The sequence below is a fragment of the Homo sapiens genome, chromosome 5, assembly GCF_000001405.40.
Source record: "Homo sapiens chromosome 5, GRCh38.p14 Primary Assembly".
Taxonomy (NCBI): domain Eukaryota; kingdom Metazoa; phylum Chordata; class Mammalia; order Primates; family Hominidae; genus Homo; species Homo sapiens.
Genome location: NC_000005.10, coordinates 39,371,451 through 39,443,539, shown reverse-complemented (window position 1 = coordinate 39,443,539; position 72,089 = coordinate 39,371,451). Strand labels below are relative to the sequence as shown.

The window sequence follows — 72,089 nt, the reverse complement described above, 5'->3', positions numbered from 1 at the left end:
GACAGAGTGGACTCTGTCTCAAAAAAAAAAGTCTTGATATACTTTTGGAGTAGATAAGAACATGAGGGCATGTAAAGACCAGAGGTGAGAGTGATAAAATGTCAGCCAATCACTACAAACATTTGGCAATGGTAGAGAGGGGAGGGAGCAAACGAGATTTCTAAATCACTTTTCATATGAAAAGCATAGGAATTGAAGGATGGAAGAAGTGTATAGTTGGGCAAGGAAGCAAAGAATAAGAATTATAGGAATGTCTAACATTAATATATATGGCAATGTATCACTTAACAATAAGAATACATTCTGGTCATTATTAGATGATTTTGTCATTGTGCAAACATCATAGTGTTCTTACACAAACTCAGGTGACATAGCTTACGACATACCTGGGCTATACCACATAACCTATTGCTCCTAGGCTACAAACCTATTCAGCATGTTACCATATTGAATGCTGTAAGCAATTGTAACACAATGGTAACTATTTGTGTATCTAAACATAGCAAAACATAGAAAAGGTAATGCATTGTGCTATGACTTTACGATAACTCTGAGGTCCCTAAGTGATAGGAATTTTTCAGCTACATTATAATCTTATGGGACCACCGCAGTATACACAGTCTGTCATTTACTGAAATGTCATTATGTGGTGCATGACTGTATGTCAAAATAGATATATTTGTATTTTAATATATCCTAAAATATATATGAAAAATTTAATAACTATGTGTGTGTGTATATATATATATGTATATGTATATGTCAAAATAAATCCCATTCATTTTCACACCTTCAGAAAGGACTGCTATAGGCACACAGTCTTGGTTTAGGTGGGTTTCATGTAAGGGCTAGGGACTGATCAAGGAAGGATGTTGAGTTTGATGTGGTGAAAAATAGAGATGACAGGCAAGGGACAGCAGAGTGAACCATGAACTGAAAAAAAATCAGCAGAAACAAGAGCTCCAAGCCAGCAGTGGCCAGGAAAACTATAAATCGTCTCCCCTTGAGAATCTTCAGAGAGACAGGAAGAAACTCAAGGTTCCCACTCTTAAGTTCAGAGTACATCAGCTGACATCTGGGTTAGTTTTATGCAAGGTCTCTGAGCCTTGAAAAATGCAAGCAAAACCTGAAGCTGTCTAAAAAAGACAGAATTTTATGCTTTTGGTGAGGACCAAACAGAAAAAGTATTCAACCTAAGTAAGGACTCAGTAGAATACCCCAGAAAATCCCCTTCGCTGAATGTCTCCTAGGGTAAATTTTCTTGGGGCAGGGAGAAAGTACTGGAAGGGAGGCTGGACCACACAAACCCCAGAGTTCTTGAAGATTCGGAGAGGCTATAGTTCTAGGAGCTGTGCAGACCTGCACCATTTCAATTTTCCTCAAATAGAACTAAACTGATTTAATGTATCATGCCTCAAAAGTTTCTTAGCAAAGTTCAGCAATATCACATGGTAGTCCCTATTCCTGTTCAAGCCAGTGACGGGGAAATGGAAGTCTTGCAAAAACTATTCCAGTATTTCCTGTTGGATAACCTCTGTTGGTCTCTAAAAACACCAAAAGCAGAAGTCAACTGAATCCAAAGTGGAAAAGCTTCCAAAAACAGGGTTGATCAGGTTGAACCATCAGGGCCTGCCTCTTACAAAGACATCTCCTCCTGGTCAAGACTGAGTTTTCTTTTCTGTAAAAAAGGGCCAGCATGCTAAATTATTGTTAGAATTCCTGATGCCTTCTCATAAGCAGCTTCTGGGCACTTGCATTGTAATTCAAAATGCAATCTTTATTTTAGGGAAAAATCAGTAAAACGGGGCCACACTAACCTGTCATTTTCCTCTTCTATTTTGAAGCTCTCCATATGGGAGTTAACCTCTCCCAGAAAAGCACTTGGAAAATTCCTAGTTAGGCCACTTGCTTGTTTTGTGAATGATGTTTGAGGTTGGCTATAACATATATAGCATGCTTTCTTCTTATTGCTGCCTTTTTCAGGCATGTTTTTGTTATTTTGGCATTTTTATGGAAGTAATTAAATATTATTTGGTTTTAAGCTGGTGTAGAAACTGTAGAGATGGGGAAAATACTCCCTAGCTGAAATACGACATACATATACCCATACAATCATAAACACACATACATATGCATGCAACATTCCTAAAGTATGTCCAGATAGTTTTGGCTTGATTAAGCTTTTTTCTTTTCTTTCTTCCTTTCTTTCTCTCTCTCTCTTTTTTTCTTTCTTCCTTCTTTCTAAGAGTGTGGAAGGAAGGAAATGAAAGGCAATATGATTTCCTTTTCATTTTAGGCTTGTTGCTAATAGAAGCAGCATTGTTTGGATGCCCAAGGCCCCTGCTTTCTACTCAGAGTTAAATGTTGTAGAAATGTTTTTTTCAAGCCTTATTCAGAATGACTGAAATATTTTTGTAGGGCGTCACCTTCCAAACCATCATTAATGTTTTCAGTTTGAACAGCAAGTAGCACTGCTGTAGTAACATTTATAGGAATATTCTTTCCCCATCCCATCTCACCTCCCCAAAAAACATAAAGCTAAAGTAAATCCTGGTATTAATATTTAGGCTAAAATTCCTGACACACTGATAGCATTTAGTAAGCTCTAAAAAGTATCCATAAAAAACAGAATGTTTCTTATTCTATTAAATCAGTTTTATGCAAGGTTGTATGATAAAAACTAACAATTTTAAGAGAAACCTTGTTTTTGGTTATTGGAAAAATTCAACTTCTGTTGACACTCAGAGAGAAGCAAGTATGAAAGAATAAAGTTGGGACTCACGCCAGAATACATTTTTAAGAGGAATTCTACAGCTGTTAGAAGAGTAAAAACATCTATTTAATGTTTCATATCTGTTGGTAGACTTAACAAGAGAAAAAATTGATTCCATTTAAATACTTCTTAGAAGTCTTAATTGGAATATCTGGCTTCATTGCTATATAATCCAGTAGTTCGGTCTGCATAATATTTATGTTAAAATTGAAAGGAGATTGTATGTGGATACATATTAAAATACTCTATATATTTTATGATTATATCAATGATTTATTAAAAGCATACGCAGAACACTTTCTTATCTATCCATATTTTTTGTTGGCAGGAGACATAAACAAATCATCTAATATCATTATTGTTAAATGAATCATAATCTACTTTCAGTTTTACAATGCCAGTTGCTTGTGGGGAGTACATTTATTTCAGTTCTGTAGACCTACTATATACTCAACACAAATAACAATATCTTCTCTATGTGGTCTTTCATATGTAATTTGGAATTGGGCTAAGAAATAAGCTTTGCTAATAAGCTCTCTAAAAAATAAGATGATCTCTAACTCAGAGCATTATCAAATTATTTGCATTTTAAAATCATTTTTGATTTACATAAATCAATTGAAAGCAAAAATCTGATTGAGTCTAATCCTCCTTTTTATAACAAATGTATGTAATGATAGCTCTTTTAAAAATAGAGGCATTTTATGACATTTCTGTCATGACTGATTTCATCTCTTCAATCATAATATGCAGGACAGATATTTTTCACATCAGAAGAGTGCCACACATTTTTCTAATGTGTCATTAAATTAGACATTTGGAATTAGGAATTAGTCATCTGCTACAGAACACAACGTAATGGGTGTGCCAATATTGGACACCAGGTCAACGCTACACCAATCTAGGTACCCTCTATTAGACGGTAAAAGCATCTTTTCTACTAAGGAATATCAAACCTTAGCCTCCCTTGTTATGAATAATTACCCTATGGTTTCATTTCCTCATTATCATTTGTGTTCATTAGTTAGCATCTTCTATTAGGTTTTAAGAAGATCCATTCAGTTAAATGACAAGTATCTCTACTCACTTCTTTAGTTAACATAATACTATTATTGTTTTAAAAATACTTGAATTTTTGTTGTGTTCAGACTTACATGTCAGTTCAGCCTGGAGACTATTCAATTAAAATGAATAATATAAATTATCTAAGACGATTATTTCAGCCAAAAATGTTTCCCAATCCAAAAGGTAAATGTTTTACTAGATTTATATCAGATTTTACTTTTATTGTAAATAGCACTTCCGTGACAGCCCTAACTCTATTCTCTTGAACTTTTTTCTGGGTTTGCCTTGAAGGCTATACCTTTTTCTATGAGTTTTGCTCAGAACTGCTACAACCAGTGGGCATTCCTCAGCTAAGAAGAACCAGATGGCCATGAAGAGATGCTAATGCTCCCCTTCACGTCTCTTCTGGGCAATCCTTCTTCATAGGGCATAGGACTTACTGCTACTCCGAGACTTAACACTAATCCAAATAACCAAGGACAGTTGTCTTACATCGATGGCAGGTATAAACCAAAAGGACCCTACCTGTTTGTAGCAAGAAATTGACTTGTTTGGGAAGCAAAAGCCCAAACAAAGTTGAGAACTAAGTTGTACCATATATTACATATGGTACCAAAACAATTTTCTGATCCAATTAAAATATTTTAGGCAAAATAGAAATAGAAAGCACTATGGTTTTACAGCATAATGCTTAGAGATACTTGGAGATTAAAAACCGTATGCATCTAAGGGGAGAAATTAAAATATAGCTAAATTCAAAGCATCTGTGCTAATGGAGACATGATGGACAGTTTAAAACGCTATTATCTGTTCCTTCTACCTTCTCCTTTATCAAATATTTAAGAGGTCATGCAGAATAATTGAAAGATCAATTATAAGGGCAGAGTAATAAGAGAAGAATTGGCACCTTCACCAGCAATCAATGTGCACTTGAAGGAATTCCTGACCTCTCTGAGACCCAACATTATCGTCTTGAAAATGAAAACAATGACAATGGTCTCACTTGAAAAAAATTAATATAAGAATCAAATGAGAATATACATTGTATTAGTCTGTTTTCATGCTGCTGATAAAGACATACCTGAGACTGGGCAATTTATGAAAGAAAGAGGTTTAATTGGACTCCCTTTTCCAAGTGGCTGGGGAGGCCTCACAATCATGGTGGAAGGCAAGGAGGAGCATCACATCTTACGTGGATAGTGGCAGGCAAAGAAAGAAAATATGTGCATTTCTGTCTTTTTAAAACCATCAGATCTAGTGAGACTCATTCACTATCACGAGAACAGTGCAGGAAACACCTGCCCCCATAATTCAATCACCTCCCCACCAGGTTCCTCTTGCAACATGTGGGAATTGCGGGAGTTACAATTCAAGATGAGATTTGGGTGGGGACACAGCCAAACCGTAATATATATATATATATATTCATAGATACACATATATAAGAATATATAAATATATAAATGAATATATACATATATATGAATATATAAATATATATATATTTTTGAGACAGGGTCTCGCTCTGTCACTCAGTCTGGAGTGCAGTGGCAGGATCACAGCTCACTGCAGCTTTGACTTCCCATATGCAGATGATCCTCCCACCTCAGCCTGAAAATATTTTTAAAAGCTATATTAAACTAAAAAAATTGTGTGCAAATAATGCAAAATAGCATTATCTTCATCAAGATCAAAGTTGTTTCCAAGTTCTATCCCATTCCTATTTCTGTCCACTGGTGGAGGTGCTACTGATTGTTGAGAGGCAAGAGGATAAAGAAGAGAAGGGAATCTCCCCCATTCCCAAATATCAGCAGTGCTTTCATAATGTAGTATTGCCCTTTGCAGCCATGTCCTGACTACCAAAAATGCCCCTGAAAGAAAATTTACTTGGAGCTTTGTAGATTGATTTCCTGACTTTATGAATCTAGGAGAAAGGAAAACAGACTCTGGAACATCTCACCAGACAAGCACATGACAGCAATACAGGCCTCTTTCTAGGGCTCAGAAGCCAAACAGACTTTGTACCTATTTGCTCTCTTCACCCCCGTGGTGTGAAACAGACAGGAAGATGAGGTCATTTAGCAAATCATCTGACTCCAGCTTGAAATCAGTAACCCAGTAAAAAAAGTACTTGAGGAGCATAGGGACATCAAACCTAGGGACATCAAAAGAATGCCTGGCTTGGGCATTCTGATAAGGTCTAATATTGAGGAGAGGATGGTAAAAGTGACTCAATTGATACTTGACCCCAGAAAGTGCTCCTCCAGCCTCCAGATGCCTGGATCTACCTCTAGGGGTGGGAGGAACTGGGGAAACAAAGCCAAACTCTCTCAATCATGAGGTACTATGATATTGCATCTGAATTCTGAGTTTCTACATGCTGAAATAATACTGTTTTTTCTACAAAATAGTTTAATGTAGGAAGCTCTCCAAGACAAATCATAGAAATCCTAGAGTGAGGTTACGACTTGTCTGCAGCACCCACAGGTAACCTAGCAGTAACTGGCATAAGAAAAATGTCGAATGAATGAATGAATGAATGAATGAATGAATGAACAGATGGATGAATGAACTCCATGGGGCACCTAATGGTGGCAGTGATCGTTATTTTTCTTTGTTACGAAAATTTTCAAATATAAATAAAAATAGAACTGTATATTGAATCTATATATACCCATCACTCTGCTTCAACAATCTTGTTTTGTCTATTCCCTCATTTTTAGAGGTGAGCTATGTTATTTTTTTAATCTAAGGTATCATATCATTTCACCTGTAAATACGTCACTATACATCTCTGACTCACAAAGATGATGCATTTACACACTTGATAATAATTTCTTATCTTCTAAAATTACAATTTCTCTGTCTCAAAAATATTTTTTAAACAACTGATTTGTTCGAATCAGAATCCACGAGACTCCCACGCAAAATTGTATTTTTTTTTTTTTTAGATGGAGTCTTGCTTTGTCACCCAGGCTGGAGTGCAGTGACGTGATCTTGGCCCACTGCAACCTCCGTCTCCTGAGTTCAAGCAATTATCCTGCCTCAGCCTCCTGAGTAGCTAGGACTACAGGCACCTGCCACCACACCCGGCTAATTTTTGTATTTTTAGTAGAGACGGGTTTTCACCGTGTTGGCCAGGCTGGTCTCAAACTCCTGACCTCAGGCAATCCCCCCTCCTCAACCTCCCAAAGTGCTGGGATTGCAGGCGTGAGCCACTGTACCGGGCAAAATTGTGTATTTTTTTTTTTATCTCTTAAATGTTTGTAAATCTATAATTGTCTTTCTCATCCCACTCCATTTTATTAATATTATTGAATTGCTGGAAAAATCAGGTCATATGCCCCATAAAAAGTACCACATTCTGGATTTGGCTGACATGGTTTGTGGTGTCATTTAAGCAAATCCTCTACCTGTGTAATTCCTCGATACTGGTAGCCATATCTAGAGGTTTGATCAGATTCAGTTTACTTAAGGTGAATTTTGTTGTTGGCTATGTATTTCCTATTGCATCTCACGGGAGTAATCTTTTTAAACATACCAAATGGCAGGAGTTAATTTGGCCTGACTATATGCCAAGTATAAAATGTACCAGGTCTCTATTTTGGACCTACTAGAAATCAGATCCTCAAATTAAACAATATTCTCTCTCTCTCTCTCATTTGGTTTGTTTTAATGGATCTGTGTTGGTGCAATAATAAACTATAGGCAGCAACTATTTGCACGCAAATATTTTCTCAAACTGGGGACAAGAACAACAGTATAAGTTGGACAAGTTTAGCTGGCATTCTCCTTATTAGAGGAGGACTGCCACTCGTGTGTATAAACACTTCCAAGTTGGAAGAGTAGGTGAGAAGGGAAAATTAAACCATGATGTTTGGGGACTATAATGGTTTGCTGATAGTCACAGTCAGTGAAATACACTGCATAAGAGAACCTTAAGAATCAGTTATCTCTGTCAGTTTGTGATAAGTGCTATGGAGAAAATGTAAATTGAAGAAGAGGGATAAGGTATTAGGGCAGCAACTTTAAATATAATAATTGCATTAGGTTTCTGGGGCTGCCCTAACAAATTACTGAAAAGGAAGTGATTTAAAGAAATTGATTTTTTTGCACAGTTCTGGAGAATAGAAGTTCAAAATCAAGATGCCATCAAGGCCATGCCACCTCCAAAGGGTGTGGGGAAGAATCTATTCCACGCTTCTCTCCTAGCTTCTGGTGGTTTCCAGCAAACCTTGGTGTTCCTTGGGTTACAACTATATCACTCTAACTTCTGCCTCCAGCTTCACATTGCCTTATTCCCTGTGTATATCAAAATTTCCCTTTTCTTAAAAGGACACTAGTGATTGAATTTAGGGTCTACCCTTATTCAGTATGGCTTTGCCTTAACTTGAGTACATCTGCAGAGACCCTATTTCCAAATAAAGTTACATTCACAAGTTCCAGGCAGCATTTCTGGAGGACACTATTCAACCCGGTACAATGGTCAAAAATACTCTCCATGACAAAGTGGCATTTGAGCAAATATCTAAAGCAGTTAAGGGACGGGACCTGAGCAATCATTATTCAGGAGGAGGACAGTCCAGGCAAAGAATAGCAAGTGTGAAGGTGTGAGATATGAATGAGCCCGACATGGTTAGAGAACAGAAGAAGACCAGTTGGCTGGAGTGAAGGAAGTGAGGGGAAGATCTGTATGAACAGCTGTTAAAAAATTAAGGCAGGGGATAGGAGGAGCAAATCAATAGAGCCTTGGAGGCCATTTATAAGGACGCTGGCTTTGCCTCTGATGGAGATGGGAGTTACTGAAGGGTTCTCAATAAAAGTGTAACATTACTGGATGTATTTCATGAAGATCACTGGCTGCTATGCTGACAATAGACTGTGGGAAGGGTAACAGCAAAAGCAGTTAGAGGTTATTTCATTAATCCACGCGAGAGGCAATGATGGCTTGGGCCAAGGTAGTAGCAGTGGAGATAGTGAGACACTATCAGAAAATAAAAATAATACATAAAAATATCTCAAGTTTTTTTTCCATCAATACTTATCTAGTACATATCAAAGTGTTTTGTCACTTGTCAGTATCCATTATCAGACAATAAAAGCGAGTCCCAAAAGTTTAAGAATTCTTTTTATGAGAAAATCTTAAAATGAGAAGAACCTGAATGCTTCCTTTGTTCTTGCAATTCACAATGATAACCACCATAGGACCCGCTATTAGCCAGGAATTTATTTTACATTTATTATATTATTTAATCCACAAAATAAACCTGCAACACAAGCATGGTTTTTCATTTTTGCAAATAAGAAACTTAAAGTTCAGAGAAGTTAAGTCATTTATCTAAAGCCATACGACTAGATAATAACAGAGCCAGGATTCTAATTTATGCATGCCTAATTCAATCCTATAGTATTTCCATAAAGCTATAGTGTTAATTATGAAAAAAGTCATTATTTCCTGATCATTGTGGTCCAGATTTTTAAGCATCATGTTCTAGAGAGACTTCATTTAAGATTCTTTACTTGTAAGTAGTTGATTAGTCAATTTGACTAATTGGCCAGGAAGATGGTGGAAAGAGACACTTTAGTAGTCGAATGTTAGGAAAGAAAGAGACTAGTACATATCTCATAACCAGTGGTGTGTGAGAGCCAGTGCTGATGCTAATAAGAGCCAATTGTCCTCATCTTTTCCCGACTCCAGTCAGTAACGCCACATGACAGCTTGAAATAAGCCATGGTGGAAGTTTTCAACACAGAGAAATCAACAAATACAGTGAGTCAAGGCGTTTTAAATTCATGGATATAGTTTAGTAGCCTACTATTGCCTATAATTCAAACTCAATCACAACAAAATATAAAAGTGTGTGTGTGTGTGTGTGTGTACGTGTGTGGGCCAAGGGTGGAGGGAGAGAGAGAGAGAAGAAAAGGAGGAGGAGGAAGAAGAGAAGAGACAGCATCATCAACTTGCTAGGTGTGGTTAACGTCTAACATTAGTTTTTAAAACTGCCTCATGTTCAATATAAGTCATAATAATAGAAATTGTCTACTTGTCAGATAAATGCGTTTTACATAAGTCTGTGATTGTGTGTTTCCTGGTTTGCCTCAGCAAAATGACTATAAGACTTAATGCATTTTCAGCCACAACTTGGATAATTCTAGACTGGTTTTCCCTCTCCGCAAACCAACACCTAGCATAGCCTTCCCAGCTGGTGTTTCTTCAGCAAATACAATTTTGGTAACCTCAGTTCTTCAATGGAAGACTGAGCCGACAGTAATCCAGTGGAAGCCTGTGACATGGGTTTCCAGAGCTTTGGCTTCTCTCTCAATAGAAGCAAGTGGTGACGTTTCCTTCTCTGGGTTGCCCTGGAGGAATGTCCTTTCACCAACAGAGACTGAGAAGGAGAACCAGTTTGAATATTAACCAAAATAAGAATGATTTATTTGCCATGGGGAAAAAAGTCAGAGTCGCTCCATTTGGATGGTGTTATTATATCTGAAAGCGAGGTAGAAATTGTGCAGAGGTTATTGGTTATTTTGGATTAGCCTCACAACGTGTATCTTCCACCACTATTTATTCTAAAAAGCAGCAGCATGTATCCTGAACTAACACACATACACACACGCACCATGCACACACACACACGCTTAACACACATGCACATATTGCTACAGAAACTCTCCTGAGCCCTTTCTCAGGGAGACATTTCTTCTTTCTGTGTCCCTTCATTGCTGTGCTCAGACATAATGTATCACTTCCCACTTTATCTTCCCTCTCTCACCAATCATTGCAGCCTCTGTAAGCCAGACCCAGGCTTAGAGTCTTGTGGTGAAAGTCCAGATACCAGAGACAGCCTCGAAAGGGTATTGAGTCACAATCGAAGTCAGAAAAAATGAATCTGATGAGGCCTTTGATGCAGAGGAAAGAAACAAACGGCAGGAGCTGAGATACAATGCCAAAGTGTGGCTGGGCGCAGTGGCTCACACCTGTAATCTCAGCACTTTGGGAGGCCAAGGCGGGTGGATCACAATGTCAGGAGTTCAAGACCAGCTTGGCCAAGATGGTGAAACCCCATCTCTACTAAAAATACAAAAATTAGCTGGACGTGGTGACGGGTGCCTGTAATCCCAGCTACCTGGGAGGCTGAGACTCTGTCTCAAAAAGAAAAAAGAAAGCCAGAGAAGGACAAGGAGCCTGGCAGACTGAAAGCACGGAGCAGTGACAGGAGCAAACAAGAGGAACATGATCAGTGTGCATTCCAAAGTTGGGTTGGAGAGTGTGCACCACTTATAGCCTTTTCATTTCTACATAAAATTGTAGCAAGGGTTAGTGTTGCCTAGCGGTTAAAAGCACAAACCCTGGAACCGATTACCTGGGTTTAAAGACTGGCTCTGCCACTTACTAGTTCTGTGACTCCTGAGTCAGTTTCCTCATTTGTAAAATTGAGACGATAGGTTTTAGTGAACTGGATTTTTATGAGGTCTAAATAAATTAATACCTGTAAAGTACCTCAGAAGAGTGTCTATATAAATAGACGTGAAAGTAAGACAATACACATCCATGCACCTAGCATCAAGAAAAAGGATTACTAGCATGATTGGAGTGCCCTTTTCTTTATCTCCCTACTTCCTCTCAGAAGTAACCACCACCTTGAATTTGTGACTTATTGCCACTATTTTTATATACATTTATTTATATGAATATTTGTACCTCTCAGCAATAATTTTATTTTTCATATTTAAACCATGTATAAAGGGCATCATGCTTTCTGTCTTCTATAACTTGCTTTGCTTATTTAATCCATCTATGTTGATACAAGCAGCTCTGGGCCATAGAGCCACACCATTGTTGTTATTGTTAGAGTATTCCCAACGGATGCATGCACCATAACTTATTTGTCTGTTTTCCTATTGATAGACACTTAAGTTATTTCCACTTTTGGCTATTCTAAACATTCTTAGACATATTTCTTAGCAAACAAGTGGGGGTTACTGCAGGCTGTTTTAGAAGTAAAATGTCTGAGTTTTAAGGTAAGCTTATTTTAAAATTTACTTAATATTTTTTAAATTATTCATTTAAGATGTTTGGAAAAATTAATGTTATTTTGCATTATCATCAGCACCGTGCTATGTGCTAACTACTACTGTCGACCCTTGACACAACTAACTTATTTCATTCTGATAACAACACTATGAGGGAAGTTATACTATTTCCCTTACTTTATAGAATTTCAGCAATATTCCTTAAATAACACAACTGGTAAGCCACAGAGTTAGGATTCATACCTAGAGGCATTATTTTCAGAATCATGCTAAACGCAAAATAGAATATAATAAAAAGCCAAGATATTTTGGCCAAAAAAGCATTTTAAGACAGATAAAAAGATTTCATTGAAGGGGATGAGACTTCAAATAATCCAATATGACCCCATTTAAATAATTATATCTGTAGGGAGCCTATTTCCAAGGCAGGCACGTTCTGAGGTTTAGGTAGACATGAATTTTGGAGGGGCATTACTCAAACCAGTACAGGGATCCCTTTCTACCATATGTGGCCAAGGAAAGGAGTCTAATCCACTTTTCTTATGACAAGCCTTTGAATATTTGAAGAGTTGTGCTAGTCACAGATGTCCCCTCCCTCCCCACCCTGCAACATAAAGGCTCTCTTGCTCTGGCCATACATGCCCATTTCAGTCAGGCCACATTGGGAGCCCTCAGCAGTTCTGATTCCCAGAAGGGTCCCCTCACTGTCCAAGTGGTCCTGCTCTGGACACACTTCCATTTGTCAGTGTCTTTCTCATGAAAGAGTATGCATAACAGAAAACGCTTTTCCTGGTGTGGACAGACCACTGCAGGGTACAGTGAACCCGAAGAGTTGTCACTAGCCACTATAATTATGGTTAAGTCAGGCTGTGTGACCTGTGCAGTTCTAGATCTTTCAGAAGACTTGGGTAGTAGTTCTAGTTCTGTCTCTCACTCTGAACAGAAGTAAATCAAGGTTCCTGCACCAACATTTCTTAACCTTTAGAAACAGGACTACTTGCCTAACCCGTTTGTCAATGATGTTGTGAGGATAAGTATAAGATTGGTACAAAAGATTAGATAAAATCCTCAGATTAAAAAAAATAGAAAGAATGTGGAATGGCCATAAAACCACAATGCAATGGAATTTAACCTTGTTTTATGCTATGGGGTCCTTTGATCATCCAGGGAAATCTATAGTGCACCTCTCCAGAAAATGCATATACGAACAGGCACACAGACGCTTGTGTGAAGCGTGTGCATGTACATGTGCTTCACACTCATTAGGGAGTTAAATCATCCTGGAGTCCAGACACAGCTTCCCTCCATTCTCTAATGAAGACGTGACCTTGAGCATGAGCATTAAACGAGTACAGCAAATGGTATTCCTTCTTCATTCACAAGTGACCATTCCATTTTAAAACTGAGGCTATTCAATCAGTCCAGAAACCTAAGCACATCACATGCGCATGGTTGGAATGGAGCAGAAGTGTTTAGGGACCGAATCGAATGTCTGTGAATGGTTAGACCTGTTTTCTTTGTCTTTTTATTTTTATTTTTATTTTTATTTTTTTTTGAGACGGAGTCTTGCTCTGTCACCCCAGGCTGGAGTGCATTGGTGCGATTTCCACTCACTGCAACCTCCGCCTCCTGGGTTCAAGCAATTCTTCTGCCTCAGCCTCCTGAGTGGCTGGGACTATAGGTGTGCGCCACCACGCCTGGCTAATTTTTGTGTGTGTTTTTTTTAATAGAGACGCGGTTTCACCATTTCTCTCAGGAGAAAAGCAGCATCTCTGAAAGTGTGGTCCCCAAGACCACTGCATCAGAATGACCTGGAAGTGCTGATTAAAACACAGATTCCGGGCGGGCGGCGGTGGCTCACGCCTGTAATTCCAGCACTTTGGGAGGCCGAGGCGGGCAGATGACGAGGTCAGGAAATCAAGACCATCCTGGCTAACACGGTGAAACCCCGTATCTACTAAAAATACAAAAAATTAGCTGGGCGTGGTGGCGGGTGCCTGCAGTCCCAGCTACTCGGGAGGCTGAGGCAGGAGAATGGCGTGAACCCGGGAGGCAGAGCTTGAGTGAGCCGAGATCGCGTGACTGCACTCCAGCCTGGTGACAGAGCGAGACTCCGTCTCAAAAAAAAAAAACAAAAAACAAAAAACAAAAAACAGATTCCCTGGTACCCCCACCACAGACCTTTCCAGAGAAGTCTCTGAGGCTGAGCCCAGGAATTTACTCTAGTAGCCAACTTCCGGGATGACTGTCGTAAATACTACAATTTGAGAACTATTGCTCTGGAGGCTGAATTAAGCAATGAGCATACTGATGAATACTCACTTTTGAAAAGCCTAAAGGTAGACCTCCATGAAAACTATTCGTAGGATTTCCTTTCTTCCTTTCCTTATCTTAAAATGATATAATCTTTTTGAAAAAAAACCCACAAACCTGCGTGTATATCATTTCACTTCAATGCATAAATGTGACCTATACCTGCATAAAGACTATTTTCAGTTTTTTCCTTTTTGCATGGCTCCCACCCCTTTTCTCTGCCCTTGTCTCCACCAGGCCCCTAGTAATCTGTACTGCAACCTCCTTGATAATCCTTCATATATACCCACAAACATATATACCCAAATATATATAAATAGGTGTTGCTTTTTATATTACTAAAATAGAAACATCTTTTCCATGCTTTTCTGTACCTTGCTTTTCTCACTCAAAAAAACCTAAAGGAATATTCCCATGTCACAAAATTTGACTCTAATTTATTCCTTTGAATGGTTACATATGACTTCACAGTATGGATAAGTCATAACATACTCAGTCATTCTCCATTGACAGGCATATTTTGTCCTAGCTTCCTGCTGCTATAAATGATACAATTAACAACCTTGGGGGCAGGGAGTGGTGGCTCATGCCTGTAATCCCGGCAATTTGGGAGGCCGAGGCGGGTGGATCATGAGACCAGCCTGGCTAAGATGGTGAAACCCCGTCTCTACTAAAAATACAAATACAAAAATTAACTGGGCATGGTGGTGGGCACCTGTAATCCCAGCTACTCGGGAGGCTGAGGCAGAGAATTGCTTGAACCCGGGAGGCGGAGGTTGCACTGAGCCGAGATCTTGCCACTGCACTCTAGCCTGGGCCACAGAGCAAGACTCCATCTCAGAAAAATAAAAAAAAAAAAATCCTTGCATATTATACATGTGCTTTATTTCTAGTGGATAGATTCTTACTCCTAGGATAGAGAAGTGTATGTGTTTGCTACAATAACAATTAATATTAGTAATTCCTGCAGGGTTTTATGTATTTTCATTTTTGATAACTCCTGCTAGGTTTCTTTCCAAGTAAGACAGTATTTATTTGAATGGTAATTTTTATGGGTATTTACTTGCCTTTCACAATTTCTCATTATAAAAATTTATATTGATAAGTGAGGTGTAATTAGTTATATACATTTATATTATTGAATTTTAAATGTTCTTCATTTTACAAGTACCAATTTTTCCAAGTACCCTAGTAGTCTACCACCTGAGTTTCATTAAAATTGCACAAAACAGAAAAATACATATTAGTTCTGAGATGCTATAGGGGTATAAGCAAGAAAACAAAACACAAACAGGCTGCCTTCTATGAAACTATCTTCCAAATATTTTAGATCAGAAGATGGACAGGTAGATGGATAGACAGAGATATGAAAAAAAACCTCCAGTATTTGTTTTGACTTGCCAGCCACCAAATCTGGTAGGGTCAGTTTTTCTGTAATGTTAAATATGCAGGACTGGTCAAGGTCAAAGAACATTTTCTGGGAACAATAGCCATTCTCTTCATTGTTTTTTTAATGACATGGAGAAGGAAAAAAAAAAAAGGAGAGAGAGAGAGATGTGACCTTACTAGGTCCACTTCAACAAATCCTTGTTTGATTTTAACATCTCTAAGTGTCCAGCAAGGCATCAAAGGCACACAGGCAGTTTACCTTACAGCCAGTTCCAAAGTGCCATTTACAATTCAGGAGAAATGACAGGCTTCAAAAGGGGCAGTTTAAGGAAGACAAGAGCAGTAGAGAGGGGGATAGAAGAAGTGATGGAGAAGGAGGAGAGAAAGGATAAAGGATTAGGTCTGTGAGCTAACAGAGGAAAACAGCTTAATTATGGAAGAAAAGACACATGCATAGGATAGGTCGAACAGGCAGAGTTGCTGTGGAAGCACATTCCAGGAAAATCTTAAGAGATTACTTTAATAATAAACCATGCATTCTTCAGCAAGCCATCACGGGATTAACTACCCCTTTCCTAGGCTGGGAGCACAGTCATTTGTTTTATTTTATTTTTTCCTTCTCTCTCACAGGCAGGTTTTCTGCAACGGACAATTGCCATTCAAAGACTATTGTTTTTCAAACATTGAACTGACTTTTCCTCCCCTTAATTTTCTAAACATAAATTTCAGTGGTGATAAGAAAAGACCATTATTTAGGCAGGGTAAATATCTGGGTGGGCTTTGGCGTGATTCTCCAGAGGGAAAGATGTTCATTTTAGACTTGTTGAAAAGTGAACAACTTAGATGAGACAGAGACAATGTTTCACGAGGGATAAAAAGAGTTAAATTTCTTTTCTTTTTTTTTCTTAATGTGAGCAGGACATTGAATTACTGCCAGAAGCAATATCGGTGCCCTAGAGATATAAAAATACAGTTCAAACCAGAATTCTCCACTGTCGACTCTTCAGATTTCTGTGCAAAATAAGAGGTGTCTATTTTAAGTTGTAAGTGTGAGCCCACTGCTCTTAAATGAACTGTTTTCATCAAAGTCTTCTCTTGAAACTACAACTCATAGCAGATGAAATCATTTTCTTCCTCTGGCTTCTTAGACAAATCCCTTCCATTTGGTGGGGTAGAGCAAACATAAGTTAGTATTTCTTGGTAAGAGTCTTTCAAAAAAAAAAAAAATAGAATTGAGTGAGCACTTCTTAGTCTAGAAAATATTACATATTGAGGTTAAAAGAGACACCCATGTCTTTCTAATTATCAAAGTCTCTATTTGCCTGAAGTCAGCAGCCCTTTTTCCAGCTACCTAGCCAATAGAAATGAAACTGGACTTCTAGATTTTAGAAACAAAGCCTTGTGTTCTAAAATGTACTAGAATTACATTTCTCTGCATAAATGTTATAAATAGAATACTATCCTAGGACTAAAATTTGTATACTTCCTGTCATTCACACAAAGTCATTTTTTAAAATAGCAAATTACCTCTGAGGAATATTGAAAACTGCCAGCATGGCCCTCCCTGCCTCCACACCCCTAGGTGTGTCAGGGGATGAGAAATAGTAGAGGCTGGGGAAGTAGAATTCTGGGCCAGCTGTGCTGCTCTGCACCCCTCAGTCTCCCCGAACAACGGTTGTTTCAAGCCTGACCTACTTGAGAGCAGACATTGCCACTCACATTGAGCTACCCCAAATTACACAGTGGCTTTGCAGTCGAGGCTAGGCACGGACCACAAAATATATCCTTGATGTCCCACGAGCCCTATTTGAACCCTCAGTTTCCAGAGGTAAAATGCAAATCCACTGTGTTGCTTACTCGATAAAATCAATAACCCCCTCCCATCCGAGATACAATTTAGCATTTTCACATTTACTACGTGCTGCCTCTGACTTTAAACAATTAAATTTTTTTCTTAAAAAAAGGGAAAAGAGACACGTCTTTCACAAGAGTAATTTCAGAATTCTCCAAAAAGCAACAGAGCTTCTGTGGATGTTTTACAATAATTCTTGATTTTAAAATATGGAGAAAATGAATTCTCAGCTTGTTAACACTCATTAGGATTTGCTGCGGAGTACCTTCTACCGCTCAGCACTCTACGTTAACATTTTTAAATATTTTATTTCTTGCAGTTCATGTTTTTCCTAGAGTTATAGGAAGTGCTATGGAAATTCATGCAGATAAAGTCATGTTATGTGTCTACATATAGGTGTATATACACTGTAAGGGAAGCCTGTATAGAATCTCTGATTGTATCAGAATTATAACTTATTTGATAGGCTACATAGACGTGAACATGTTTTGCTCATATCGATTTCAGAGAGAATATTATTTTTATATCCATATATATGATTATATTTCATAGGTAAATACAGTATGTTTCACATATGCACACATAGATTTCCCACTAACTTAAGCGCATTTGCATCTGCAATGAGGGAGACACTAATTTCTTCTAAGGGGAGCAAATCCAATCGCGCGATCAACTTTAGAAACTGCAGATCTGCGCAGGAACCGTTGTCCCTTGTCAGAAAAGTCAGGAGTAAAGGCAGTCCTTTGTTCAAAGGGCCCCAACGGGTTGGTTAGGATGACTCCGTGTGCCACATCACTCGCAGTGGCAATCCAGGGAACGGATCTGTGAAACGAAGCTCGGTGGATCCCACCCCTTTCCTCCAGAGCTTCCCTTTCCTGTCCTTATTTGCACCCGCCCCCCGCCCGCGTCGGTCTGGGGCTTTTGACTTCTCCCCGAACACATTTCCCCTCCCGTCGCTGGGTCCCTGCGATCGCCCCCAGCTGGTGGGGCTCGCGGAGCTCAGGGGAGCGGGGTCCTCTGCGCCGCTGCAGCGCGAGTTAATAAACAGTTAAGTTTGGAAGACTCTGCAGACACGTTGAGGGGGAGTTACCAAGCCCAGGCAGCAAAAACATCCTGGCACATTCCTGGGGAGTCCTCAGCTGCCAGCATCTGATTAGAACCATATCTCTCGCCGGGAGTGGCCGCGCGGCTCCGAAGCTCCCGGCCGGCGGCTATTTAAGCGAGGCCCGCCGCATCCGCTGCGCTGTAGCCTGGAGGCTCCGGGCGCGGGGAAGTCATGCTCGCTTCACGGAGGCAATAGCTAGCCGGTGAGTAGCTTCGAAACCCTTCTTCCCTCTGGCTCCATTTTTTTTTTAAAGATCTCCTTCTCTCCTTTGCTCCCCCTCTCTCACCCCCCCGCCCCCCGCTACCCTTCTTTGAGTACAGACCTTGGGCTGTGGGGAATCTTAGAAATGAGACCCTGTGCTTGGGGAAACCAGCAGTTTTGTGGCCTGACATCTGAGGAATGCTTCCGCGGAATGTATTTACCTTTCGAATCCGACTCCAGATGCCCAGCTTGTGACATTTAACAAACGCCTCCTTTTGTGTCGTGTGTGTGTGTGTGTGTGTGTGTGTGTGTGTGTGTGTGTGTGTGTGTGTGTAAAAGGTCTGCGGGCAGCCCTCCTAGGACACTGAGGTGGCTGCTGACCGCCTAATTAACTCCTCGAAGGGTGTTTATTTTTGCTGTGTGACAAAGGCTGGGGACCTGGCTTGTGCCCATAAGGAGCTTTTTCCTGGTGACTGACAACATATGGCATTAAAATGTGAACTTTTGTCTTACACCGGCATTCCTAAGGAAGTATCTACCCAAGGGACTTAAGAAACTTGTTTTATATCCCCCGGCGCAGGGAGCATGGTTTATATGGTGCTTGCCTGCCTGTTGTAAGCTGGTTAAAAAGATTAAGTAAGAATTCTAAAAAAGGGGGGAAAAATGAATGGGTTAAAACCGTGGAGCCTCAGTCAACATAGCGGTTTTCATAGCATAGAGCTGACTCTGTTATTTGTTTCTGCTGTCTTTCCCTCTTGACTTAATTCTGAGCCTGGAATTCTGGTCCGCAGACAGTTTCAGCAGGGAGCTGAGTCCAAAGGGAAATTCAACTGGATTAAAAACACTTAAGGAATCTGGGTGTTATCTCCACCCCAACCACCCCCCACCTTTTCCCCTTTCTTTTTAGTTTTTGTTTGGAAGGAAGAGAGCCGCTCTGTAAACCGAGAAGAGCAGAAACAAGCTTCCAGACACATGGAAAGACTTAAAAATTATGGAGGGGCGACTTCACGAATAGTAAATGTTGCTATTGCTCTATAAAGTGACTTCATGAAAAAATTTCTGGCCTTAGTCAGGCAAAGCAGGGGCATGGGGGAGAAGGAGGTAAGATATAACTAATGCAAACAGAAGTAATGGGAGTGGAAAGCAGGCATCTACAAAAAATGCCTTTGAGATGTCTGATAAGCCTCTTGGAATGGCTTTGATGAGATGTATACTTGATTGTCCTTACAGTCTTGAGGTTGGCTTCTCACACAAAAGCACCTACTGGCTGTTGGGGAGGAGGGAGCTTGCAGCTACCAAATGGCTTGTCACCATGCTTCTTACCCCAGCAGCCAGACTTTGGGAGGCTACTTTTCTCTGAGCCAGGTGCCCCGCCCACTCCAGGTTCTGTGTCTCCCCTCTTGGAAGGGAGATGGCCCTCAGTGACACTGTAAGAAAGTTTATTGCCTTGAGAATTCGGGAGTATTTGAGTACAATGGGAAAGTCTTCTAGAGAAAGCATGAAGAAGACCTAGTGGTCTTTGCCAATGTGGATTTCTGGGACAGACCACTTCTTCCAAATCCTTAGTCAGTTTCCTCCTAAGGCCAACTAAATTCTTTTTCCTGTTGTTGGTGAATAACTTCCCCCTTCTTTTCCCACTCCCAGCTGGAAGGATCCCTTCTCATCCAAATGACTGACCTAGAAACCAGTCATTTTTCAGCTATGCCCTCCTATGCTTTAATGTATAACCAGAATAAGTAGATGGTAGAGGAATGTCTTCCAACTTTGAGCCCATACACGTATGTATTTGCCATTCTGGGGATCTTTGATCTTGATGGTTGATCTTTACCTGAGGATGTAAGTGAGGGAAGAAAGCACTTGTTACAAACCTTGTCTAATTTGTGAAGGGCAAACTCCAGAGTTTGTGTTTCTGCTAAAGACTTTTATAGTTTCAGATTAAACTGGAAGTCCAAATTCCTGTGCATTAGGCCTGTTTGTTGTCTTTCTCCAAAGGTTGAATGGATTTCACTGGCCTTGTTTGGGTTGAAGGGTACGGCTTTTAAGGCACTTGTTGGCATGAAGGTAGTACAGGGACCTCTGGCAGCTGCTGACCAGCTGTTTGGGGATGATATTTACTGGCCTGCTCAACCAGGCCTCGATTATCTGAAGGTTAAGGGAGCAGGAAGATATCTTCCTTGCTGAGTGCTCCTGGCCAAGCAGGAGGCTTTGCTGTGACATAGGCTCTTATGCTGCTTCATTTCTAACTCTACCCTCATATGTCCATAAACCTAAGTTTGCTACCACTGATATTTCATCTGGATAATTTTGAAGGCTCTGCGTGTTTCTCTTCCTCATTCTTTTGACCTGAGGATTTAATTATTGCTCTTCTTAAAGACAAAGCCAAGATGCTGAAATGCTTGGGAAAGCTGCTGAGAGTGAGCCCTCCTGGGGTTTGAAGTTGTCCTAATGCTCATCAGAACATACCTCCCCAGCTGGAAAGATTCGAAAGCTTACTGGCCAGGAAGGTTTAGGTAACTAACCAAACACATAAGGTTTTTTACCCTTTAGACAGAACCAGAATGGGAACCAGATTGGCAATATGAAACACCTGAGTAACAGGATGTGGTATTTTAAAATTCTCCCTGGCACTGCTATGTAATTCCAAAGTTGAAGCTGTGCCGCTGAATTGCACAAAGGTTGGCCAAAATCATATTTAGGTGAAACAGATTTTTGTTTTGTTTTGTTTTGTTTTGTTTGAGACAGAGTCTCCCTCTGTTGCCCATGCTGGAGTACACTGGCATGAACTTGACCCACTGCAGCCTCTGCCTCCTGGGTTCAAGAGATTCTGTGACCTCAGTCTCCTGATTAGTTGGGATTAGAGGTACCCGCCACCATACCTGGATAATATTTTTTTTTTTTTTTTGTAGTAGTAGTAGAGACGGGGTTTCACCATGTTGGCCAGGCTGGTCTCGAACTCCTGACCTCAAGTGATCCACCCACCTCGGCCTCCCAAAGTGCTGGAATTACAGGCATGAGCCCACCACACCCGGCCAGATGAATCAGATTTAACACCAGATATGTGTCTTTAAAGGAGACCCAACTCATAATATCAGCATATCCTGACTGGATTAACTGGTGGAAATCAGAAGGAAAGCAGACTCCTCAGTCTTTACTTAAAGACAGAAAACAAGCAAATTCCTGGTTAGGGGAACAAATGATGACTGGTACGGACACAGAGGGCTAACATTCAACACTGGCTGCCTCCAACAGGGCACAATTGGATAGTAGTTGAGAACTACCTTCTGAAGTACCATTTCCTGGGTTCAAATCTTAGCTACAGGGTTGCAGGTTACATGGCCTTGGGCACATTCCATAACCTCTCTGTACTTCAGCTTGCTTATCTGGGGAGAATAATAGTACCTACCCCAGGATTGCTGGGAAGACAGCTAATCTAATATACTTGGAATACTTTTTCCCATCTGATTTTGAAGGTTTTGTTTGTTTGTTATTACTCCCCCCTGAACAACTGAATTAAGTGTCTTTGTGAAAACTGAAAGCAAATGGAAAATTTCTTCATGAAAATTGAATACCCTTCACCTACTTGAAAAAGGTTAATTATTCAAGCACTTGATTTTAATAAAGCCAGTGCGTTTGCTTGTGCTCATGCTAGAACAGACAGGGAGTTACTCTCTGTTTTCGTCCTGGAAGCCTGCACTTTGGTTTGGTCAGGCTGACCTCGCTGGTCTCAATTAAGTCCTCCCCACACCCTCTCAGACTCCTGACAGAGAAGGAGCAATCCTTCCCCCTGAAGTCAGCATTGTCACAGAAGGAAGTGGGAAGGGAGGGACCACCCGGATTAAACTGAATGACTAGGCTAGAAATAAAAATTCTTCCGAGTGTGTGCAGGCCCCATACTATCCTTGCCCACATAGCTGGGCAGGTTGCCATGGTTACTCCCCTTCCCGCATCCTTCTACCCTGGAAGGAAGCCTGCCTCTCTAGGGGAAGTAGAATCTGAACAAATTGCTTCCTGGTCTAAAAATGGAAGTTACTAAGTGAAGTAGAATCTCCTCTCTACTTATATCACCCCCTCCAAACTTATTTTAATCCCAATACTTAATTTTCTAACCTTCCTAGTTCTTGCATCATCTAGATAGCAAAACATGAAAGCTTATGAAATTTCTGGAACCTAAAAGTTACTACCTCAATATAGAAGCAGCCTGGCAAGTTTTCCCTACTACATTTGTACTAGCTAGCTAGGGGCAAGTGATTTTTAACTAAGTCAACTGGTAAAAATTCTAAGTGAATGGGGCAGGCTGAGTGAGTGTTACGTTGAAGGTAAACAATGTATGAGGGCTGTCACTTAGATTTTCAGGTAACCATAGAGTAAAGGGAGCAGGTAAATAGGAAGTAACAATCCTAGAATGCTGGATTTGAAGCACCTTTCAACCTAGAAGAAATCTGGATGAGGGAAATATGGTTTAATGTTGTCTCTTGGTAAAAAACTACCCTATTGCTACCTAGCAATATGATGCAAAATGTTAGTCCCAAAAAGACTTTGATCTTTATATGAAAGATGAGCTGCCATACACAAGTTTGCATTTGACAAATTAATTCAGTCTTTCAAAATTGGACATTTAGCTTGATGTGTATTTCACAGCTTGAGGGAACTCATCTAAGACAATAGTTCTCAGAGCTGATTCCCAAACCAGCAGCATCAACATCAGCTGGGGACCTGTCAGAACTGCAAACTCTGGAAGTAGGGCCCATCCAGCTGTATCTAAACTAGCTCTCCACCACGTGATCCAAGAGTAACTTTCATAATTCAGTGGTTTTAGGATTCACTTCTTCAGTGGAAATCATAACAAAGTATTTGAATTCCTTCAGTCATGGAGATAATAAAGCAAAAGCCTTTAAACACAGTGCAGTTTAACTGAATCTTAGGATGCAGAAAGATTAAAAAGCATGGGATTTGGATATTTTTCCCATATACCAAGTATGACTTTCTTGATCCTAGGAAATCCAATATACTTTTGGTTTGATATTATCACCTCACTTCCAAATCTTTTCCCCTCTGCTGGGGTTTTTAAAGAGTATAATTAATCTTCATTTATTAGGAGACTGTCCCACTTACTTCTTTTAAAAAGGATTCCAGTAAACTAGATCATTACCCTTGAACCAGATGGTTTTCTCTAACCTATAAAACTTTTTATTTTGTTTTTATGCCATGTCTAGAAGTGCAGATGAAGTCCTCTCCATAAATGAGTCTACTTCATTTAGTTTTTGTAAAGTTTAATGGCTAACGAAGCACTGCTCCTTTCTCCCATTCGACTTTCACTTTAAGTAACTTGAAATAGAAAAGATATCTCTATTTATTGGCTCCAATATGATGAGTATCTTGCCCAAGGTGTTATCATTAAGTGGTAGAGCCAGGATTCAATTATGAATCTTTATGATTTGCACCTTGGCGTTTATCTGAATACTTAGCAATTACCTACTATGTGAAGTCTGATGCTAGGTTAGCAATGGAAAATCTCCCAGTGAGCAGAAATCAAAACAAAAGTCTTCCTCATGTGTGGCAAAGGACATAGGATAGAGAGTTAAACAGACTTACATGTGAATGGCAGTGCTACCATTTCTTGGGCATGCTATTCAATGTCTCTGGCCCTTAGTTGTCTCACTTACCTTGCAAAAACAGTCCTAAGAATGCCTGATGTCAAACAGAGATCACATCTCAAACTGAAAAATACAAGGGTGTGATGTACAAGTATATAATTGGAACTCTGATTTTGAAAAGCCAACATAGATTCATGGTTAAGAGCTTGGGTTCTAAGCTGCAAATGACTGTGCCCACAGCCTAGCTTTGCCATGTAAGACAAGCTATATAAGGCCTGAGCTTCATTTCTCCATCAGGAAAATGAGTTGCCTCGATTTTAAAATTAAAAACTCTTCAGAACTCCTGCGGCTGCTTCTGAAATTTACCTGTCCTAGAAATGCAATTCTCAATGCAATAACTAAGCTGATATTTTTTAAATGGTCTTGTTCTCATTGTTTTTGAGTATCAGGCAAGCTAAATTCTAGAGATGCACACATTCAGGCTGAAAATTAGAAGACTGTCTTTCCTATATATCTTTAAACTATTAAATGTGAATAATCAAGGAGGAGAATGTGGCAATGCTTCATAAATCAGTAGAGGCACACAAATACTAACTTTAAGGTACCACTTAAACCTCATCTGAGCAGGGCAGTTAAGTCCTCTTAAGGTCTATAGTTAATCCATACCCAAAGAACTGGAAAGTGAATAACTTCATCCCTAATTGTGTCCATATTGAACACAGCTGCCCTCTCGGTTCTAAATATTGCATCCAAATGATCTCACTTATTTTTTTATATTTTAAGTGTCCTATTAGGGGGCCAAGACCTGGTCTAGTTTTCTGTAATATGTAATACAGATGCTAACGTGCTTTTTGTTACCATTTAGTGCAACAGAAATAAACCAAATGTGTTTGAACATATGTCAGAGGGCTGACATAATCATATGAAGAATGCTATACCAGTTTGGCTTTGGGACGAAATGTGAATCTACTAGGGCAACATACAACTGCCCTCTGAGTCAGAAGATCAGAAGTTGCTGTGGCTACACATAGTAGGTGCTCAAATATCCATCCTTTAAAGGGAAGGGTCAGCTGTGCTTTAGTTATATCAGCATTAGGTTTTGTTGTTGTTGTTACTTGATTTTGTTTTGTGTTGCTCCCTGCCCCCTTTACCTCTAAAATTAAGCGACTTAAATGCAATTCATTTTTGAAGTAGAAAAAACAAGTATGTAGCTGATAGAACAGGCTTTTCCATCAATTGTTGGTTGCTAGTAAGGAGGGTCAATATTGATTTCTGCCTGGGCTAAGGTTCAACTATAGCTGAGGCTTTTCAGAGAGCATACATGTACTAGAATTGAAATGATAGACAGTTATATTTAATGTCCACGCTGTCTTCTAAAGGATAGCTTGATGCAGAAATGCTTGCTTAACTGCCTGAAAACCTGTTCTTTGTGATTTCTGATTTGTCTAACTGGTCTGAAGTTCCCAATGACTAAAAGTTGATAGTAATTGAAAGTTGGGTGCAAATATTTACCTTAGAGGGACACATATATGACAAGAGCTGCCTATAAGATAGTTAGAGAAAATAGTAACTACTCAACTAACATATGATTTTATTGTAGTTAAGTGGTACAGAGTGTTGTGTGGATCCAGAGGGAGAAAAAGGCCATTGGTGTTAATGGATTTGGCTTTTAAAGGAACAATGGAAGTCAAATAAGCAAAGGTAAGAAGAGAAAATGCATTTTAGGCAGCAGCGCATATGCAAATCATGCAGTTGGATGAACTTAGGATATGCCTAAAGAACTCTGACTGGTCAGTTTGGCCAAGAAACAGTACAGGTGGCATAGGGCTGAGAAGTGTCTGAGTTTGAAAAGTAGGGATGAATTATACTGAGCCATGGATGTCAGGATAAGAATTTTGATTTTTTTTTTTTATTTTTATACTTTAGATTCTGGGGTACATGTGGAGAACATGCAGTTTTGTTACATAGGTATACATGTGCCATGGTGGTTTGCTGCATCCATCAACCCATCACCTACATTAGGTATTTCTCCTAATGCTATCCCTCCCCTTACCCCCCAACCAGGCGCCGGTGTGTGATGTTCCCCTCCCTGTGTTGATGTGTTCTCATTATTCAACTCCCACTTACAAATGAGAATATGCGGTGTTTGCCAAGCAGATCCGTCATTAAAGCAGGAAAACCAAATGCTGATTGGGATAACTTAACCTGGCTCTATTGGCAGAATGTGTTTGAGTGGAGATTGCTTAGTAGTTGAAGAAAAGCCTATATTTCTTCAAAAATCATCAAAGTAGAGAAAAGGGTTGCTTAACCTAAGATTAAGGTGCAAAAAGAAATATTTATTACCCCTAATGTTTTAAGCGCACTGCTCATTAACAGACTGTGTCGAGCCTAGAAAAGTAGGGCAAATAATTTTCGGATCCCAAAAGCTTTATTGAATTGAGAGAAGAGCTCTACATGAATCAGAGGGCAATGATAGGTCATGGCAAATGTGAGGAAATGGCTGGTAAGAGGCCGGTAAAGACTTCCCTGAGACCACACATCTTGAGTGGCCTTGGAATGAAGGTTTTCACGAAATTCAAGAAGGTGAAGGCAGTACATATTACAGGCTAGCAGACCACATAAGAAGGTCTGGTGTGTCTATGTGTCTGTTTAGGGGAAACAGAAGACAACGGCCTCTTCAGAGAGCAGGTGGCCATGTATATGTATAGTCCACAGCCTGATTAGAAGGGCTTTGAATCTCAGCTTGAATGTGAATGGAGGAATTGAACACCGATACCTGATTAATTCAAAATCAGGAAAGCTAGGAGGCCAGTAAACACTCCTACAAAAATTTAGCCATAAAGGGAGATCAGTTACAACCAGAGTCTCTTACACCTTAGATTCTCACTGAAGCCCTTTGGAGAAAATGGAAGAAAGAGCTCATCCCATAAAGAGTTGTTTGTTTGTTTGTTTTTCACTTCAAGTGTTTTAAATATATTAAGGAGTACTTATGCTATGTGTGTAGAAAAGATCAACAAACACCATAATATAAGTCCGCTAATCATGAGGGACATGTATGATACAACGTGGTATAGCTTTTTAGGGAGGAGGAACTCAGGGTGGCGGTGAGGCAAGGTTGAGGAAAAATGCTGGAACTAAGTAAAAAAAAAAATATGATGGGGAGGGAGGAGAGGTGTGAAAATAAAGGGTAATTATGAAAAGTAGACTTTCAGAGGTTTGACTCATTCATTAAACATGAACAGTTTAGGATAAAATCTTAGCTTCATTCTAAGCTGCAGACAGTACTGTTGTGGATCTTTTAGGTATATCTGCATACGAAGTACATTCTGTAATGCTGTTCCCACTTAGTGTATAGTGATGCAAATGTTCAGTTTTCTGCACAAGAACTCTTTCATAGAAACAGTGGGCACAACCATGTTCTGTGTTAGGATCTGGACTCTTACACTTCATGCGGCCAACATTTGTGGAGGGCTCACTACTTGTATTGATCATGAAGTCCATTTCCTTGAAGACTGACATTGACCAAGTGCTGCCTGGTAGCCCCTTGATAATGCTCTTGTGACTTGGTAGTGCTCTTTAAATAACTAAAGCAAGCTGTAGGGACCCTTGGTTACATTTTCATAAGATTGTTTCACTGAAATCTGAGGTTCAATGTTTGGCCTGATCTGAAAGTGACACGTTGTATTCTTAGAAAATCTGGTAATTAAAAGTGCCACAGAACATGTCTGGTTCTAGAATACAGAAGTTCCCTGAATTGCTTGTACTTCTTAAGTGAATGCCAGACTGAATGCCAAATGAGCATAGTGTTTCCTTCTGGTGTTTATGAAGATAGTGTTGATTCAGAACTTTGGATCTTATGATAACTCTGAAGGAAACATCACTGAAATTCTTCAATACCCTCAGGTATAACAGAATTGCTTCCTTCTGTTACTGCCATACAGATGGTCCTTCAGATTGTAACGTGGTTATAGGAGACTCATAAATATTAAATGTAAATATCCCCTCAATTTGTGTCATAATTTAAAAATTGTTGAAGAGGGTTATTAACCCTTCAGACAACATTTGCATCTTTCCATAATTGATATCAATACAGCAATTTATATATAATTCCTTGATGTAATACTACTTTTTCTTCCTTTTATGAAGTATTATTAACAGCAATGAAGCTTTCTACCCTAATCAGAAACAATTCCTCCAAAACACATAGCATCAGTTATAACTGTGACCTGCTTGTTCTTTCTCCCCTACCTAACCTCTAAGCCCCTTTAGAGTAGAGACCATGTCTATTTTGTCACTCTATACATAGGATAATGCAGTGCTTGGCAAATAGTAGGTGTTTAATAAACAATAACCAGATGGCCAGGTGAGTGAGTAACTCAAGCCACTTTCATTTACAACATCAATTGCAATTTATTATAGAGTGAGCAAAATGGAAAACTTTAGCTTGCCTTATCATCTGTTGGTATAAGTAAAACAATTCTGACCACCCCCCCCCCTTTTTTTAACTTTAAGGTTATTTATAATGAGCAATATCCATATGTTCTTCTAGTTTATATCTGCTCAGGGCCTGAGGAAGGCAGACAAGCTGTTACTGAAATTCTCCAGATGGTGTGGTCTTTCCAAGTTGCTAGTTTAACTTCTACCAATGGAGTATTCATCATTGCTCATATATCTGTCTGACCTGATGGATGTAATCACCTGGCTAATAAGAATTGTGGTGAATAGATTTCAGCCTGATACTTTATCCACAAACAACTTCTTATTCTCCTTCTGTTTCTCCTTTTAAAAGTGTCCACCAAATTGTTTATAAAATTACTAATAAAATTTGAGAAAATAGGTAAGACCTTTGGCTTAGCACTGGATAATTAAGGCTATTGCTTTGACTTAACACAATTTCTGCCCAAATCAAAGAATCTTGTTTTGTTTTGTTTCTTATTTCCCTGTGCAGCTGTATTGTGAATTAAGATATCCATTAGGCTCTTTAAAATGCTAAAATTAGGTCACAAACTCATTACTGTCTGCACAGACCCCAGCATTTCCAAGAACCCCAGGCTGGAAACCAACTATAGGCCATCCACTGACCAACTTTGAAAATCCTAGCATAAGAGTTTTTTGACTTCTACTTATCATTTGACTGAAAACTTACTGTTGAATTTTTCATATGTCAGGAGCTTTCCCCAACAACTCTGCCTAGCTATCATTTAATGATGCCTAAGATGAAAGTGTTGACAGCTGACTATGGGCACTGTTCTATGTGATTTCAGATATGCTTATGTTCTATGTGTGGTTTCCCTTCACTTTTGAGTTTAATTGAAAGTGACTGAACCCTAGAGCATCTTCATGATTCTGTCTTTAGCCCAAGTTAGACTGTAGACTTATGCCTACATTTTAAGCTTTGCTGTCTACCAAATTAGCACATCTTTAAGGAATTTAATTTTTAAAATACAGAAAGCGCATCGCCCCAATATCACTTATTCTAAATGTATAAGAAGCAGAAATCTGTCTTTTCCTTTCCTACTGCCCTTCTTAATGAGCATTTTCTTGGCACTGGTCTTTCCAGACTTTCAACAGTTTTATGGAAAAACATATATAAATTGGGAAAAATCATGTTAATACATTCTGCTTCATACAAGAGGCTATAAATGCAGGACTATCTTAGTAAATAGCTGCCATTTACAAAAGATGCTCTTTTTTTGTTTTAAAGGAGCTCACATTTCAAAATGTCATTCCACTTCATATACATTTCTATAAAGCAGACATTAGGGGGGCCCTTTTGTATGATGAAATCGATCTTAGAATGTAGGGTGTAAGACATAATGGCCTTTGACTTTTTAAAAAGCCACCTTTAAGACATTATATTTATTTGAAGTTTGAGGGTCACTAAGCATCAGAGCTTGGCAAGATGGGATAACCTTGAATCTAATGTTTGAGATTGTTAGTCCTTAACCTTTCAATTAAAAGCCTTTGTTTCCAGAAGATTAGCCAAATATTTGAAAGAAACCGGCAATGTTGAATCACTCCAAAGGGCAAGTCTGTGCAACTGTCATACTGCAGAGCTCTCTGACTCTTTGATGCCATGTCCCTGTACTCGGATTTGTCACCACCCCAACCTCCACACCATCACTCAAAACCTGAAAGTCCTCCCAGTCCCATCTAGACAAAACAGAGTGCTATCGCCCACCCTAATCCAGTTTGACCCACCTTTTAACTTTTCCCCTGGTATAACCCAGCACAGGCCCTATATTATAGCCAAGCAGACATGAATATCTTTTACGCATTGCTATTAGTTCCTCTTTCCTGAAAGTACTTTCTGGCTATGCACGTTGCCCCAGTCTTTGAAGAACTAAATTAATTATCTCTTTTGTTGTAAAGCAAAGACATTAAAGCATATGTATTAGGCTGGTGTGACTTGCAGGTTGTTGCTTCACTCCTGTGCTTCAGCCTCCTCTCCTGTCAAATAGGGATGATACTGTCCAGGATTAAATGATAATGTCTTAGCATCACATCTGGTATACAATAAACATTAGGTAAATTTAACTTTTAAAAATCTAATATTCTGTGTTTCTAAGGAACATGTCCAGGACATTCTCAGTCCTGGATTCCCAAATCTATTTTCCTCTACTCTCCTTTCTCCCCAGAGCATTTTTCATCTTCTGAAAGTCTATACTCCACTTATGTTTTGCTCCCTGTTAGATAGTAAACCATATAAGGGAACAAATCTTTATTTTGCTCACTGGTATATCCCAAGCTCTAGAAGAATGCCTGGCACTTAGTAGGGATGCAGTTTTGATTACATGAATTAACTTGCTGGTAAAGATCACTGGAATTCAGGGGCAAACTTGGTTTCTAGTCTCTAAATTGCAATGGCTTTAAGTTGGGATCAATCACCAGACCCCCATGTGCTCTAAACAACAACAACAAAAAAGGCTGTCAGTGTCTGCAGGCTTTTCAAGTTTTGTCATAATCATGGTTTCACAGCAAAATCTAGGGTAGCTAGTGGCCTACCATTTGCGTCATCTCTCTGGCCATGCACAATATAAGGGAAATGACATACTCTTAAGAGTCAAAGACATTTGTTTTTTTCCCCCTTAAGGGAATGTTTTGGACCCAGGTGCAAATATAAAATAGCATTTAGGGTAGGAAACCGCCCCAGCTCTGAGAGCGAATGACAGACTCGGAGAAGGGAACTTTATTCACATCTCACCTCTGATAATTAACTCTAAAAGTAGAACTTTGCTTATTTTGGAGGTACTATGCAAACTTGGTAGTGTTGTTTCTCTCACTGTTTTCCTTGATGGAACTAATTGTTCATATGCTTCTGTAGTATGTTAATTAAGGAACACATTGCTAGTTAAAAAAACACTGCAACTGTAAATATTTTTCTGATTTCACATTTTGCTTTACTAAAAGGCTCCTGTGGAGAATGGAAGGGCTTGGTCATTACTTTTGGAGGATTTGTCTTAACTTCCTTGTCTGCAATATTGAGTCTTTTTAATAAAGATTGGATTAGGAACTTAATAGTGGCTTTCAAAGAAGACTTGTCTTTGCACAGGGCTATAGCGTTCAGCTAAGGAAACAAATGATCGAATTGCATTCTCTGATGCTAAAAATGCCTACATAGGAGGACTAGAAAATAGCACATGTTACCATGGAGTGGATCCTCCAAGGCTTCAAGGACCAAATCAAGTTACTTTTATTTAATGACCATAGTAAGAAGCATACAGAGAGGCTACAAATGGAGCCCCTATCTAATCACTTGTGTCCATCCCACATTTCCCTTAAGTATTGAAATGGCAATTGCTAATAGGTACAGAGTTTTGCAGCAGGTCATTAGTGGTTCAGAGAACAGAGGAGACTGCTCTGAAAGAAAATAAAAGCTAATGAAACATCTTGCTTAAGTATTATGTTTTTTATGAACCAAGGAAACTTCCTTTATTATGACTCATTGATGTTGACATTCCCGGGTAGACTAACCAGAAACCTTTTTTTAGTTCAATATAAATATGAGTATTTCATAAAGGGCCAAGAGGTCTCAGCTGACACTCAGCTAAGTGTCATTTGATAAAGAACCATTCCTATTAGTTCACCTCATGCTAGAACTATAAACCAGAGTGGTACCCCCATGATTAGTTAACTTAAAGACTGGTGTGCATTCAACAGGCCTGGAGAAAGAAGAACCCTTATCCCATCTGCTTACTCTGGGAAAGTCTCCCAGTGTTAAGTCAGATTTTTTAACCAACCTTTTGCCTAAAGTCAAACCTGGACCATTAATGTGATATGTGTGACACTGAGGGCTAGGCAGGTATGTAAATGATAAATTTTAGTGAAAAGGAAAAATACTCAATACAATTTCTAGCCAATACTCTGCAAACTAGAAAACAATATAATTCATAGTTTTTTTTTTAAGCAGGTTAGACAATACAGTAATCTCAACATTAACATAAACCAAACTCATTTAACATGGAAGGAGTAAAGAGCTGGCCAGTACTAGATGCACTGTAAAATTATCTACAGCTGGAGATGATTTTGAATAACACATATTAAAAGATACACACATAGATCTAATAAATGAGTCTTTACAGCTTAGAAAACCAGAAAAACTCAATTGTCCTAGTATATAAATTTTTCATGTCAAATAAGTTAAGCCCTTAGGGAAGTAGCAGTTTATTTGGTACCCTATGATTTAATGATTTGTTTAATTAATGCATTGCCTTTTAAAATATCCCAACAGAGTTGTTTATCAGGCTAGTAGTATAAGGTTTATAAGAAACAACATCTTGCATGGGCTATTACTTCATATTAATATAAAGTTAAGATACTAATTACTTCAATCTTACAGATTATGTCCAGATCAAAAGTAAAAAGAATATGATGTTGCCTTTGGGAAAGAAAACTAGATTTTTCTACGATCCTCAAAATTTGTTAATACCAAAATGGTTAATACCATCTCAAGAGCTTATCTTAAAAAATGTAAATGGAGTAGTCAAGACTTGAGCCTTTGAAACTGTTAGCTGATGACATAACCAGGTAGCTTTTCTAGGATATCTTGTTTTTATGCAACTCATACAAAGTTTATTTTTTCCCCTTCCCCAGCCCTGGATTAATTAGAGATGACTAAAATAGATGACCAAAGAAAACAATCCAGTGGAGTGTACATATTAGAAAATCTTCAAAGTCCCTCTATAAATCCTAGAATAAACTTTCTGAAATCTGTACAGATTAAGGTGAAACTTGAGATCTGTCCTTGTGTTCTTGGAGTATTACAACCAAGAAAGAAGATGTGTGAGCTATTTAATATATATTCCTTCCTAAGAAGTCTTAGTTCTCCGAAACACTATCATTCACTTTAATCTTATCTGTAGAGGTCATCTAAATGACTTGTGAAAAGTGGTATAGAAATTGAATTCCTGAGGTCTTCTCTGGATTAGGAACAATGTTTAATGGTTGGGGTCACCAAGGGGTGGTTCTTTTCTGAAATCTCTACTAGACACAAGGTTCCTTGAATTATGCTTCCAAACTTGCTGAGTGTGCTTCCTGATCCCAAAGATAGATGTCTAGCCATGTTTGTGAAAGGGTAGACCAGTCAATGGTGATTACTTACATGATACTAACAGGTGTGATTTTAGGTATGTAAACTTGGATTTATATAAAGAATTCATGAAACAAAACCTGTCTCACTTACAGACTTTATAAGCAAAATTCTGATATTAAGTCGGTGTTTTATTGTATTAATAAGTGAACCTTTCTATGCTCATCTATTTCTGCAGTTACTGAACTGTATACAGATATTTCAATACATTAGAACACTTTGTTGTTCAATGTAAATGCTCCAATTGTGCAACAACTAATCTGTTTACTTCAGTATAAAGTAGAATACTGTCATTTGGAATTTTTACATCCCTCAGTTTAAAAGTGCATTTATTTATTCCCACAAAACATATTTGTTCCAATACTATTTCCCAACAGATGAGAGAATAATGACAGATGTGAACTTTAGCTCAAGAATACTTGTGCATTTCTGCCAATTTTGTTCATCTTGTACTCAATCTGCAGCAGCTTTTTAGAGTTTTTTTTTTTTTAATAATCATAAGCACAATTTCAAGCAGGTAGGCTAACTATTGGGAGGCCTTCTTTTGGATCTGGAATTCGACTCATGTGGTATTATTATATGATCACAAAAAGCAAGACACCAATTTGACAGATTCACCTCTCTCCCTTGTATACAAAAAACGAAAATTACCCAGGGGTTTCTTATCCATTAACCTATCTAATTTGTCCAGTAACCAAGAAATAAGCAAATAAGGAATATATTCTTACTCGTAGAAGAACTCTCCTGGACTTTTAGGAAGCACAGTCTGATGTTGTATATTCTAGGAAACAAACTGCCAAGATTCTGACCTTCAGCCTGCTTGAACACTGGTATCAAGAGGAGAGATGGCTGGTTGTCAGGCTGCTGGTTCTCTGCAAACCTGAAATTTGACAAATAAATATCAAGTCACTTTTTGTTTTTAAATGACTCCTTTTTCCTTCATCTAATTTGAAAGCAACCATGTCTTGTCTAAAGGAAATTAACTAAATCATGAAGAACCATTTTTTAAATGATAATATTTTGAGCACACCAGATGACAGTAAATAGTAAGCAGTTTCAAATCAAAACAAACATAGCTATTCATAGCCACTGGGATTAGCAAGGCCACCAATATTCCTGGAGATGAAGCCTAACTGCCATGTTGGTTGTGGATGTCTTCCCCAACTCGAATAGATCATATCAGATGTGGAAATGTGACCCAGCGGCAAGTCTCTCATGGAAGGTTAATGCCAACTCTATGGGTAGGTTGAATATCAAAACAAAGGACATGCCACCTAGAACCTAGAGACAACATATTCGAATTAGATTAGTTAAACTGATCTTGTTTTGAGTCTGCATAACTGTAAGAAGTGTTTTCATGGTTTTGCTCTCTATACAGAAATGCAACAAAAAATACGTTCCACCTGTCTGTATACAATCACTATGTACACCCTAGTTTGCTCTGTGCTGATTTACAAGGCAGCTGGATTCTTCTTCCTTCAAACTCTTTAAACAGTGTGTCCTTGAAACATGAGTTGCAAGAAAGGGTACAGCAACACTCAAGCAATGGCTTTGAGGATTATATAAATATGGGGCTTTTCCTGGAAAGGGAAACCACATTGGGATTTTATATAATTTAGCCAGGCTATTAAAGAAGAAACCAAATATCAGGCAGTATTTCTTGCACTGGTTTTCGGAAGAGGAGAAGTTTAAGATTACCTGCTTGTTTTAAAGTGCCCTGGTGTGGTATATATCATAAAATAATTCTACTAGTGTACGTAGCCCTTCATTTATAGCTTAATGTTTATAGCACAGATGCTTCTAAATTACATGCTTTTTAAAAACTCTTCTAACATCCGCATAGAGTTTCAAGCTGACTACTGTCATGGCACTTGAATAGAAAGTGGGAAGTATTCAATAATTAGGATTTATATGCATATGCGTCATAGGTGAAGTCACAGAGGGACGTGGATGAAGAAATGATTGTATCCTGAAGTCCACGAGTGAGGTATGCTGCACATCTATGTTGACTTAATTCAGGATTATTTCATACGGGGATGAGAATGCACAACCTAATGTTGTATATTCTAGGAACAAACTGCCAAGATTATTTGTATCATTCATTTTAAAACTAGCATGGTGGGCCGGGCATGGTGGCTCACGCCTGTAATCCCAGCACTTTGGGAGGCTGAGGCAGGAGTTTGAGACCAGCCTGGCCAAAATGGTGAAACCCTGTCTCTACTAAAAATACAAAAATTAGCCAGGCAGTGTGGCAAGCACCTGTAGTCCCGACTTCTCAGGAGGCTGAGGCAGGAAAATCGCTTGAACCTGGGAGGCGGAGGTTGCAGTGAGCTGAGATCGCGCCTCTGCACTCCAGCGTGGGCAACAGAGCGAGACTCCGTCACAAACAGAACAAACAAACAAAAAACCTAGCATGGAAATAGGAAGAGGAGTTATTTTTGGTAGAAATATCTAACCTAGCTTAGAAAGGACAGACATGAAAACAGTAAAACATTTGCTGGGTCAGTTTGGGTCAGTATATGATGAGGGAGGATTGTAGTAAAAGCTATGAATGGTGTGAGTGCGTTGCCTCTGAGTCTTAACTTTTTGACTACCTTTTCCTGCCAGGATCAAGCATAATACATTGTATATTTAGATGCCAAATTTAAAGTAAAACTCATGCATTTACTGTGTTTTGTATCAGTTCCAGAGTGCTTCTCTTCAAGTCACTGCCCCAAAGACACTGCAATAGAAAAATTCTAGAGGTTTCTATGTCAGTAGTAGTTTTTTTTAATATTAAAACTCTAATATTTTTCATGTAAGTTGTTCGTTCTTTAGAAAATTGTATGCCCTTGGATTTAGGATGGGAGGGAAGCAGAATGAAATATAATATCCTACTTTACCATCTAATGATACAAAATAAAGTTCTTCTAAATTCAAATTTTAAAACGGGTTTATTCTATTGACCCATTCCAGTTGCCTATGAACACTTTAGCTTTCTAAAATCTTCTTCCAAAAGTGCTTTCTTGGTATATGTTCTGATTAATATCACTTCAAAACTAGAAATACCAAGCCTTCCTGGTCTTGGGGTCTCCTATGAGGGTCCCTTCCTGCTGTTGTCACCATGGTGTGAAGTCTTCAGCCTCATCACAGTCACCTAGTGCAAGTGACTGGGCTACCACCAAAACCTGGTGGGTTTTAGCCACTGAAGAAAGTGCTCTGGTGAGCGGGGCAGGTTTGGCCATCTCTGGTCCTGCAGTAGTGTCTCCAGGTATGGGAAGTGCTCAGTAGAGTTCCGCCATGTCCCTACAGGCCCTCTGGTCACACGGCTCTTTCAGTGTGATAATGCATGCCACCCACCAGCCACTGCACCAAGGCATGCCCATGCTGCCCGAGTCTGCTTGGCTGGGTCAGATTGGACACCTAATGCTTGTGCCAGGTCTTTAGTTAAGACTGCCTACCTTCCTGTTATGGGAATTCTTCCCTTGGGCCCTCTCCACTGTGTCAGACCACTTCAGCCCATTGATCATTTCCCAGAAGTGCCTCAGCTTACTCTATAGACTTGTTCACCAGCTTCCCAGATACCTTTGAGCTTTAAAGCCTAAAGTATATGGGAAAGAGTAGCCTTTGCCAAACTCTTCCAACCCCATAATAAAGCCATATTATCCTTTTTCCCAGAACAATGGTTTCATAATAGCTTTTCCTCAGAAGTAATGGGAATCACTCATGGCTTCTTCCATAGGTGACTTGATATTTCTCTAAGTAGAAAGAGAAGCAGCTAGTGAGGTGGTTCGAGATGACATTTAATATCACAACTCTGGGCTCAAGGTTGTAGTCATTACCTTGCCAATCTCTCTTCCCTACATCACTTCCCAGGGACAAGTACAAAATGGAGAACAGCACATAAGGAAAGACATACCATATAAGGAAAGAATTATGCATGGGCATAGGTGCCTAGCAACCTCCAAATACAGAGCTCTGCAAAAGCTACGTTGCAGCATGCTATGCGCTAGACTGTAATTCCCCATTGTCTTTTCCTTGTCAAGTTGTGCCCACAACATTGTCCTACCCAGCTTGCTTGAGATATATGAAACTCACGTACCAAATGGTCCCTGATGTAAAGCAGGTCATAGCCCAAATGATTCAGTGCCAGCAATGTAAGGCAATGACAGAAATGTGATTTTTAACCTCTGTAGTTTCCCTGAAGTTTCAATGTCACTTCCTTTCCTTTGTAGAAGTGAGTTAAAGGAGAAAGTTGGATTCCTGTTCTGTGTAGTCTAAGCCAGAGGAGGTTATACTTGAGAACTGGGGTGGAATATGTTTCTTCTCCCACATTAAAGCTGAAATGGGTGTATACTCTCTAATGCCAATTAATTCAACCTCAAGCCTCATATGTCCATATTCACAAAAATTCCACGTGATCAAAAGACCAAAAGGACATTCTGACACTGCTCTCTTTCTTAGAAGCTGAATAAGTGTAAAGAGGGATTCTAGAATCAATTGTCTCTGCATGTCTGTGTTCATACAAGCATATTAACTTACACCCAGCTTTGCCGAGAGGCCAGAACATGTTCTCACTGTGAAGACTACACTTTCTATTTTTTCCAACTTTAGTGCAGTTAAGTGTTCAAACTAATAGCCCTTGTGCTGAAACAACAAAGCAAAAATACAATTGCAAAATTGATCATAACCTTAATACTTCTGTTCAGCTTGTGAACACTTTCAGACACTTGCCGTGAATTGGGTGGCACTGCCCCGTCTAAAGGCCAAGTGCAGTGGCTCATGCCTGTAATCCCAGCACTTTGGGAGGCCGAGGCGGGTGGATTGCCTAAGGCCAGGAGTTCGAGACCAGCCTGGCCAACATAGTGAGACCCTGTCTCTACTAAAAACGCAAAAATTAGCTGGGCCTAGTGGTGGGCACCTGTAGTCCCAGCTACTTGGGAGGTTGAGGCAGGGGAATCGCTTGAACCCGGGAGGTGGAGGTTGCAGTGAGCTGAGATCATGCCACTGCACTCCATCCTGGGAGACAGAGCAAGACTCTGTCTCAAAAAAAAAACCCAAAAACCAAAATCCAAAAACAAAGAATGTGCCCTTATTTGGATGCATAAAGCTTCTTTGAAGTTTAAACTCTTCTAAACGTTCTTTATAGAGGGGACTGTTTCTTTCTTTTTTTTTTTTTTTTAGATAATAATACATGCATTTATTTTTTATTTATTTATTTTTTTAATTTTACTTTTTCTTTTTTTTTATTATACTTTAAGTTTTAGGGTACATGTGCACAATGTGCAGGTTAGTTACGTATGTATACATGTGCCATGTTGGTGTGCCGCACCCATCAACTCGTCATTTAACATTAGGTATATCTCCTAATGCTATCCCTCCCCCCTCCCCCCACCCCACAACAGACCCTGGTGTGTGATGTTCCCCTTCCTGTGTCCATGTGCTCTCATTGTTCAATTCGCACCTATGAGTGAGAACATTGACTCAGCAATCCCATTACTGGGTATATACCCAAAGGATTATAAATCATGCTGCTATAAAGACACATGCACACGTATGTTTATTGTGGCACTATTCACAATAGCAGAGACTTGGAACCAAGCCAAATGTCCAACAATGATAGACTGGATTAAGAAAATGTGGCACATACACCATGGAATACTATGCAGCCATAAAAAATGATGAGTTAATGTCCTTTGTACGGACATGGATGAAGCTAGCAACCATCATTCTCAGCAAACTATCGCAAGGAGAGGACTGTTTCTTATGCTCCAATAAGAGACATTCTTAATAACAAGTTATTAAAAAAAACAAAATGGGTAGAGGTGGGTACAAAATTAGGATGGGTTATAATGAGTCCAGAGTATTGAAAGTTGCCAATTCAAGAGCTTAGACTTCCTATCATGCTCAAAAAAAAAAAAAAAAATTCCAAAAAAACTAAAACTAAAAGGCCAAACACTGAATAGTAGAGAATGTACCGAAATAAATTTAAATGCTTTGATCTGCAAGTCTCAGACCTAGGCAAAGCAGCCAAATCAATATTAATGAGACAGTTTGACCAAGTAACTCCTGCTACCTAGGCAAAAAGGAATCTAGTGACAATGTATAATGAGACCATGTAAGATCCTTTTTCTATTTTGATTCAGAAAACATCTATAAAATACCATGTTCAAATTACCCTGCTAAGCTATCTTCTTGTTCTTTTGCTTGGTATATCTGCTAAATGGAAGGCATTCTTGGTTCAGTCCCCATGTAATGGGCTTTGTACATCCTGTTTTTAAAAAATGGTTTTTAAAAACAAACACAGGTAATCTCTAGGAATAAGGCATTACAGTCTCATGCTAGATCTTTCCTGGTGCCAGCTTTGTCCCCTCCAGCTATTTCACAATTAGACAAGTCAAACTCTCTTTCTTGCCCTCAGTTTTCTAATCATTATAATAAAATGATGTGGCCAAATTATTCTCTATTTTTCTTCCAGCTCAAGTCTAACCCACTTGGTATTTCTTTAAGCAGATAAAGCGTTGTTAAAGTAAACCATCGCACCTCACATAGGTCAGTATATTGAAATGATTTAGGAATCTTTAAAATATATTGATACCTGGGTCTCTATGCCCAGAGACTGTGATCTAATTTATCTGGGAATGCCATGAATATCAATGTTTTAAGAATTCCACAGTAAAATTTTCCCAGATGATGTGAAGCAGAGCTTCTAAACTGTCCGTGATAATGACGTAGGCATGAATTTTAACTCAGGATTCATTGGAACAGGCATCTCTGGGTAACTTAGAGTAGATTTTGTTCCCAGAGTCTGTTTCTATCAGAACCCAACTTTTGTAGGCTCAGAAGGCAGAGCTGAGCAGGAGGTGGCTCTTACACTGGCAAACCATCTCACTTTTCCACCTGGGCTTTACTAGTTAAAATACTAGGCTGGGTGCAGTGGGTCAAGCCTGTAATTACAACATTTTGAGAGGCCAAGGCAGATGGATCACCTGAGGTCAGGAGTTCAAGATCAGCCTGGACAACATGGTGAAACCCTGTCTCTACTAAAAATACAAAAAATTGGCCAGGTGTGGTGGCTGATGCCTGTAATCTCAGCTGTTTGGGAGGGTGAGGCAGGAGAATCACTTGAACCCAGGAGGTGGAGGTTTTAGTGAGCTGAGATTGCACCACTGCACTCCAGCCTGGGCAACAAGAGCAAAACTCTGTCTCAGAATAAATAAATAAATAAAGTATTACACCATTCCACCTTTCCACTTATTAGTCATTTGAGCATAGGTTCTTACTGTTCTAAAAGTGTTTAAACACTTACTGTGGAAATGCAATGTTGGAAAGAGCACAAGACTACACAACACATAGCTTCTGTGACCTAGCTTTGGTTTAATAGTAGCTACTGATATGGTTTGGCTTTGTCTCCACCCAAATCTTATCTTGAACTGTGGCTCCCATAATTCCCATGTATTGTGGGAGGGACCTGGTGGGAGGTAATTGAATCATGGGGGCAGTTTCCCCCATACTGTTCTCTTGGTAGTGAATAAGTCTCATGAGGTCTGATGGTTTTAAAAGGGGTTTCCCTTTTCGATTGGCTGTCTTTCTTGTCTGCCACCATGTAAGACGTGCCTTTCACCTTCCACCACGATTGTGAGGCCTCCCCAGCTACGTGGAACTGTGAGTCCGTTAAACCTCTTTTTCTTTATAAATTACCGAGTCTCAAAAATACAAAAAATTAGCCAGGCATGATGGCAGGCGCCTGTAGTCCCAGCTACTTGGGAGGCTGAGGCAGGGGAATGGCGTGAACCCGGCAGGCGGAGCTTGCAGTGAGCCGAGATCGCACCACTGCACTCCAGCCTGGGCGACAGAGCAAGACTCCGTCTCAAAAATAAATAAATAAATAAATAAATAAATAAATAAATAACCCAGTCTCAGGTATGTCTTTAACAGCAGTGTGAGAACAGACTAATACAGCTACCATTTGTTAAGCACTTTCTAAGCCAGGTGCAGCTGTCGCTATGTAAGTTCTTACTGATTTTTTTTCTAATAGCTCAGCAAACTATATTCTCATTTTACCAATGAAGAAATGAACATTAGATAAATTGTCTCAAGCCACAGAGCCAGGAAATGATGAATCCTGGGTGGGTGGGACTCACAAGCCTGAGCTATTAGCTGCTATGCTATCCCACCTCTACCCAAAGTTAACTGTTTGATAGAATCTTAACTCTGGTCTGACTTGGTTCCAAAAACAGGGAAAGCATCTTGGTTCAAGATTTACTAAGTCCTCTAAGTCCTGCCATATCATTTTCAAAGATTAAAGGCAATGATACCTCCTCGCTGTAAATGCATAACTTGTGGATAGCTCATTGACTCGGGCTTGTTTTGTTAGTGAGGCCCCTACAGTAGTGTCAGCATTTACAAGAAAATCTTCTAAGGACTCCTTTTCAGTATGCATTAGCATAGTCTCATTCCTCAGTGAAACAGGCTGTAAAAATCTTACTGTCTGCTCAGTTTGGTCTTTGCAGAGCAGAAGAGCCTTCCTAAAAGCATAAGAATCCAAAAAAGCAGTTAAAGGAAGGATTTGCATAAAGTATCAGAAACAGTCTAACTTTGCTACAGCATCGCTGGTAATGACCCCTATTCTTAAAGAGCTACTTTGAAGATAGCAGTGAAGGCTGTTTGCTGCCCTCTTGGACCCCGAGGTCTGTCTTAGAGGTTAATATTTCACATGTTGTCCTAATTCCGCACTTTAGCTGAGGCAGGCAGAAAGTTCAAAGAAACAAGGAAGCACATTCTCTGTCCAGTACAAAGTACTGGACATTCTAAACAAATATGTTTATGTTGCTTTCTTCTTGAGTCTCCTTAATTCCTTTCCCTGTGTCTATTATATGTGGCTTCTTGCTAAAAATTAATGGTGTGTTAATGTCAGTGGGATGATGACTTTTTGAAAGTAGCTTATAAAATCCAGGTTAAAATCAGTGGGATTCAAGAAAAGACAAGAGAGACAGTATATATAAGAGAAGAGAAAACACAGACTATGCTCACTTTGAGCCCAATGGCTTATGGCGGATTGATTTTCTGTTGCTGTGTCCATTTCATTATTCATAAAATAGAGACACATTCAGCCGGATGCGGTGGCTCACACCTATAATCCCAGCACTCTGGGAGGCCGAGGCAGGACCTGAGGGAGGTCAGGAGCTCGAGACCAGCCTGGCCAACATGGTGAAACCCTGTCTCTACTAAAAATACAAAAACTTAGCCAGGCATGGTGGTGGGTGGCTGTAATCCCAGCTACTCGGGAGGCTGAGGAAGGAGAATGGCTTGAACCTGGGAGGCAGAGGTTGCAGTAAGCCGAGATTGCGCCACTGCACTCCAGCCTGGGCAACAAGAGTGAAACTCTATCTCAAGAAAAAAAAAAAAAGAGAGACACATTCTGTTTCATAGGCCTTTCGGAATAAGTGTTCTTAGTGGTTGGTATACTAGGTGTTTGTCCCATTCCCCTTAATGTTAAAAATAAATTCCCTACCATCTGTTGAATGGGGCTACCACTAAGTCCTTAACTCAAGTTATTCCTTTTACCAGCATTTTGAGACTGGCAAAGCACTTTTCCTGCCTGCTCTGTATAATTAGGGTAAGAAGGTAGGCTTGGGAGTCACAGGGGAGGATGGTTGACACTTGTATTATGATATTGCTTCAAAACCTTGGAATCATTAAGTAGTACCATTGCTGATGCCAACACATTCCTACTGGTAGAAAGGATAAGGATATATAAGAAGTGCCAACCAACTTTACCCCTATAAAGCCTAGACTAATCATTGTCCACCATGCTGGCAATTGAAGGATTCAAAACACTAGACATTTTATATGAATCACTAAGGACTAAGCAACAGCTGATTTTTATTATTGCAAAGCCCATAGTCATTCTAAGATGACTCATGCAGTCTTCCAGAATAAATTTCTCAGAGCCTTCTCAGAAACCAGGAGAGATGTTGCAAGCTCCAGAATCTCTTGCAGTCATCTGATGCTAGTCCCACAGAAGGGGGAAGTCTCTGCATTCTTTCAGGGAGATTTGCATTAAGTCCAAAATCCAAGTTAGAGATCTTCACTTAAATGGAAGCTAATTTTATTCATATAGCAGAGTTTCCTTTACAGCTTTCTGTTCTATCTGAGGCCTTAAAAAGGAGTCAGGACTATAAGATAACTTTAGATCTTCCTTTGTTTTTACATGTGTCATCTTACTTCTCTTTTCAATCTTCTAATGAAGGAAACAGCCAGTCCCTGAGAACCAGGATAACAAACTAGCTATTTTTAGATGGGGAACTGTGCTTGTGAGCCTTTTTATATGTTTTTGAGCTTTCATTTGTAATCCTTGCCTTGTGATAACACCCCTTGGGTGTATTTCCTGACTAATTTTGCACTTTTTGAACTGAAGGGACCTGAGACTACACCCAACGAGTGAGAAAATTGTATACTTCCTCCTTGTGCTGCACTCACTTGCTTCCCTTTGTAAGAAATTTTTACCATCCTAGAGCTTTCAAACAGACCCCATTGCTTAACATAAGCTAGACACTTTCTTCAACAGAGCCCCAGTTTGGAAAGGTAATCAAAGGAATTAACTAGGGGACTTTTGGTCCTCAGATCCCTTTTCTAGGCCCAATCCCTTTTTTAAATTCAACTCATTAAAAACCCTGCTAAAAGTTTTATGGATGCAAGTGACAATATTCAAATGCATTACATTTGAATATTGACTATTAAGTTTAAACCAATTATTCTCTACAGATGGATCTAAGTCTGTAAGTGAGCTGCCTTCTACCCACTGCATGTTAAATGATAACTTGCCTATTTGACAAGTCTATGATGGGGACGTGCTCTTTAAACCTTGGGAGAAATGTGAATTATCACTCTGGTGTATGCATAACTGGATGTACACTTTTGTTAAAATCTTGCAATAAGTCTTGAACATTTTTTTTGTAAAGGGGTTTGTAGTCTTGGGGCCTGTAAGCAGAGTCTACCTTCTGATCATTTCAGGAAGTAGAGATAGATATATTTTCAATTGTATGGCCTACAATGGAGACTTACCCTTGGCTATTGCAACTCAACATACACATCCATTTTCTTCAGGGAATTTATATTACAGAAACTTTTCCTCCTTATTTTTTTCTTCCTTGTCCCTTGGAATTGCTCATACCCAAATGGCGAAAGGATATAGTCAAAGGAAATCAATTACCTTTAAAGCAATTCCAATGCTATGAAAAGCTGTATTTAAATATCTGAACAGAGAAATTTTTGCTATAAAAACTTACAGCAAGGTAATGCCACTCACCTTAGAATCCTTCCATTTGGCCCAGTCTGCCAACGCTAGATTCGATACCTGGTCTTCAGCTACGTCTTGTGTTACTTTTATGACTAAACCCAGATGCCACCGTTCCCTCCCCCAAAACCCCTCAAAGTGCTTTGTGGCACTTCTCAAATTCTTTTAAAATAGTCTCATGTAAGAATACAAATTGCCAAATTTAATGAGCTAAGTCTTTTCATGTCAGAAATAATACCTTGCAGTGAAGTATGATATCCGGCTTCAAAGATGGGCAACAGACTCTTAAGCCCAGGTCACTTTTTCAGCCAGTGATTCTAACCCAGTTCTGGGCCATCTTGCTGCTGCTATCAACACATGCATTGATGAACTCAACATAATACTGACCTAAGCAAGACAGATCTGAAGGTATAGTCACACACACTTCAATTGCCTCCCATGAAGAAAATAGAATGTATTCTGTTTTGGAATATATTGTTGCAGTTCTTGTTCTGGGCCTAGAAAGTTAAAAGTAGATATCGAAGTATATAAATATAGCCTTGAAAGCCAAAATAATATGGTTTTTAAAAGCATATAAGGATTAATATTCAAGTGAAACACTTGAATCTGCCACATTTAGGGTACCCTTAAAGAATAGTTTTTTGATCTGGAAAATCAAAACAGATTAGCCTTACCATTGTGTCAGTTGGAGTTCAGTCCACACCAGTTATTTTAAAAGATTTTAATGTTAAGCATTAATTCCCACTCGAATACTAACCAGGCCTGACCCTGCTTAGCTTCCAAAATCAGGCTTGTTCATGGTTGTATGGCCGCAGATATTAAGTGTTAACTAGGTATAAGTTGTTAGCTAGAAAACTGAGAGAGTAAGAAGAGAAGATCAAGTCATCACTGGGTAAGTAAACTACAGAAAGCAGCTACCACCTCTAGGGCTGAGGGGACAAAGTTAAGACATTGGAACCATCAAAGTTTATAAAGCTTGCAGGAGGGGGTCTCATGGTGCTGATACTGAGGCCTCTGAGAAGGGAGTACTGCTTAGCTAGTACTGGAGTCCCTGTGCTCTGAGGGCCTGGGACCTGTTGGCCTGGAGAGAGTATGCCAGAGGGCTGATGCTGATGTCTCCAGGACAGGCATGATGAGACTAGTTCTGCAAGTGTTAAAACTGGATTCAGGGGCTGTTTTAGGAAGAAACTCTTGCTGCTGGAGTGAAGAAGTTCTACTAGAGTCACACTCCCAGGAGTCTCAAGTCATAAGGAAGTCCATGTGGAGCAAGCAGACATGTCCGAGTCCCTTCACCAGCTTGGCAGTTTCCCTCCAGCGCACCTTACTGGCAGAGCCAACATGCAGCCAGCAGGCAAAGCAGGAATGTTTGCACAGTCTAGCTCTGGCTTCACTAACCGGAGATAGAGGTGGTTCTGAAGCTGAGACAACTTAAATGGCACAGATCACCCCTCCAGCTACTCAGCATCCACATACACCCTTCCACACCTTTCAACTTTTCCTCTGACAGCCACACAAGTGTTTCCATCTAAAAAGGTGCAACTGTCTTTCATTCAGAGAAAGATGTTCTCACCCTCTCCCCAAACTGGGAAGCTGCAAAGACCCCATAGGCATCACATTCATTTCTGGAAAACGGTTACTGTCTTTGGGCTACATTAACCACCCCTAGACTTCAGTTGCAGTCCCATCTGAATAATTCACTGCCTAAAGACAAAATTGTACATTTAACTTCAAAAATACTTGCATTAAAAGAGAAGATAGAGAGATAAGAAAATAGGTAATACATACCAGTGTATACACATAACAAGCAAGGAAGAAAATACGCATAGCTACAACTGCCCTCATTACCATCTGCATGAATGCCATCTATATCCCAGACATTGAGAAATGAGTCTCCTACATTCAAGGAGATTATAGTCCAGTGTGTGGGCAGACAAGCAAATAGACTTGTGTGTAAACCATGCAATGGACATGTGTATTTCAAGAGGACTACGTGAAGCTGTGCTGGAATACAGCTTCTCAGCTGAGATTTGTCACTGCAGTGTTGAGGAACTCTGGTTTGGGGCCAGACAGTCTGGGTTACAAACCTGGTTCTACCACTTAGCAGGTATGTCGTTTTAAATATCTTTGCCTTCACTTTGGGAGGCTGAGTCAGGCGGATCACAAGGTCAGGAGCTTGAGACCAGCCTGACCAACATGGTGAAACTCCGTCTCTACTGAAAATACAAAACTTAGCCGGGCGTAGTGCCCCTCACCTGTAATCCCAATCCCAGCTACTCAGGAAGCCGAGGCAGGAGAATCGCTTGAACCCGGGAGGTGGAGGTTGCAGTGGGCCGAAATCGTGCCACTGCACTCCAGCCTGGGCGACACAGCAAGACTCCGTCTCAAAAAAAAAAAAAAAAAAAAAAAGAATATCTGTGTCTTAGCCTTCCCTCTGGAAAATGAAATATGATACAGTAATACTCACAGGACTACTATGAATCTTTTAAAGTTATACAATTAAAAGGTTAATAGTGCCTGGTTCCCACCTAAGTCCTGAGTTAAGAATGGCTTTGAGTCTCCTACTGTGTAAGACTTTCATCTGTAAACAGACTGTCTCCCTGGTTGCCAACCAGCCAGGTGTCTTTGAGCAAAATTAACTACTAAATCTCCAAATGAAGCAATTCAGATAACATTACTCATACATAGATTGCATGAATGTATGTATTTAAAGACTGTTCAGATTATAAAGACTTTTAAAACTCACAGTGGGAGAAATTAAGTACTGACCCCTATGAAAACATGTTGACATCTGTAAACAAGCTAAGTGCAATTTAAATTGAGTAAAAACTTGAGACTTACTTTTTATTTAGATATTCTTTAAGTATCTAACAAACGACAGTTATTCCCATGTGGTGGGCTTGGTCCTTCAGTTACAATGTTCACTTAAATGGGTGGTATAGGCACGGAATGAAGAGGGCTTTTGTTGAAGGCAGGGTTGTGGAGGGGTTAGTGTGCCAGCCCACAGGTTGTCTTAACACGATTACAAAACAATGAATAGCTTTTCTTTGCCTTTGGTCATCAGTCAATGTAGAAAGTTAATCTACTCGCCCTAGCTCTCTCTACAGCATATAGAAACATTGGCTCCTGGGAAGTGAGAGAACCTTTTGGAAAGTTAGCTCACTTCTGCGTGGTTACAATGACTGCATTTTCCTGTTTCTCCTACTATGATACATTGTGGGTAGGGCAGAGGTTGTGAGAGCACATGACAGACTGTTTGGAGTATGGTGATGCTGAATAATAGCATAAAAATGTACTAGATTAATTGCACAATTGGAACCCCCTCAATCCATTATTTCCCTGATACAAATAAGTGTTAATGGCAAAAAAGGATGTGTTTTATAGTGCTTGGATAACCCTGGGGATCATATGCAGAATCCTAATACTTAAAACAAATTTATCAATGTGAATAAGATACAGGTCATAACTCTACTCTAGTCACTGCCTTTATAGTTAAGCAATTTTCCGAAGAACTGAAATTTATAATGCCCAATCTCAAATGGCATTTGCAGTCTTACCAGGCTTAACATTCAATTTATTTCTGTTTTGCAATAATGCCTAGCAAGTTTTCGATCCCTATCTTTAATACTTGCTTTTTATGTGAAAGTTCTAATAAAAACTGCTTAGCTAGATAATCATTAAATGTTACCAGATATCAAGTGCTTAAAGAAAAAACTAATAGGCACACATGTTCCATTTTGGAAACTACAAAGGAAACACTCCTACCCACTCCCCTGCTTTCAGTCTTCAGTCTAATACAGCAGGAGAAGGAACAAAATGAGTCCAAAGAACTACAAAAGAAAGTCACTAGTTGTAAGCCTATTCTGGCATAAAGTCTGGGTCTGCTGTGTTCTGATCTCAATATGCCTCTAAACTCTGCCTACAGGTGTCTGTGGGAGGTTATGTTTATTTGAGACTTCTCCATCGGGATCGCCTGGTGTCACCAAGTGTCCACTGGTACTGAGGTTTGCTGCCTGCCTTCTTGCCATGTCTAACGAAGTAGAAACAAGTGCAACCAATGGTCAGCCCGACCAACAGGCCGCACCAAAAGCACCCTCAAAGAAGGAAAAAAAGAAAGGTATGGAGAAATCCACTTGAAGCCAAGGAAGGGAGCTAGAGATGGTTACCCCTGGAGAAATGTGAGATTCAGAATAAAGTAAGGGCTGGCTCTGATCTTCCTTCAACCTCAGCTTAGTCTCATGTTCTCCTAATAGGAAAGTTGTACCTTGGGAGAAGAGACTGGTTCATCTCACGTGTAATAAGACATCTCTGGAAACCTGCGATTATACCCACTTAAGTCCAGTTGGGAAACAGTCATGGCATCTTGTTCAGTTAATAATGCAGTCGTTAATTATTATATGGTTATCATTCAGTTATTTATTTACCATTTGATTTTACTGAACTCATTGGGAATGGGACTACACAGACCTTGTAAAAGGAGCAAAAGACATTATAAAGATGGGATAATTATCTTAATAATTTTCAAGAGAACTTAGGCATAATTCCTTTCTGCCTTATTGATAATTTAAAATGTTGGTAAATTGCTTGGCAGCTTATTTTTCTTACATTAAAAATACATATATTATCATCCTTATATTCCTTTAAAGACTTAAAAAAAACTATGATGAAAAATGTCCCCAACTCCCACCTCCCATATTCCCATACGTTTCCCATAACGCTGTCAATTTTGTACTTCTAACAGTTTATTTTCTCCCCACCTCAACTCCATACACAGTTGATTGTGGAACATGATTTTGCTCAAAGGAAGTAAGAATAAGACAGGACAGAATATTACATACATGATCAGTTGTAGTATAATCAGGATTTATATTACTTAAATTTTGGAGAGTCTAGAGCATATTTGGTCATAATTAGAACTAGCATTCTTCATCCTGTATTCCTTTCTTTTCTCAGGCCCTGAAAAGACAGATGAATATCTCTTAGCAAGGTTCAAAGGCGATGGTGTAAAATATAAGGCCAAGCTGATTGGCATTGATGATGTGCCAGATGCAAGAGGGGATAAAATGAGCCAAGACTCTATGATGAAACTAAAGGTAAAAGGGAAATGAATGCTTTATCTGTATATTAAGCAAAAGTCCAAGAGAGGGAATTATATTAGAAGCTCTTGTTGACCTATTGTTCAATTACTTGAAAACTGCTTTTAATCACATTATCCATCAGTAGTGCCCCATTTTCTGAGAAACCGTGAGTGTTTGCATATTTGGAGGGATGTCCTAGATACCTAATTTTATCAAGTATAATAGGACTCTAGATGCCTTTTCCTTCTGGCAAGCTCAACATTAGGACGAACCAAGCGTATTCCTATTTCTATTCCTATAAAAGCTGTGTGCAAATATTTGCATTGCTTGTCTTACTATATGTGGAGAGCACGGAATATCCTGTTTTAGACCTGGGAATTGTTCTGATAAAATTGAGGATTCTACTTAGACATTGGTGTTCCTTAGCGCTAGCCTTTCTGTTTTTTGAATTTAAAAATTTAGTACTATGGCACTATGTGAAACTGACTGAATAAATAATACTTGTTCAATAGTTCAAGGCCTAGAAGAAACATCTCTAAAGATCTTCTAGTTGAGCTTTACCAGTGACTATTCTGAGGCCAAGAGAATTAGAGTGACTTGTCCGAGTTCGCACAGCTAACTAAGGGATGCCCTGGTTCAACGTCTTCTATGCCGTCTTGCTGTCCCGGATGAAAAGTGCCGAATCCTCTCATCGATGGCAGATCAAGTCGAAAACAAAGCTGACTGACTTTGAAAATTTTAATATTAAAACCATTGTAGGATGTTTTTAAAAATTCAACTTCTCTTGTTTTTCCACCCTCATCAGGGAATGGCGGCAGCTGGTCGGTCTCAGGGACAACACAAACAAAGGATCTGGGTCAACATTTCCCTTTCTGGGATAAAAATAATTGATGAGAAAACTGGGGTAAGAATTCACATTTGCTGATACCTCTCTGACCACCTGAGTCTGACCAACAATTTGCTACTTGAATTTCGGCTCCCCTTCTTCGTTCTCAAAGTTCTGTGGGGAACAAATATATCATATATTACATCTCCAGAAGTAACAGGCAGAAAACAGAATAGGAGGTAAAAGTCAAGATACTTGATTTTGAATTTGTGTTCTATAATAAATGTGAATCTAAGTCTGTTAAGTCTGTTAATAGGCTTAGATTCACATTATGTCTATAATATATAAATATATATATTTTTGAAATTAAATAAATATATATAATTTATATAATATACAAATATACATTAAAATATAAATACATATATAATTTATAAAGTAAAACTTCTATATATATATATTTTTTTTTTTTTTTTTGACCTCGGGTATACAGAACTAGATTAATTTTAACCCCTAGTTTGTGACACTTTTATGTATTGCTTACATGTGAACTTACCGGCTAACCTAAAGCTAGAACCTCACCCATAACACATCTACCTCTTTTTCATTTCTTTTTTCCCTGCCTTCTCACCTCACAGATGTAACCTTGTTTTTGTTGGTTCCTGTTGTTCTATTACTTGTGAACAGTCTTACTTATTTTGCCTTGTTTTTAAGCCTTATCAGAAAGCTATTTATCATACATCAAGTCTTCTGTGATTTTTTTTCTGTACTCAATGTAACATCATAAGACTCATGTTTTTTAAAATGTTGTGTGTGGCTCATTTTCATTGCTATAAAATACTCTCTCGCATCACGATACTGTGAGGAGACCTCCAGTTACTATTCATCCCTTTCTAGAGTGCCCATTATCTACCATGCAAACCTAGGGCCCTGGCACCCTAGTGGACCCCACTCAGCCTGCTAGTGCTGGGGTCCTCAGGCACCACTCTCTTTATCAGTCGCCTTTATCTGTCAACTCTTATTTTCCCAAGCCCATCAGAGAAAGGTGGCATGTTTCTCTCACCCTTCTGTGTCTCCTCAAACTTTCTAAGATACTCTAAGATATCTTAGACATTCAGGACAAAAAGCCAAGACACACTCTGCCACCTACAAATATCCCTAAAGAGTTCAACCTTGTTAACTGCTTGAAAGGATCAAGAAAAAGGAGGGAAAAATAGAAGAAAAGACACTAAGCCAATACAGTCCCCACCCCTTATAATTCCTGGTTACTGATGTAGTCATTATGTCATTAACATACTGTAGTTATTACTACATTATGTTACTATGTATTAGGCTGTCTAGGTGAGGCTGAGAAACACTTGATGACAGTATTTGGTATCCTCCAGAATATACTGGGAATACGGTTCCAATAACACATAGGATGGTTCCTCGGCCACTCTGAGCCATCGTCAATGAATCCCTGTGAACACTCCTCTAGCTTAGTTATGCTGTTCTTTTAAGTTTGTCTTTGAGTTGGGAAAGTAGACCTATTTGGCTTGGCTTAAGGGCTAAATGTCTCCTCTTCACTTGGTCTTCTAATCCTCAGTCCTTCCTGGCTATGTGGCATCATGTCTTTAAAGCAGGGAGAGTAAAGTATCAATATTTTAAGAAGGAACATTCTTCCCACTTACGTTTTCTATTCTTCTTTCTTTTGAGCCCTTTCTAGAAAGAGTAATGCTCTAGCCTTCAACCAGAAATGAAAAGTCTATCTTCAAATGGTTTAAACTTTTCATATATGCCTTCATATATGTGTCTGAGGCTTCGGTGTGCTAGCCTGCAAATAGATTCTAGTTTTCTTAATAAATTACTCTTTATGTTCTTTTTTAAGGTAATAGAGCATGAACATCCAGTAAATAAGATTTCTTTCATTGCCCGTGATGTGACAGACAACCGGGCATTTGGTTACGTGTGTGGAGGAGAAGGCCAGCATCAGTTTTTTGCCATAAAAACCGGGCAACAGGTGAGCTCTAAGTCTTGACATAGACCTGGGGACTTGTCCTCTGTGGACATTGGAGTGTCTGTCACTCAACTAAAAGATTTACTGGAAATAATTGGATGTAAGAGGGCTAAATAATAATTCCGAGAATGACTATTTTTATTGGCCTATGGAATCTTTTAAAAATGTCATTGATAGCTATGCACTGCTGTGTGCCACAGGATTGTGAGAATGGACCTTCTTATAAAGTGAATACTGACTTCACAACAGTGGTGAATTATTCTCAGGAACCTTAAAGGACTTCAAATATGATCATGATACCTCTTGTTTTGTCTAAATACTTATTAACCCTGCTGTCTTTTATATACCTAAGGGTGAGGATTGGGTTGGTGGTGATCCCCTATAAGCCAGCAGAGGGTAGTAAGGCGTTTTAAGATTAAAAAAAAAATCCCAGTATGAATTATAATTGATAGCAGACAAAGGAAATAAAATACTAAAATTAAAATACGGATAACAGTGCTTTCCCTTACTGCAGGCTGAACCATTAGTTGTTGATCTTAAAGACCTTTTTCAAGTTATCTATAATGTAAAGAAAAAGGAAGAAGAAAAGAAAAAGGCAAGTACTACCTGATTAAGGCTCTATTAAATTTAAAACTGGCTGGGCATGGTGGCTCACACCTATAATCCCAGCACTTCGGGAGGCAGAGGTGGGTGGATCACCTGAGGTCAGGAGTTCGAGACCAGCCTGGCCAACATGGCGAAACCTCATCACTACTAAAACTACAAAAATTAGCCAGGGGTGGTGGTGGGCACCTGTAATCCCAGCTACTTGGGCGTCTGAAGCAAGGAGAATCACTTGAACCCGGGAGGCAGAGGTTGCAGTCAGCCGAGATGGTGCCACTGCACTCCAGCCTGGGCGACAGAACGAGACTCTGTCTCAAACAAACAAACTTAAAACTGTACTCAGGACTATGTTTAATATTATATATAAATATGGTCTATCTGAAAATTTGGCTTCTATATGTATTGTCTATTCTTCCCAATAGGGCAATGGATACATTTTTATGGTTAGGCACTTCTAATCTGCACTCCCTGGCTTTTATTTTTTTTCTCTCTATGAGATTCATATTAATTCTAGGAAATATACAGGACAACCAAGTTTAAATCCAGTAACTCTACTCAAACCTTATATTGATATGAAAAGGGGAGGGGAACGGAGGGCAGAAATAATATACAAGACTTATTCTTGCCTTATGCCTGTGAACCATAGGCATACTTGTTTGTGTATTTAACTCCCTTTCACTATGAATATGAAGATCACTGAATATGTATCTTTCTTTTTAGATAGAGGAAGCCAGCAAAGCAGTTGAGGTAAAATTGCATCTTTACTTCTTGTTAATCATGTGTGTGACATGCGTAAGCCCCTGTTTTCTACCTGCCCAACCACTCTCGCCACCTCGCTTATTACTATGTGTTTATGACTTCTCTGATCATGAAAGATGTTTAGTTAAAAGATGATACCAAAACCATTGCTGCTTAGCAGACTAATAGAGTGGACAAATACATTTTATAGACAAAGCTCAACTAAATCCTTAAATATTTGCTATCTTTTCAGAATGGGAGTGAGGCCCTAATGATTCTAGATGACCAAACTAACAAACTGAAATCGGTATGTATTAATATGTGACGTTTGACAGTTCTTACTTATCTGAACATGGGTTCTACTTCCTGTAGATGTTGCTGATACCAAATCTGTATTGAATCTATATGAAAATCCAATTGAGACAACTGTTTTTCAAAATATTAGTGTAACATCTATGTCAATATACAAAAGTAGTCAAAAAAAGATTAGAAAAGTAATCTTTTTAGTAGCCACACCTGAATCTAATCTAATACTTTTTAAGGATGTGGACAAGATAGATTTGCTTTGAGACATGTCTACACTTCCTGACCTAAACAGCTTAATATGAAATCTATTAGTTAAATGGAAATTAAATTGTGACAGCTACTTTCCTAAACTTTAGGAAACAAATGATTACAATATACGAAGTAATCTTTTTTAGTAGACACATCTGAATCTAATCCAAATACTTTTTTAAGGGTGTTGACCAGATGGATTTGTTTGGGGACATGTCTACACCTCCTGACCTAAATAGTCCAACAGTAAGTGTTTGTTTTTAAATTTGCAATGTAATAAAATGACATCTATAACTCAAATTGGCAATAACCAGAAATCTTAAGCATCTCATTGAAACTTGGAAGGTGACTGTTGATTTTTGCAAATGAAGTGTCAATGGTTTTTAGAATAAATGTGAATCTTAAGTCACCATGGGAACCTATCCACACTAATTCAGTTATATTAATATTGCTTACAGATTAAACCTGAACAATAAGTCAGCAATGTAGTCCTTCTTGGTATCACTTAGGATTAGAAGGAGGAGGTGAATAATAGTCCTTGAATAAGCCTACTTGAAGAAAGTATGACTGTTAGATGGTTAATCATAAAGCCTCCTGGCCTCTTCATTTCTTTTGCATTCTGTCTGTTGCAATTTAGCAGCATAAATTTGGTGTGAAGTAAGATTTAAAACAAACAAGTGGCTCAGTTATATTCCACCAAAGCTTGTCCTTGTTAGAAAGCTGCCCATTCTCATAGGATTTTATACCATATCCAGTCTGCTCAATATTGAATGATCTGTAACAACCCTGTAAGAACAGAACAGTATTTTCCTTTATAAATTAAAAAAAAATGGTGGTTCAGGGAAAAAAAAGAAGAAAAAAAAATAAAAAGGAAAGAGGTCCAGATTCAAGACTTAGGCCCAAGTCTTCAGACCTTCCAAAACATACCTCTAATGAAAATGTCCATGACATTTTGAATGACTTCTTGCAACTTCTTTTATTTATGTAACAGTTTCCTGAGCACCTGCTATTTGCAAGGCATAGCAGTAAGATGCACAACATCAATGACATCATGGAATTTACTCTCCGGCAGGGAGACCAACATTAAAACTAATCACATCGTTAGTAATTGATGTTACTACAGGGTATTTATCTAGTTCAGATTCAGGTAATGCTTCTGCAGGAGTGAGTTTCTAGATTTGAACATAAAAGATGAGAAGGCAATAAACAGACAAAAAGAGAATTAGTCTAGAATAATGGGGGGAAATGTCTAGAAAGGACTCTCTTGTATCAGGAAATTATCATGGAAGCCTATGTGACCAAGGTTACAGGAGTTGAAGCAATGGATCAAAGATTGGATAAAATTCTCCCTTCAGACTTCTGCAGAGAATTTGAGGCCTGTGAATCCTTACTGCATAAAACTTTCAGGTCAAATGAGATGGAGAGGAGCAGGGACTTCATGCATTCTTCTCTGACCCTAACCATATGAGTATCACAATGCATGGTAGCATTCTAAAATGCCTTTAAGAGAGAAGCCTGTTTAATATTCATTTTAGCAGTGAGCCCTAACTCACTTGCCTATAGAACCTTTCATTCTTCATAATTTTTGTTATAGTTCTGAGGATAAACTTTTTAAAGTACTAGACTAGATTATCCTGACAGGTCCATCCTAACTCTGAGGTCCTTTTGATTTGTAGTCAACTTTGTGCTCTCCTCCATTAGTGATGTTTTCTCAAATAAATCAGTATCTGAACACTTACTTCCCAAGTATAAATGACATTCAAACAAGTAATATTCAAAGAGAGCAAAGCACTCAAGATATGAAGTGGAATTCCACTGGAATAGGCAAGGAAGTACTGCCTATATAATCTACTTCTGTAGACTTCTAGAATGTTCTAAAAAAGGAAATGGAAAACAACATGGATAATCTTCAGTCTCATTTTTATTAGACTTTATGAAGTCTAAGAATTTTTTATTTATAGGAATTCAAGTTTTAGTTAAACTAACAATAAAGTAATAAATACCATCAAAATATATACTCTCTGATAACCAAAAGAAGGCTAACAGATCTAATTATGTGCTGGTTAGGCTTTGACATGTTCTTATCTATTGACTCTATAGTCATAGGTCAAAAATAGATTTATCTCTACTTGGTAAAGCCAGCATGTTTAAAAATATTCAACTCTTTCAACAATTGCTCTGAAATATGTAAAGAGAGAAAGAAATCTAAATTACCTAGACTTTATTATTGGTCCTAGATGGTTGTCACTCCCCTCAAATTTATACAGAAAAGTTTTATGAGTTTCAAATAATGCTCATGTTGCAAACTATGTGGTATCCCCTAGAACAGAATTTTTATTGGCAAGCCCCTTGAGCATTATCCTTCCACACTGCATCTCAAAAAAGGAAAAGAAAGAAAAACATAAAAACCCATGTTCTGCAACTTTAACAACCACTTGAAAGCACAGTTACTATGGAAAGAATATAAGACATGATCTGTGATCAAGGAGATTAAATCTGGTACAAGGGATGGGATCAGGATACAAAGCAGGAGTGTCACTTATGTCCTTGTGTACATGCCATAAGATAACACGGGTGGGCACAGGGCAAGTGCAGACAGAAAAATCGATGCTAAAAGCTTTGTAAAGAATCTGAATTTGAGTTGGGTCTTTGAAGTGTGTAGGAAAATAGATCATAGTTGGGCTAGAAACAACGTGGGTCTTATTGTGGATCATTTGGAAATTTGGCCTAAGGAGGTTTATTTTAATATAGGGAGCCAGCAGTAAGCCACTTAAGGCTTTGAGTAGAGAAGTCCTCAGTCTGACAAACTGGAATGGTTAGGTGAGATTAGCCACCCAGAGAAGAGCTAGGCTATGGAACTCAGGATTTATGTCCGATTACTGGAGCTCCCTACGAGCAGGTTCTGTAACGCACTGCCGTGTCTCCAGTGCGTGCGGCTCAGGTGCTCAAACAGTGGCCAACTGGAGGCAGTGTTGACAGTTCGACAAAGAATGAATGAGGCGCTGACCAAGTGGGTGGATGAGGAGTCTTTGGGCTCTCAGTTGTAGTCTGTGAACTACACTTTTAATCTTGGATTAATAACAAACCCAGCCTGAGGAGAGCCTTATACATTTTACTTATAGGGTGACTATTCAGAAGTCTAACATTGTGGCTCCTGTTTGGTGTCCTAAGAACTTCTTCTGAAGTATTTGAAAACGAGAACTCTACCAGCTGTGAACACTCAACTGTTCTAACCCAGAGGTGGCTCAAAACAAATAAATAAATATTGAAATCACAAGCTTTTGTAATACATTTTATCCTACCTTTTGATTGTATAAAGATCCCTAGATTAATAGCTCTTCCAATCCATTTCTCTGATTAAATTTTTTTTTAATTATAAGCTCTTTCTTGTGACAAATTCTTCTTTTATAAAGAGAAAGCCTGGCTTTGGCTTATAAAAACTGTATTTTTATGCCTCACAGTAAAGGAATCCAAAAGATAGATTACCATTTAGGTCTGATTTTGCTGTCTCTTTTGTGGCCATGAAATAGGACTTAAACTTTCTAAACAATTGGGTATTTTTTTTTCTTTTAAAAGCCAAGGAGTTCTATTTGAACCCTTTTGTATTTACTAGTTTGCAAATTTTATATTCCCTTGAAGTTGTTTATTTTCCCCAATGATCAAAATATTTAGTATTCTGCTCAGGGTAATGCAAGATAACTACTATAACTTGCACTTCAGCAAGGCATTTTTTATCATTTATATTCTTCTCTGGGTAGCATAGTTAAGTATTTAATGGATCAAAGTCAAGCAGAAGGAAGTGATGTCAGTATGAAAGTTCTGTTCTAGGATGAGTTATAATTCTGTCTTTTACTGGAATAAAGACATGTCGGATTCATCAAATTTACTGCTTTTAAGCTGAGAATTTTTTATCAAACAGTTGAAAATCCAAAAAATTAACACACCAGAGAAATGATAGAGAGGGGATAGAATTAGTAGAGCTACATATTTGATATGTCTTTCAAATTAACTCTTAAACCCATGTCTCTACCTTGTACAATAGTCCCCCTTTATCTGCAGTTTCACTTTCTGAAATTAAGTCTGTGGTCAACCTTGGTCTGAAAATAAGTGAGTACGGTACAATATAATATTTTGAGAGAAGAGAGACAGAGAGACCACATTCAAATAACTTTTATTACAGCATATTGTTATAATCATTCTATTTTATTACTTGTTAATCTCTTATTGTGCCTAATTGATAAATTAAACTTTATCATGTGTATGTATATGAGAAAAATACTGTATATAGGTTTTGGCACTATGTGCCATTTCAGACATCCACTGTGGGCCTTGGAACATATTCCCTGAGGATAAGGAGGGACTACTGTATATAAATTAAAGATCAGTTGTTGGTTGACTTTAACCACTAAATAGATGAGATTACTGTCACAACACAGGCAACTCTAAGCAATGTTATGAAAAGATGTACAAATAGGAGATCTTAATGTGTGATTGACTAAATTAGATCAGTATTGAGTGTCTCTTTCAGAGGACATAGACAAAAAGGGTAAGCCCAGAGGAGAGACTGGGATGATGAGGATGAGATCCTACTTGACTATCAGCTTCAGCAAGAGCCTTAAATATTAAGAGACATACCTGAAGGCCGTGATATAAAAGAAAAGCCTCTCTCCCACCTCTAGAGGAAAGAACTGGACCGATTTTAGGGAAATGCATTTGATCTTAAATTTCATCACAGCCAGAACTATAAAATATGAATGTATTAGTCGATGAATTTTCTCATTTAGAGAGATGATCCTACATGACTCTGGGGGTACAATAGAGAGGACTGTATGTGTATAGGTAGGAAGCTGAGCTAAGCTTCTGAAATCACTTACTTTCAAGCTCAACATACTTTGATAATCATTTATAGTGACTCACAATCAATTCCCTTTAAGACTTTCAAAGTCACAAATTGAAACAATGCTCATAATGAATTAAGCCAGTCTGTATGTGTGAACCAGGGTGAGCAGAGACATGAAGTAAGCAACAGTAAGATTTCACCTAATGAGGTTGAGACTTAAATAAAAGGGCATGATATTGGGGAGGAATAGAAAGGACCTAGTCTATAGCTAGGGAGTAATGGACTACGGGGGTTGATGGAAGGAGGTAATGATCAACCGATTTATCAAGACCAAATTCAAATGGAAATTCTGATAATCCTAGTCATCTTATGTAATTTTCTCATTTGAAGTCACAACATGGACTAACACTTTCTTTTTTTTTCTTTCCAAATGTGATAGGAAAGCAAAGATATCCTGTTAGTGGATCTAAACTCTGAAATCGACACCAATCAGAATTCTTTAAGAGAAAATCCATTCTTAACAAACGGCATCACCTCCTGTTCTCTTCCTCGACCAACGCCTCAGGCATCCTTCTTGCCTGAAAATGCCTTTTCTGCCAATCTCAACTTCTTTCCCACCCCTAATCCTGATCCTTTCCGTGACGATCCTTTCACACAGCCAGACCAATCGACACCTTCTTCGTTTGATTCTCTCAAATCTCCAGATCAGAAGAAAGAGAATTCGAGTAGCTCGTCTACTCCGCTGAGTAATGGGCCCCTGAATGGTGATGTTGACTACTTTGGTCAGCAATTTGACCAGATCTCTAACCGGACTGGCAAACAGGAAGCTCAGGCAGGCCCATGGCCCTTTTCAAGTTCGCAAACCCAGCCAGCAGTGAGAACTCAAAATGGGGTATCTGAAAGAGAACAGAACGGCTTCTCTGTCAAATCCTCCCCGAACCCTTTTGTGGGAAGCCCTCCCAAAGGACTGTCCATACAGAATGGCGTAAAGCAGGACTTGGAAAGCTCTGTCCAGTCCTCACCACATGACTCCATAGCCATTATCCCACCTCCACAAAGTACCAAACCAGGAAGAGGCAGAAGGACTGCTAAGGTGAATTGTCTTCTCCACATATCCATTAGCAGAGTGCATGTTCGGTACCAAAGGGTGGTGTGATGCAAGCTCTCTTTCCTGCTGCTCTCGTAGTTTCCTGTGTTGCTGTGAAATAGAAGGTGGGATAAGGCACTTTGGTTCTCCAGGAGTACTTTCCTCTAACTGCCACCGTTTTTAAGCTTCTCAGCAGTGTTTTTCACACCCTGCTTTCCGTGTGCATGTCTTGTCACTTATGATTAAACTAAACACAAGTTTTTCCATTTTTAATGCTGCTATGCTTCTATACCTCTGGTAAGTTTGATCATCGTGTTCTGGGTTGGGAGGGTGAGAGTTCTTGTGATTCCCTTTGTACTTCCCTGACACTAACACATGCCCTGCACACCCATCATGTTGCATCAGTGTCCATGGTGGTGGTATAAAATTCTCGAGCTTATCTCCTCTTTTAAATACTGAGTAAATACATAAGCTTTTTCTAAGCTTATGTATTTACTATTACCACTATGATCTCAGCTTTATTTAAGAGCAATTTAAAATGCAGTTCCCATAGGTGTCTTTTTTTACCTCTCCTAAGAATATACAGGCTTGCCTGGATTAAGACCCTATGATCTCTATGTAGACTGACTTAAAATCCAATGGAATGAACAAAAATATTTAGGATGCTTATTGGTAGTTGCCCCTTTTACACACTTGCTCCCCCAACTTCAAGCATTTAGCGATGAGACCAGACCAATGTGAGTGTGTAAAGGAATATAGTAGATTTCACTTTGCAAGTCCTAGGTAGTGTCAGACACTAAGACTCAGTAGTCCGTCCGTTGTAGGAATCTGTGTCTTTTTTTGGAGGACTCTTTTTCTGTAGTAGTAGTTGTTGTTGTTCATCTGTCAAGAAAAAAGTTTTCCTTTTTGTGGCTCTCAAATTGGGGTATAGGGTAGGAGACAAAATGAGGCTGTATTTCACTGTTAGTGAGTAACTAAGGCTTCTCCCTCCCTCCCTGTCCTGTCAGTCTTCAGCCAATGACTTGCTTGCATCAGACATCTTTGCTCCTCCCGTCTCAGAACCTTCAGGCCAGGCGTCACCCACAGGACAACCTACAGCCCTGCAGCCCAACCCTCTGGATCTCTTCAAAACAAGTGCTCCTGCCCCAGTGGGGCCCCTGGTGGGTCTAGGTAGGTGCCTAGAGATAAAATTAAGTATGACTCTTTTGCTTTTGCTCATAAAATGATGATGCATCGGAAGAGATTTCATACTCCCAGAGGGTTTTACAGCATAAGATTTGAGCATCCCAGGGAGCCCTTCTCCCACTTCTACTATACAACCCCACATCCATTTGATATTCTTGACTTGTAACTCACATTTGGCTCCTCGAGGCAGCATGAGACAAGAAATTCATTTTCAGTATTGTACTTACTTGAACCAACTGGTCATGGTTTCCTGAAAGACAATTGTAAGGGATTCTAAACTCAGACCAGCTTCAGTAGCAAAACAGGGTTGACATAAGAGAGGCTTGTCTGTCAACATGCATGTCTTCCATGTCTTTTGCCATAATAGATCGAAGGCCTATGTCCTTTCAACACATAGCCCTCTTAGAAGGAATATATGCCCAAGAAGGATGTAAGTTAAGTCTGAAGCAAGAATAAGTCATAGAGTGAAAGTCCTAGGTTCTGGGCCCAGCTGTGTTCCTAGGTGTATGGTAAGGGTAGATCAGGCACACATCCTGATCAGTCTCTGAGCACTTCTGCCATAGGAGCTCCTTGCCAATATTTTGGCTAGCTTGAGTGTTTTACTGAAGCTAGAACATAAGTCCTAGAAAGCCAAAGTTGAAAAAAGAGAGAAATAAGGGAAGAGATGGAATTTTATCAGACAGCTAGTATGCATTGACGCTCTTAATTCCTAAATGTGTCATTAGCTTGTGTGAGCCGCTGATCACTCTGTGGTAGGACAGTGGGAAAGTCCACTTGACTGAGGGCTGGCCTTGCTATTCTTAGTCCATAGCCTATAGTTCTTTTCAGACTCCATGGTACAGTTTTCAGAAACCCTGACAATAGTTTTTGCTGTCCTGCTATGGACTCTATTTTTCTTCTCTTGGCACCTCTACAAACTCCAAATGGACTCTGGCTTGGGAGGTGGAGGACTGTAGACGAGGAAGGACTCTCCTCTCCTTCGGTAAAATCTGACCAGGGATCCTGGCTTTCTCTGCCTCCTGCAGTCAGTCATCAGGATCCTTGTTTTGTTTTCCTCTCTGTCTCTGTTGTTTTCCTACAAAGGAAAATAGTTTGGTTCTTTTACAAGAAATCTGTTTAATCATATCTAGAATAGGGTGGCCAGAGGAGGACTGTTACTCAACTGCTGAGTGGCAGAAATCCGTGAGGGTATGAAAAGCCAGCTTGTCCCAGGTCTCTGCTCGCATTTACCCCATCAAGAGGCTCTCTCTAAAGACTTCATGTCTCTTGGGGGCTTCCCCCTTTCTGCGTTGCTCTTTTCCTTGCACCCCCAAGTGGAGCTGGTTGGTACCCTTCCCTCACAGAAGACCAGAGTGCTTGCAATGCAATGTCTGCAGCGAGATCACATCACAGAGCTTTTTATCTGATATCAATGCCCTTAAGAATTTTTGCAGCCAATATTTAACAAGTCAGCCTGAAAATACAGCTGGACCCTATAACTGTTTATTTATTCAGACGAAGTGAAGCTTTTTGGCTAGGTGCCCCTGTTGAGGGCTTGGGGTATACAACTGCAGAATACTGATGATTGTTCCAAGTTTGGACATGGGACTCAAACTGAGCTCTACAGTATAGTCCCTGTCCACTAGCAGGGATCCTCAGCCAAACCATGGAAGGTTGTAGGTCTGGCTTCCGCTAGACCCAGCTGGGGGACTGTCTCCCCTGGAGAACTGGGGGGGTGGGGAGAGGGTATTGTAGAAAGCTGAGCCCTCAGATTCAACTTGCTTGTATTTTAATCTAGCCTCAGAAGGTAATAAAATTAATGTTCTATACCCATGTCCCCTTTTTCCTTATTCCTTGCCCCTACTTTGTCAATGTGTTCAATGTGTTCAATGTGTTAAAACACAATGTGGGGATTTGGTGGGTAGGAATGAAGACTGGTATAAGTATATACTGGGAAAGCCTTGAATTCCTGGCAAATGTAATATTTTTCTCTCCTTTTTTTTTTTTTTTTTTTTTGAGACAGAGTCTCACTCTGTCACCCAGGCTGGAGTGCAGTGGTGCTGTCTCAGCTCACTGCAACCTCTGCCTCCCAAGTTTAAGTGCCTCAGCCTCTCTAGTAGCTGGGATTACAGGCATGCGCCACCACACCCAGCTAATTTTTGTATGTTAGTAGAGACAGGGTTTCGCCACGTTGGCCAGGTTGGTTCTGAACTCCTGGCCTCAAGTGGTCCTCCCACTTTGGCTTCCCAAAGTGCTGGGATTACAGGTGTAAGCCACTGCGCCCAGCCCTAATATTTTTCTCTTTTACAAATACCATTCTCACTAATATGATATTTTCCTAAATGAAGACAAGTTGTCCAACATGAAAGATGATAAAATTCTACCCTCCTTTTTGCACAGCTAACTGGTGGAAATTATTAGCAAGTGATCTGGCTTCTGTTAATACAATTTAATTGAATGTGTTTTAAAATACAAGCAACAACTTTGTTCAAACTAAACCCATTTTTAGAGCCTGTATTGTAGAATATAACTTTTCTCTTGATTTGTTATGAAAGGAGTATATTCTTCAGTGAAAATGAAGTCTAATTTCTGTATCCGTGAAATAAGTATTTGAATTAACATAGCATTTGAAAATTAAAATTGCCCCATGCCTTGCTGCCAAGGAAGCAGAACAGGAGAATGGGGTGCCGGATTTAGAGCCAGTGTGCCTGATTTTCAGTTTCTACCATCCCAGACTATGACCTTCCCAATTTTAATGAATATTCTTGCACCCAGTTTCCTCACCTCCAAAAAGCATGCTGATTAAGTGAAATGGCCTGTTCTGAAACCCACCACTCTCTGTGAGTACACCATGTGTGCCCATGGCCAGATGGCCAGCATGCATGATGAGAATGGAGTCAGGTAATACCAATGTCTCAGACTAAGAAGCTCGAAGATATAATCTTGTGCTCCATCACTCCTAAATACCATTTTCAAAGTATTCCCTCTTGGAAACATAAACGTCCCTAACCCAGGTCTGAAGAAAACTTTCATAACTAAAGAATGCCATGCACCAAAGCTCAAAGCAAGTAGATTTCAAGAGCGAAGCATCACCCACTAATAGATATGAGGCTGAATTTAGGTTTCCTTCTTAGCGGTGAGTTTAACTGAATCATTAATGCACTTGGAAAGAGGCAGGAAAGACAGTGCCCTGTATATTAGAACAAGATGCAGGGAGCGAGCCTCTCAAGAATCAGAGGCCATCATTGGAGAGGCCTGGATTCTGGCGATTTAACGAATTCCTGATGACATAGCAAGGTCGTAGGAGATGGAGCCATTCACCACAAAGATCAGATGCCCCAACACAGGCCATTAGTTACCTTGAAAGATTTTTGTTTCCCATTGTCCTCTCTCCTCTTTTAAATTCTCTGTTCTAACTTCTGGCAAGGTTTAGCAAATGGCACATGGCAGGAAGCACTTTTATTTGAAACAGTCTTCCTAGGATAACATCCTTTCTTCCATTTTTATATATAAACGTCTAAAACTATCTTGGCATTGGCCAAACTTTATCTTCCCTTTATGTATATAGCTGTATCAGTCTTGGCAGCAATAAAAAGTGAAGAAACTTTGAAATGGTTTCTTCAGGATGCAAGCATGTTGAGGTCTTGTGCACATGTGTGATTGCTGGTTTCCATAAGACTCCAGACGTGAGCCAGTTGCCAAATGAAAAGATCAAATCTGTGACTCAGAGAGTCCAATGGATTATCTTAATTAACTACATCATAATCAGCATGGTTCATGCATAAAAATATATTCACTTAAATAAGTTCCTGCTATTAACAGGCTCTGTTCTAGTTGTTTGAGATGTATCAGACAACTAGTGTCTGTATGATAAGGGCTTATTTTTTTGATGAGTAGATACTTATGGACCGTACTACCCTTCTAATCAGGAAAGTTAAAAAGACATGGTAGGAAGAACATGGGCCTCAAAATGCAACCAGCATTTGAATGCTCACTATACAGTGTTAGCTGGCTAACTTTTACAGTGATTAATCTGTCATATTCTTCCCATATCAGCCTCAGGGCTCAATGGAGGTGTTAGCTGTGGAGAGGCTTTCCAGAGAGTTGTGCTCTCTGAAATTCAAGAATCTTCTTCAAGCTTGACTCCTGATAAGTATTTTTCTTCCTCTTACTTCAGGTGGTGTAACTGTCACACTCCCTCAGGCAGGACCATGGAACACAGCATCTTTGGTCTTCAATCAGTCCCCTTCAATGGCTCCGGGAGCCATGATGGGTGGTCAACCTTCAGGTTTTAGTCAGCCCGTCATTTTTGGTACAAGTCCAGCTGTTTCAGGTTGGAACCAGCCTTCACCCTTTGCAGCCTCAACTCCCCCTCCAGTGCCTGTTGTCTGGGGCCCTTCTGCATCTGTGGCACCCAATGCTTGGTCAACAACAAGCCCTTTGGGGAATCCTTTTCAGAGCAATATTTTTCCAGCTCCTGCTGTGTCCACTCAGCCCCCATCCATGCACTCCTCTCTCCTGGTCACTCCTCCTCAGCCACCTCCCAGAGCTGGCCCTCCCAAGGACATCTCCAGTGATGCCTTCACTGCCTTAGACCCACTTGGGGATAAAGAGATCAAGGATGTGAAAGAAATGTTTAAGGATTTCCAACTGCGGCAGCCACCTGCTGTGCCCGCGCGGAAGGGAGAGCAGACTTCTTCTGGGACTTTGAGTGCCTTTGCCAGTTATTTCAACAGCAAGGTTGGCATTCCTCAGGAGAATGCAGACCATGATGACTTTGATGCTAATCAACTATTGAACAAGATCAATGGTAAGCCACTCACCACTCTGCCTACTGTTCCAACAACTATCTCCACTGCCACATGGACCTAAATGAGTTCCCCAAATGAACCCTCTCCCACCCGCCAACAGCTTTGCTCTTGCTTCTGTTGGTAATCAAGGGTTACGGAGACAACTTAACCATTTACCTTTTGGTGATAACTATTTACCTTAGTCATTTCTGAGGACTGACCCAATGCTGCCCTCTAGTGATAAATCTTAAAAGGGCTGCCATGAGCTATTGAAATGTGATGACTGGTGACTCTTGGAGGGCTGTGTAATAAGGCGTCATCCATGTCCCATCAGCTTAAAATGAGGGGATTCTGAATCTCTTCCACTTCAGATAAATATGCATGGCTTTCTCTTCCGAGAAGGATAATAATTATTGGGGTACCTAGTATTTGGTGTTGATTTTTGTTCCACTGATGTAAATTTCAAAAGTATAGAACTAAACTTCAAAAATAAGCTGACTCGGGGACTGGCCTATATTTGGGGAAAGCTTGTCTACTGATTGCCTGGATTTTTTACCTTCTAGAACCACCAAAGCCAGCTCCCAGACAAGTTTCCCTGCCAGTTACCAAATCTACTGACAATGCATTTGAGAACCCTTTCTTTAAAGATTCTTTTGGTTCATCACAAGCCTCTGTAAGTATGAACTACTAGAAGCTCTTCTCCAAAGTACATGCCACATAGAGCTCCAGCCTCCTGAATTAACCTTGCTTTTATAATAGCTTTTATTTATTTATTTATTTTTTTAAGACAGAGTCTTGCTCTGTCGGCCAGGCTGGAGTGCAGTGGTGCAATCTCAGCTCACTGCAACCTCCACTTCCTGAGTTCAAAGGATTCTCCTGCCTCAGCCTCCTGAGTAGGTGGGACTATAGGCACGTGCCACCACACCTGGCTAATTTTTGTATTTTTTTGTAGAGATGGGGTCTCGCCATGTTGGCCAGACTGGTCTCAAACTCCTGACCTTAAGTGATCCATCTGCCTTGGCCTCCCTCAGTGCTGGGATTACAGTCATGAGCCACCGCACCTGGCTATAATAGCTTTTTGATGGTAAAACATGTTTAGCTAAGATTTGTCACCAAGAACCTTCACAGTATAAACATTCATTTAAACTGGAGAAAGATTATTTGCACAAGAACTATTATCTTCTGAATTTGAGAAATAATATCACATAGAAAACATCCTTCATATCTCACTTAACCTGACCCATGAAAGCATTTCGGGAGAAAATTGAGCCAAAATACTGTCTTGAAAACCTTTCAAAAATTTAAGTTCTTAATTTTCCAACAATATTTCTATAGCCTGTGAAAATAATACTTCCCATTTCGGGGAGGCAAATGAAATGCATCTGAACCTTGATTTTCACATAAATAATATACACTGCCATCTGCAAGCAGATGAAAACAAAACACTGTAAGCCCCATATAATGTTTGATTGGCTGATTGGCCTATGACCTAAGCGATTTTTAAAAGAATTTTGGAAGTCTTCATTGCGATTTTTTTCTTATGACTGTAACTGTATTTATTGACTAGATGATTTTATCTTCTTAGGTGGCTTCTTCTCAACCTGTATCTTCTGAGATGTATAGGGATCCATTTGGAAATCCTTTTGCCTAAATTCTGTAAGTAGAAGATCCTAATAAGCCTGTCTCAGGGGTTTTTGTGAGAAAGGGTGACATGGAATAAAGAGTGAAATTTTAATTTTAGAATTGGGAAGAGGGTAAATATCTATAATTTAGGAGTAATCGACAGGAAAATCTCTACTGAGATCATTCAATAATGACTAGGCTGGGCACTTAAGAATAGAATTCCTAAACACATCAAAAAATAGTAATATACCCTTGGGGATGTGGATTTTTATCTTATTCCATGTTCTTGGTTTTTCAGTTCTGTGTGGGAAGTAAAACTCAAAACAACACATCACAGGTTTCTAACCTTTTTACTTTCATATTGAAGTGGTTGCAAAACAACCTAGTAATAATTTGGTTTCCTATAAAGGGTTCAGATTCCATTGACTTTCTGAAGCCACCAAGTCAGCAAAACAGATTATGATCATTACTTCTCTACCATTTAACTGTGAGCAATCTCAAAGTTAGTCTGAAAGAGTCTGATGGTATTAAATCTGAAAGTTTTAACAACTATTAAAGATCTCCTTCATAGGCAGTAGGAGCTCAAAATGAGTCTGAAGGTTGATTCTTCTGTCTCATGAACTTTATCTTAGATAAGTGATTAGGTAGAATCACCCTCAGCTGAAATCCTGGGAGGGCTCAGTGTAACTCTTTCTCTACAGAAGGTGACAGCAACTTTATTCTGATCTCAAAAGACTGAATTTAGTAGGGAAAGGAACGCTCTCCCCATTTTAGAGCAGGTAGGCCAGCTGGTAGGGGTAGAACAATAGAAATAATGAAAAACAACAACAACAACAACAAAAACCAAGCCCATTTTTTTTCCAATCTTGTCTCATCCAAACAGGACTACTAAACTGTGATTTGGCTCATCTAGAATGTAATTATTTTTAATAGATAGATATCTTAAACGTGGCGAAAACAATAAGATTGAGCTTATAGGCATCTGGATCATTTTCCCTCAACTCCAGTTCTACAATGACTGTGTTTCCTGTAGTACCTTTCCATAAACTGCTTCAGAGAACTGGGTAAATCATTAAAAATGCAAATTCCTGGGTCCTACTGCAGCCCTAAGGAATTTCTCTTTGGTGCCAAGGAAATGCTTCCTTTTAACAAGAGTGCAGGTGATTCTAAAGGTAATAAAGCAGTAAGTAGATATTTAAGAGCTAGAAGTCTTACCAGAGATCATTCTCACCTTCCATTCAAGGGGAGATATACCCAAACCAATAGAAGGAGTAAACTACACTCAGAGTCAAGATGGATTGTATGGACTAAATTGAATGAACTAGACTTCTCTTTGGAGGTCCTTCCTTCTTTAGGTCATGAAGGAAGGATAGTTTAGGTCAACCTGCTACATCAATAGATTGGGTAAGGGGAACTCTCATGGGATAAAATAACTAACATTGTTGAGCACTTGCGCTAAGCATTTTATTAGATGCTCTACATTTATCATCTTCATCAATCCTCACATCAGCCCTAGGAGATACTATTACTGACATCTTTAATAATGACTTGATATTTAATACATTGATATTCAGTTCAAAAATTCTAACCACAAGTTTCTTTCTTCTCCATACCTCTCTAGGAACTTGGTCTGCAGACCATCCAGAGGAATAAAAAGGTTGGCCTTAGTAGTCAAAAACAAAGCTGATAGCCAGACACGTTCTGATTTCTGCCCTTGTTCCAGCTTTGACGTATTATCTGTTGCCTTATTTCTCATTGCCTCTTCTACTTGTAAAATGCTTTTCACTTTCTGTCTAGGTTAAAGCTAAACTGAATCTATGGCTTTAAATAAATTAAGATCCTAAACTCTCTAGCTTAAGTGTAAATGAAGTACAGTAGTTTCCCTACTGAACCCTGCCTCTTGTGTCCCTGGAACCTTCTAGAACACCTGCCTTCTACCCTCTGGTTGGGAGATGCAGCCACCACATCCCTTCATATCATACTGTTTTGAATAAATTTTCAAATCCTTATTGTTCAGAGTTGTTTGGGGGTTCTGTTTCAGAGCATAAAACCTAAAGGTTATAGTAGAACAAGGCACCTTCTTAAAAGAAATCTTGCTTCAGACCATCAGTTACAGAGAATTTCTAAAGTAAAATTGAAGCAACTACAACTTCTCCTTAGACACTTTGGAATCTAACCACTTAAGGACCTTTTTAAAGAGATAGCTTCTCTTCTTTCTGAAGATCAATTTCTCCCAAGGCCAAGATTGTCCTTTTCTCCCATTTCTTGCTAGCTATTGCAAATGAGGGAAGAACATTATTCATCTCTCCTCCCCTTTTTTTTCTGATTCTTTTTTCAGTCAGTTTTGCTCCTGGGTTCAAGTAGTATTACCACCCTTTCACAAGCAACAGACTCTCACAGGGCAAAAAAAAAAAAAAATCTAATGATTCACAGACAGATCTGGAGCCTCTCTTCATTCTCAGTAATTGCTAGTCCCAAGAACTAGAATTGCAAATGGGCACAACCTATATCCTTCCTGTGGAAGAGGAGGCCACTCTCTTGAGCTGAAGTTCCAGAAGAGCAGTTAATGTTCAAGAGAAATTGAACTCAACTCAGCAACAAAGGACTCTATTTTGAAGAGCAACATATCACAAAGCTAAATGTGATTGTGCCAAACACATTAGGTGCTTATTTGGGGTCATGCTAGGCCTTTATCAAGTAACTGGAAAACTTTTCTTGCAGCCACAATCTCAATGTCGTTAGTAGGAAGATAAGAGGGGAGAAAAAGCTGTAGAACAAATGTTTGGGGTTACCATTGAAAATCTAATGTCTGCAATATTTTTCTCCTCACAACTTGGAAACGTTCCCAGTTCATTTTCAGTCCTGTTGTGAGCACAGTTCTGAAGGGTTTATTATTGTCAAAATAAGTTTTGTTTTGTTTTGTTTATGTTGGGTTTTTAATGTTGTCTCTTGACCCTTAATGCTCAGGTTCTTGTGGGAGTTAATCAGCCACATCCAATGTTACCTTGAGGGGGAAGAAGAGGGTGATGCTCAGAAGCTAAACAAGACAGGGGCCACATGACCCTCTATTGATTAGCCCCAAGTAGAAAGTCCTGTGGTTTTATGTTTAATGGTAATAGTTGATCATATATGGCATAATTTTCTATCAGCTTCCTACTCAGTCACTATAAACACAGACTTGAAATAGTACTTTAAATGTCCAAATACCTAAATGTGCTAAACTGGAGGTAACTATTTCTAGGTAGTTGAATTTTTGAAAGTCATGATCAGCCACACAACTGTTTTGTACATACTTATTTTCTCATGCACTTTTCTGTATGCAAATAAAGCTATAAATTTACTCATTTCAATAAACTGGAGTGGCAGAATATCATGTGGTACCATCGGTTTATTCTACCTGCTTTGAGTTGACATTAGAGGCAAGCTATAAAACATACCAGTCTGAAGTGGAGAAAATGTTAGCTATAATAGATTCTGGATTGTCACAACAGTGAAGAGAAAGTGGAAATCCATGAAATAGGACCGTGAGTAAATTACCGTCTGATCTATTTCACACCTTCTTCTGTCTCAAACCCACACACACTCCCTTTCCGGGA

The 72,089-nt window shown here is 39.4% G+C and overlaps 1 protein-coding gene across 2 annotated transcripts, besides 5 other annotated features; it reads left to right on the top strand.

Moving 5' to 3' along the window:
- DAB2 (DAB adaptor protein 2) lies at positions 18,560-71,863 on the top strand. Of its 2 annotated transcripts, NM_001343.4 has the most exons (15): positions 18,560-18,736; positions 49,119-49,310; positions 50,147-50,286; positions 51,077-51,175; positions 52,965-53,096; positions 53,608-53,688; positions 54,417-54,443; positions 54,688-54,741; positions 55,173-55,235; positions 60,269-60,922; positions 61,924-62,086; positions 66,258-66,890; positions 67,434-67,543; positions 68,456-68,526; positions 70,115-71,863. In NM_001343.4, the coding sequence occupies exons 2-14, from the start codon at positions 49,220-49,222 to the stop codon at positions 68,519-68,521; spliced, it is 2,313 nt and encodes a 770-aa protein (NP_001334.2). In that variant the 5' UTR covers positions 18,560-18,736; positions 49,119-49,219; the 3' UTR covers positions 68,522-68,526; positions 70,115-71,863. The 2 variants fall into 2 exon arrangements, with proteins under 2 accessions (NP_001334.2, NP_001231800.1); NM_001244871.2 differs by lacking the exon at positions 55,173-55,235.
- Positions 32,997-33,166: an enhancer, noted in NCBI's record as "experimental_84831 CRE fragment used in MPRA reporter constructs". NCBI's record gives its function as "activates a minimal promoter by MPRAs in K562 erythroleukemia cells, with activity observed for both the introgressed and non-introgressed 5:39410561 or rs3849761 variant alleles {active_cell/tissue: K562}" and the evidence as "EXISTENCE:reporter gene assay evidence [ECO:0000049][PMID:34662402]".
- Position 33,081: a transcriptional cis regulatory region, noted in NCBI's record as "Neanderthal adaptively introgressed variant 5:39410561 (GRCh37/hg19 assembly coordinates) or rs3849761 in the experimental_84831 CRE". NCBI's record gives its function as "modulates activity of the experimental_84831 enhancer by MPRAs in K562 erythroleukemia cells {active_cell/tissue: K562}" and the evidence as "EXISTENCE:reporter gene assay evidence [ECO:0000049][PMID:34662402]".
- Positions 48,025-48,194: an enhancer, noted in NCBI's record as "experimental_84809 CRE fragment used in MPRA reporter constructs". NCBI's record gives its function as "activates a minimal promoter by MPRAs in K562 erythroleukemia cells, with activity observed for both the introgressed and non-introgressed 5:39395533 variant alleles {active_cell/tissue: K562}" and the evidence as "EXISTENCE:reporter gene assay evidence [ECO:0000049][PMID:34662402]".
- Positions 60,130-61,329: an enhancer, noted in NCBI's record as "BRD4-independent group 4 enhancer chr5:39382313-39383512 (GRCh37/hg19 assembly coordinates)". NCBI's record gives its function as "activates an origin of replication core promoter dependent on BRD2, P300/CBP, MED14 and CDK7 cofactors, and independent of BRD4, by STARR-seq in HCT116 cells {active_cell/tissue: HCT116}" and the evidence as "EXISTENCE:reporter gene assay evidence [ECO:0000049][PMID:35650434]".
- Positions 61,606-62,805: an enhancer, noted in NCBI's record as "BRD4-independent group 4 enhancer chr5:39380837-39382036 (GRCh37/hg19 assembly coordinates)". NCBI's record gives its function as "activates an origin of replication core promoter dependent on BRD2, P300/CBP, MED14 and CDK7 cofactors, and independent of BRD4, by STARR-seq in HCT116 cells {active_cell/tissue: HCT116}" and the evidence as "EXISTENCE:reporter gene assay evidence [ECO:0000049][PMID:35650434]".

Coding starts and splice junctions, on each gene's coding strand:
- DAB2 (NM_001343.4), top strand. CDS start 49,220: ATGTCTAACGAAGTAGAAACAAGTGCAACCAATGGTCAGCCCGACCAA. Junction 54,742..55,172: donor AAACTAACAAACTGAAATCG/GTATGTATTAAT, acceptor TACTTTTTTAAG/GGTGTTGACCAGATGGATTT. Junction 66,891..67,433: donor ACTATTGAACAAGATCAATG/GTAAGCCACTCA, acceptor TTTACCTTCTAG/AACCACCAAAGCCAGCTCCC.